Source organism: Salvelinus alpinus, chromosome 9, assembly GCF_045679555.1.
Source record: "Salvelinus alpinus chromosome 9, SLU_Salpinus.1, whole genome shotgun sequence".
Classification (NCBI taxonomy): domain Eukaryota; kingdom Metazoa; phylum Chordata; class Actinopteri; order Salmoniformes; family Salmonidae; genus Salvelinus; species Salvelinus alpinus.
This window is the reverse complement of record NC_092094.1, coordinates 33,074,780-33,146,868: the sequence shown is the minus strand read 5'-3', so window position 1 is coordinate 33,146,868 and position 72,089 is coordinate 33,074,780. Positions and strand designations below refer to the sequence as shown.

The following is a 72,089-nucleotide window of genomic DNA, read 5'->3' as shown; positions in this document are numbered from 1 at the left end:
GTCCGGTTGTGATAGCCTGGAATCGAACCAGGGTCTGTAGTGGCATCTCAAGCACTGAGATGCAGTGCCTTAGACTGCTGCACCACTCGAGAGCCCACCAATGTTGGCAAATCTGATGGCTGAATGGTAAAGAAGATCTAGCCGCTTGAGAGCACCCTTACCTGCCGATCTATAAACTACGTCTCCTTAATCTAGCATTGGTAGGATGGTCATCAGAATCGGGGTGAGTTTGGCAGCTGAGGTGGAAGAGGAGTGATTTACAATAGAGGAAACCAAGTCTAGATTTAACCTTAGCCTGCAGCTTTGATATGTGCTGACTAATGACTGGCTGGACCAAGTTGTCACCTGATCATGACAGAACACATTTAACTGAGTAGTGAGTCCTGCCCACTCATAGTAGACTACTAGATGAAAACACATGGGCAATTGATACAAATGGACCAGATATGATTGGAACCAAAAGGTCTACGTCTATGTGCCGTGTTGCTGTTTTTGAAGCCTTGCAAACCAAATTTTCTGACTCGTCCCTTTTGCTGAACTAGTATTTGGGCAGTTGTATTGCACTTGACGGCATCCAGGGCAGACATGTAAATGGTATGTATCTCTGTGTGCCGACAGAACAGAAGACCTCAACACAAGTCAGTTGACAGAGCTGGAGGAGGACATGCAGCAGCAGCTTTCCCGTGTAGTGGACAGGGTGAGAGAAGAGGTAAGTGACATTCTGAGGACTGAGCTGTCAGCATAGTACAGTGTTAGAAATTAAACATTTAATTCACTCTGTAAAACTGTAAAAACAAACATGGCAAGCAAGTAACTTGAGCTGAGTCATTAAGAAAGCATTGAAACATACCTTCGAAAATGTATAAAGAATGAGAAAATTAAATGGGGTTGATATTTAAGCAATAAGGCCTGAGGTGGTGTGGTATATGGCCAATATACCATGGCTAAGGGCTATTCTTATGCATGACGCAATGTGGAGTGCCTGGACACAGCCCTTTGCCATATTCACCATATACCACAAACCCCGAGAGTCGCCTTATTGCGACTATAAACTGGTTACCAACGTAATTAGAGCAGTAAAACTAAATGTTTTGTCATACCTGTGGTATACGGTCTGATATACCATGGCTTTCAGCCAATCAGAGTTCAGGGCTCAAACCACACAGGTTATAATGGGGCATATGGTACACTACATGACCAAAAGTTTGTGGACACGTGCTCGTCGAACATCTCATTCCAAAGTCATGGGCATTAATATGGAGTTTGTCCCCCCCCCTTTGCTGCTGTAACAGCCTCCACTCTTGAAGACTTAACACTAGATGTTGGAACATTGCTGCGGGGAGTTGCTTCCATTCATCCACAAGAGCATTAGTGAGGCACTGATGTTGGGCGATTAGACCTGGCTCACAGTTGGCGTTACAATTCATCCCAAAAGTGTTCGATGTGATTGAGGTCAGGGCTCTGTGCAGGCCAGTCAAGTTGTTCCACACAGATCGACAAACTGTTTCTGTGTGGACCTCACTTTGTGCACAGGGGCATTGTCATGCTGAAACAGGAAAGGGCCTTCCCCAAGCTGTTGCCACAAAGTTGGAAGCACAGAATCATCTAGAATGTCATTGTAGGCTGTAGCATTAAGATTTCCCTTCACTGGAACTAAGGGGCCTACCAAAACCATGACAAACAGCCCCAGACCATTATTCCTCCTCCACCAAACTTTACAGTTGGAACTGCATTGGGGCAGGTAGCGTTCTCCTGGCATTTGCTAAACCCATATTAGTCCGTCGGACTGCCAGATGGTGAAGTGAGTCATCACTCTAAAGAACGCTTTTCCATTGCTTCAGTCCAATGGCGGCAAGCTTTACACCAATCCAGCCGATGCTTGGCATTGCGCATGGTGATCTTAGGCTCGTGTGCGGCTGCTCGGCCATGGAAACCCATTTCATGAAGCTCCTGGCAAACAGTTAATGTGCTGACATTGCTTCTAGAAGTAGTTTGGAACTCGGGAGTGAGTGTTGCAACCAAGGACAGACGATTTTTATGCGCTTCAGCACTCAGTGGTCCCATTCTGTGAGCTTGTGGCCTACCACTTTGCGGCTGAGCCGTTGTTGCTCCTAGACGTTTCCACTTCACAATAACAGGGCTTACAATTGACCGGGGCAGCTCTAGCAGGGCAAAATTTGATGAACTGACTTTTTGGAAAGGCAGCAATCCTATGACGGTGCCACAATGAAAGTCACTGAGCTCTTCAATAAGGCCATTCTCCTGCCAATGTTTGTCTATGGAGATTGCATGGCTGTGTGCTCGATTTTTATACACCTGTCAGCAAAGGGTGTGGCTGAAATAGCCGAATCCACTAATTTGAAGTGGTGTCCTCTTGTATATACAGTGCTTTTGGAAGGTATTCAGGCCCCATGACTATTTCCACATTTTGTTATGTTGCAGCCTCATTCTAAAATGGATTAAATTTTAAACAATCCTCAATTTACACACACTATCCCATAATGACAAAGCGCAAACAGGTTTTTGAAATTTTAGCAAATGTATGAAATTAAAAACGGATACTTTTATTTACATAAGTAATCAGACCCTTTACTATGAGACTTGAAATTGAGCTCAGGTGCATCCTGTTTTCATTGATCATCCTTGAGATGTTTCTACAATTTGATTGGACATGATTTGGAAAGGCACACAACTGTCTATATAAGGTCCCACAGCTGACGGTGCATATCTGAGCAAAAACCAAGCCATGAGGTCGAAGGAATTTCGAGACAGGATTGTGTCGGCACAGATTTGGGGAAGGGTACCAACACATTTCTGAAACATTGAAGGTCCCCAAGAACACAGTGGCCATCCATTCTTAAATGGAAGTTTGGAACCACCAACACTCTTCCTTGAGCTGGCCACCAGGCCAAACTGAGCAATCTGGGGAGAAGGGCCTTGGTCAGGGAGGTGACCAAGAACCCGATGGTCACTCTTGACAGAGCTCTAGAGTTCCTTTGTGGAGATGGGAGAACATTCCAGAAGGACAACCATCTCTGCAGCACTCCACCAATCAGGCCTTTATGGTACAGTGGCCAGACGGAAGCCACTCTTCAGTAAAAGGCACATGACAGCCTTCTTGGAGTTTGCCAAAAGTTAACTAAAGGACTCTACGACCATGAGAAACAAGATTCTGTGGTCTGATGAAACCAAGATTGAACTTTTTGGAGGAAACCTGGAACATCCCTACAGTGAAGCGTGGTGGCAGCATCATGCTGTGGGGATGTTTTTTCAGCGGTAGGAACTGGGAGTATCGTCAGGATCGAGGGGAAAAATGAACGGAGCATGAAGGATAACTTCAAACTGGGGTATAGGTTCACCTTCAACAGGACAACGACCCTAAGCACACAGCCAAGACACAACAGAAGTGGCTTTGGGACACGTGTCTGAATGTCCTTGAGTGGCCCAGCCAGAGCCCGGACTTGAACCCAATCGAACATCTCTGGAGAGACCTGAAAATAGCTGTGCAGCGACGCTCCCCATCCAAACTGACAGCTTGAGACGATCTGCAGAGAAGAATGGGAGAAACTCCCCAAATACAGGTGTGCCAAGCTTGTAGCATCATACCCAAAAAGTCTCAAGGCTGTCAACGGTGCTTCAACAAAGTACTGAGTGAAGGGTCTTTTTAATCAATTTGCAAAAATGCCTACATCTGTTTTTGCTTTGTCATTATGGGGCATTGTGTAGCTTGATGGGAAAACGATTTAATCTATTTTAGAATAACGCTGTAATGTAACTATGTAAAAGTAAATGGGTCTGAATACTTTCCAATTGCACTAAAGCAAAAGGGAGAATGTCCCCTGACTGTTATACTGCTCCCACCTAGACCTGTTTTATGAACATAATCGGAACCATCTTTCAGATCGCATTCACACATCTCCAGAAGTTACATAGCATGCACTCCACAGATGTTTTAACCATAGAACCAGGAAGGTAAATTTGAATAATATTGTTTGTAATAGAATTAAATTAAAACAAATGTAATATAATTAAGACAGGCATTGCTGTTGAACCAGCCTTCATTATAGTATGCCTAAGGGAGGGCTTGTGTTTTGAACATGAAATGGAAAACAAGCCATTTTTACAAGTCACTTCTAAATACGAGGCTCAACGGTATTCACCAAGGTTCTCATCTCTTTCGTTTCATGATGGGCATGAACACGTAGCCGCCATCCTGGACACGGTTTTACGCACGTCCAAAATGGGACCTGCATGGCTAAAATGTGGGCCTGACTACGATGCATACATAAAAAAGGAACGTCAGCTCACTGTTTTACTCCTCTTAAATGTTTGCTTTGTCACTATGGGGTGTTGTGCGTAGCTTGAAGGGGGGGGGGAAACATTCATCCATTTTAGATTAAGGCTGTAACACAACAAAATGTGGAAAAAGTCAAGGGGTCTCAATACTTTCTGAATGTATAGTTGTTGGAAATAAAGACTAAACTGTTGATTTCAAGAGTGGGGCTAGGCCAGGGACACTCCTTTCTGCAGCATTCCTCTTTGCCTCTGCACAGGTGTTTATCCTCATGTGGTAGAGGAAGTAACTTTTAGAGGGAGAACAGCAAGCTCATACTCTTACAAAAGCCCCTCTATATAGTTTTGTGAAAGCCCCCTTTTTTGTTGTCGAGAGCCAATGAGTAAAGTTCTCTCCTTGGGTTTCATGTCTGTAGGAGCATAAGAAAATGGAGGGCGTCATGGATACACTTCAGAGAAGGCATGATAATGAAGTGGCAGATCTACATACTGCTGTGGACAGGTTGTTGAAAGTAGGTGTCATTTCTTTTGAAACAGGTTTTTTGATATTTTCCAATTTTATCCTTTTACACTTCTCTATTTACCTAGTTTCAGGTAGTCTTAAGTGTGAATGTGATTTCAGGTGATGCATAATCACATTTATGATTCATGTGAAATAAATGGAAACATTTTCATTTTAGTGCCAAGATGAATCTGAACTCAACAATTCCAGGCAGGATGTTGACAAACTACACCATAAAATATGTGAAGTGACTCTGGTACGTTGGATCAATTGAAGACGGACAACTATCTTGAGTTCATTGACATTATTTCTTGTACACTTTCCAGTAATGTTCTGCATGCTCTCCTCAGGAAAATGAGCAGTTACGGACTTCTCTCGTCAAAGCTCAGACAAACATCTCCATTCTGCAGGTAGAGATGGACAAGCTGAAGAACATGTATGCAGACCAGAAACTTCAACATGAGAGGTGAGATCAGACTTCATTCTCAGGTCAAATGGATCATGTCCAACTCTGTTGATTACAGGGCACAAATGTTGCATTTGTCAATTTGTTTTCACAGAGAAAGTGATGACCTGAAAAAGATGGTTATAGAATACCAGTCCTACTCCAGTCACACTGAAATACTCCAGTAAGTCTGTCTGATCCGATTGTTGGTTAGTATGCCCTTTCATGACGATTGTTTGTGTTGTATAAGTCAAGCATGGCTTTGAGTCATGCATGCACATCCGTGCAGTGCACACCTTATGCTCATTGTTAATGGAAGGTGACAGGCTAAAAGATTAGTAAAGCATATGACATGTTCTCCACATTGACTCCTTCCTATTAGGGTCATGAACAAAAAGCTGTATGACAGCAATGATGACTTGCACTTTGCATTAGTCAACGATGTGGCATCAAGTAAGAGGGTAAGTCTTGGTTGTTTTCACTGAAGGTAGACTCATATTTCCCCTTATATTTACTTTTATAAGGCTTCTCTACACTGCTTTAGTTTCTTTGTTTACAAAAGTGTTACAAATCTCCCCACAGCTATCCCCCGACAATGAAATCGCAGCTCGAAGAATGAAGCCAGTTCGACAAAGCACACTTATAAAGTACACATACTATATATTGTTATCCTAGAAATCTGGACCTATTGATTGATGTGAATTGACCACTTAACTTATGTTTATTTTTTCATTACTATTTTTGGTCCAGTTCAGGGGGAGAGAACACAGCTGTGGACTCAAGTAAAAGGACCTACTCCCATGTAGCCAGCTGGGCTGATAGATACCTGGACAGTGGTGTGTCCCTGCCTATGGACGCTGAAAGCTCAGGCAGCGAGTCTGACAGTGATGTCTCGACAGAAACCGTACACCACAGTTATTCATATGTGCCCTCAGACATTGAGGTAAGGGTAACAAAGGTTTGACCAACTATTTTTATTAGTACATGTCACATGCTAATACATGAATTTACCTATTTCTGCACCAGATATCAGACGTGAAATCAGAAGTAAGTCGGTCAACACTGTCTGTATCTCCCAGAAAAGCTCTCGCTATTGCTTCGTCCATCCGGAGACGCTTGTCTGCTTTCCCCATAAAGGTAAGGCAATGAGCTGAGATTCCGTAAGACATTTGTATTGGGAGACTTATGTGGAATTGGCATATGCTGCTCGCATATCTGTATTATTCATAACTATGTGATGCTACTTGGTCCTCAGCCAACCGAAGCAGACATGGTTGACACTGGTGGCCCTGCTCCCATGTACCGGTTAGTTTTGGCAGGAGATGCAGGATCAGGGAAGTCAAGCTTTCTATTGAGGTTGAGTCTCAATGAGTTCAGGGGAGATATTCAGACGACTTTGGGTAAGTACAGTTTTGTAGTGTAATAATTAATGCAGAAAGTGCATTTCCCTTACATAATGTTGTTCTTAGGAGTTGATTTCCAAATCAAGAAGATGTTGGTGGATGGAGAAAAAACTAACCTCCAGATATGGGATACTGCAGGACAAGAGAGGTATGTTTGTGTACATTTACATTCTAAAAGCCTTGGTTAGTCCTTATGGTGTTGCTCTAATTAAACAAATGCTGAACTGATTTAAAAGTCATACCATTTAGTTGAGCTGCCAAGCAAAAAATAAATGCCTCTTGCTGTGGCTTCTGCATTGACATACTAAAAGCCTTAAAGGTGTGGTCCCATAATGTGTCCTTGGTGGATGTGGCTGTTAATCTGAAGTGCTGCAGATTCCAAAAGATCATGTAATGTCAATAGCAAAATGGGATTTCCCTGTTCCTGTAGGTTCCGCAGTATTGCCAGGTCTTACTTCCGTAAAGCCCATGGAGTCTTACTGCTGTATGATGTCACTTCTGAGAGCAGCTTCCTTAATGTCAGAGAGTGGATGGGAGAGATTCAGGTACCATTCACAGTTGAGGGGTTTAATGGTCCATGGAATGGGATTCCAAAATAATTACTAAACGGCTGTGTTATAGGCAGAATGCATTTTATGAGTTACTATATTGAGGCCATAATGGTCTTAGCAGTATTTGGCTCCTGATTTTGGCGGAAAGCCGTGGTAAATCAGACCGTATACCACAGGTATGACAACTTTGGGCTTTAACACAGCTATCAGCATCCATAAATCAGGAACTTAAAGAACGAACTGCCCTTGTTATCCCAGGAATCTAGGGATGAGCAACTCCCAATGTGTGTGATTGGGAACAAAGTGGACCTGCGGGAAGATCGACCGGAGGGAAGCTGTGTCAGCACTGTCGACGGGGAAAGGCTGGCTAGAGTACAACCTCTTTTTACCTGTCAAAATAAGATGTTCATGGGTCTATCAACTAAATATTAATCACAATATTACCATATGTTTCAGACATACAATGCCCTGTTCTGTGAAACTAGTGCCAAAGCTGGAACTAATGTAGTGGAGGCAGTACTTCACCTGGCAAGGTAAGAATTGTAAAACCCCCTTCCCTACAATGAATACCAAACTATAACTAAGAACTTTCCCCCCCCAACAGAGAAGTTAAGAAAAATGTGAAACTGAGACGGCAATCGGAATCACAGGTGAAGTTGAGTTTAAGTGGTCCAAAGAAAGCTAACTGCTGCAGATTATAACCATGGAGACTCATCACCAGAGGGAAATGCATCTGACTGGAGACTATGGGCTCTATTTTAGCACCACAGCTAAATATGTATAACAGAGGTGACTAAAGTTAGCTAAATGTATTAATGCATGTCCAATTCATATTTTAAATAGTCAACTCCTGATAAATGTATTAGTTCTGGACTCTCCTGAACATTGCACATAACTGGTCTGGAGCATGTAGATCTCCAGAGATGTTTAATGAATGTATTTAGAATGGGACTGTTGTACATCTCTCAGGAATTGACTGCATTCATATTGAAAAACAGTTCAGTTTTAGCTCAGGCAAGAGACTGCTGTGGTTAAACATGATCACATTTTACGTTTGCTAATTGTATTTTATTGATTAAAGTTTCTGTACAGGTGTAAATTATAATTTGTTAGATAAGTACCACAGATTGAATCTCTTTATTTCATCAGCACTGTATATGCCCATCCTTAATATAAAAAGTAAGAAAACAAAACCAATAGTTGCATTTAAAATCTAGGAGGGAATACAAAAATACAGGATTGTTTTATAATTCTGAGTTTGAAATTCCTGTTTACATTGTAAATACTGATTAAACATTAGACCTTCAAGTAGGCTTAAGCATTAGTCATTCAAAACCATTCATTTCTCAAACTACAGTACAACCTCCACCACAAATTACAAACTGGTTTTGTACCCCAGAGCATGGGACAAAAAAACAACTAATCAATAGGTAACATCTTGATATTAGAATCCTGCTGCTATTTGGCTTTCTCGTCACTCAGCTTAGGGTCACTGGCTTTTTTCTGCTTCTGTTGCATTATCTCTGCATCCCTAAGGAAGACAAAATGAGTGGTCAGACTGAACAGAAGGTGTCATGCATGTTTGGAAAATGTCCAAGCTCTACAAGACAATTTTAAAGTACTTCACTGGTTGTCCATGCAGTTATGAATGAGATATCCACCGGAAAATATGATTACATTAACTTTTCAAAGCACTAGTAGTGTGTTGAATATCGCCTGAGCAGAACCATGTATGCATGTGTCTAGTGCACATGCTTCAGGTGATACATCAATGCACTACCAGCGCTTTGAAAAGTTGATAATTATACATTCCTACCTGTAGGACCATCCGCACAGACAACCGGTAGTGATTTTATTCAGCATTCTTGCTTGTAAAGGTTGAACTTTCCTGATGCAAACGTTAGCTTCTGCCCGACAATTCAAGGTCTGGTCTCAGGCTTGTCTTAATTGTGGACAACTCCTTACTATACCAGGAAAACGTCCTAATAGCCCAAACTAGTTAGAATTGACTGTTCATTGCGCACGACTTACCGAAGCTTCCTTGCAGCTGCAGACATGCCATCATCTGCCTTCTTTCCCTTGTCATTCCCTTGCTTTTTGGCATTTTTAGCACGAGCAAGGTCACGCTGATTTCCCCCTGAGAAAATCAATTTGAGTGTACTGTCAATTTGAGTAGTGATTACACAGCTAGCTACAATTGAAGCCAGAAGTTTACATACACTTAGGTCGGAGTCCTTAACAAGAAATTTGTGGAGTGGTTGTAAAACGAGTTAACTAGTTTTGGAAAGTCAGGACATATACTTTTTCCAACATCACAATTCCAGTGGGTCAGAAGTCTACATACACTAAGTTGACTGTGCCTTTAAACAGCTTGGAAAATTCCAGAAAACGATGTCATGGCTTTAGAAGCTTCTGATAGCCGTCAATTGGAGGTATTTCAAGGGCTACCTTAACTCAGTGCCTCTTTGCTTGACATCATGGGAAAATCAAAAGAAATCAGCCAAGAAAATCGTAGACCTCCACAAGTCTGGTTCATCCTTGGGAGCAATTTCCAAACGCTTGAAGGTACCAGGTTCATCTGTACAAACACCATGGGACAGCTCAGGAAGGAGACGTGTTCTGTCTCCAAGAGATGAACGTACTTTGGTGCGAAAAGTGGAAATCAATCCCAGAACAGCAAAAGACCTCGTGAAGATGCTGGAGGAAACGGGTACAAAAGTGTCTATCCACAGTAAAACGAGTCCTAATCGACAACCTGAAAGGCCGCTCAGCAAGGATGAAGCCACGGCTCCAAAACCACCATAAAAAAGCGAGACTGCAACTACACATGGGGGGAGAAATGTCCTCTGGTCGGATGAAACAAATAGAACTGTTTGGCCCTAATGACCATCGTTGTATTTGGAGGGAGAAGGGATGCTTGCAAGCTGAAGAACACCATCCCAACCGTGAAGCATGTGAGGGTACTTTGCTGCAGGAGAGACTGGTGCACTAGACAATATAGATGGCATCATGAAGAAAATTGTGAATATATTGAAGCAACATCTCAAGTCAGGAAGTTAAAGCTTGGTTGCAAATGGGTCTTCCAAATGGACAATGACCCCAAGCATACTTCCAAAGTTGTGGCAAAATGGCAACAGTCAAGGTATTGCAGTGGCCATCACAAAGCCCTGACCTCAATCCTATAGAAAATGTGGGCAGAACTGAAAAAGTGTGTGGAGCAAGGAGGCCTACAAATCTGACTCAGTTACACCAGCTCTGTCAGGAGGAATGGGACAATTCACCCAACTTATTGTGCGAAGCTTGTGAAAGGCTACCTGCAACGTTTGACCCAAGTTAAACAATTTAAAGGCAATACTACCAAATACTAATTGAGTATGTAAACTTCTGACCCACTGGGAATGTGTTGAAAGAAATAAAAGCTGAAATAAATCACTTATTCTGACATTCCACATTCTTAAAATACAGTGGTGATCCTAACTGACTTAAGACAAGGATTTTTAGTCAGGAATTGTGAAACTGAGTTTAAATGCATTTGGCTAAGGTGTATATACATGTATACTGATGAGTTTACTCAACTCAAAGCATTACATGCACACTACACCCAGCATGCGCATGTTTATTTTGTCCATCCACACCAGAAGCAAATCAGGACATGCTGGTTGAAATATCAAAACTCTTAACCAAATAATTTACATATTAATCTGGTAACAGTTCAAAATACATGGAACATTCATACAGGTAGTAGAAACTTAGTTAACCATTATATCTGGATTGAATGTAGGAGTAGAGAACATGATTGTGACCCAAAGATCCAGGAAAATGACCTTGTGCTTTTCAGGTAAAATAACGCAATGCAACAGCAAGCTAGCTGAATGTTTCGATTTGTCCCCAAACTAATATAGTTGGTTCAGAGTTCGTTTTGATATTTCAACCTGCATGTCTAGATCGCGGCTGGTGTGGATGTACAAAATCAACATGCGGACAGGCGCGTGCCTAGTCTAGACAGCATGTACATGTATTTCTTAGTGGCCAGCTAGTCCCTCCTACAACTATGTACGTTGACAGTTTGGTAGCTGACCTAATAGTTAATATAAATACAGGTTTGTTATTGTGCTTGGCACTTGAAGGGTTTAACTTACTAGGCAGCTAACGACCAAATATTTGTATAAATATTCTACAGTATGTGTAGTTAGCATGCTAACGTTAGCTTGTTATCTACACATCAGGGGTGGGTAAAATCTGTGGAACGTTCCAACAAGAATCGGTTCCAAAAACGTAAAGTACAAGGTTGCCAACAACGCATACAAAGTAGCATGATCAATTCACCCAACTAGCTGCCGAATAGGCAACAACTCACCACGTAGCTTATTCTTAATGGTTTGTCCATAGGCTACCAGAGTGAGGACAGACATTTTTTTCGGAAAAAACGTGAAATTAATTAGCCCACTCCCTACCCGGCATCTTAGTCTGCCGCTATACAACTTTGCCGCTATAGAACTTTGGCAACCTTGTTATTTACATAGTTTTTGGAACAGATTCCTGTTGGAACGTTTCACATTATAACCACAATCAGAGCTTTTATCAGGTAATAAATGGTAAAAGGATAGCTACATTTCATACTATTAATGGTTTTAAAAAATCGTATGGTGTAAACCATGACTTAAACATTTCAAACATAGCTAGTTAGCCACGTTGTCTGATGGCATTGCTTGACAGGCCAAGAAAAAGTGAGATGCGTAGCTAGCTAGCCAAACTGCAAACAAACACAACGTAAGCCAAGTAACACATAATCGTTAAAAAATATAATATTCATCGGATATACTCACTTGTCATTTTGTTGTTTATGGTTTCTAGCTGACGGTGTGGAGAAGGGTGCCAATCAACCAAGCCTGGCAGCTGTGCACCGACAATATTTGATGTGCGTCACGGCAATTGAACGGGTTGATACGAGACATCGCGAGAGTAGCTACTTCTTCGAAGAGGTTTATCGGCGGTTGGCATCCAATAAATGTTTCATTACTGCCACCTACTAAACTGGAGTACAACTCCCTTATACTTTGCTTAAAAAATATATATGAACAAATACCCTACCATCTAACAATATACTCACAAAAAAATAACACCACCCTGCTCCACTATTTAAATATATTTAGTACTACCTCTAGTACTACCTAGGTCAACAACTTGAAAGGATGGGACACCACCACTTAACACACCATGTAACTCTTCTGATGTCAAGTCTCGCACACCCAAATAAATCTGCAGCTGCCACCACAAACTACATTTTCTGCGACTTTACATTCCATCCCTGCAGTACAGTTGATAACCATTGCTATGAATGCTAAAAATCTAATCTTACTGAACCATATATCACTTGTTGACCGATCCCTCTGTACTGGTACAGATCTACTACACACCACTCCTCTCAGGATCCCTCCCCCTTGACCCATCTTCCTCTACTTTCTTCAATACCTCAGCATATGACAACTTCTGCACAAACCATGGAAACCTCAACCTGCCTCTCACACGGGACATTTCTGATCCCCAGCCCCATGGGCACCCTTACAATTAACATATACCACTACTTTCCCCAATGCTAAACATTCCTTTGTCTCATGCTCTTCTGCAAAACTTCTCACACCTAGGAACCTCCCTCCTACACACTGCTGCCACATGCCAATAAGCTTGACACCTGTCACAAGGTAATGTATTCGGCACAAAAGCTCGTACATGATAACTTATATATCCTAACATCACTTTGTCGGGCAAAGAATCAACATCAAAACTCAAAAGAACAGACAATGACTTCTGTTTCACCACTCATGCCACCCTGTCTGCGTTGCACCAAACATCGAGCATCACAACTATTCAGTTGGTCAACTTTTACATTTACTGCTACGCCAGTAATCACTCCTTTCAATGGCACCCTTTTCTTGAGCAAAACGATTCACATTTCTTGCCCCCATTAGTTTAACGCGGTGTGCCTTCTCACTCTGACCAGCAGAAGCACAAACAATAACCACAAGATCACTTCTGGTTACCCTCACCAATTCCACAGCACCCAACTCTGTTTTAACCCACCCTGAAACCACAAATGGATCAGCCAAAAGGCAAGGGTCCACTTTTCCCAAAAACTAATGTCACGGACTCATCTTTATCCTGACCCTCGGTGCAAGTTTCGGCTCTGAGAACTTCAACACACCTACCACCTGTAATACTTCTCCCTCATTCACTTCCATTTCTCCTTCTGTCTTCAGCTCACTCTGCTTATACTTTCTACCATTCTTCTTTCTCAAACGATCTCCCTTTTCCAGCCATTTTTAAACGACTTAAGCTCACCCTCTTCTTCAATCTCTCTTAAACCTCCTCTGCCTCTTTCCTTCCATTTCTCCTCCGTATTCCAAATCAAATTTTATTTGTCACATACACATGTTCAGCAGATGTTATTGTGGGTGTAGCGAAATGTTTGTTTCTAGCTCCAACAGTGCAGTAATATCTAACAAGTAATATCTAACAATTTCACAACAATACACAAATCTAAGTAAAGGAATGGAATATATGGACGAGCAATGTCAGAGCGGCATAGACTGAGATACAATAGAATACAGTATTTACATATGAGATGAGTAATGCGAAATATTTAAACATTATTAAAGTGACTAGTGTTCCATTTATTAAAAGTGGGCAGTTATTTGAAGTATATGTACATAGGCAGCAGCCTGTAATGTGCTTGTGATGGCTATAACAGTCAGATGGTCTTGAGATAGAAGCTGTTTTTCAGTCTCTCGGTCCCAGCTTTGATGCACCTGTACTGACCTCGCCTTCTGGATGATAGCGGGGTGAACAGGCAGTGGCTCGGGTGGTTGTTGTCCTTGATGATCTTTTTAGCCTTCCTGTGACATCGGGTGCTGTAGGTGTCCTGGAAGGCAGGTAGTTTGCTTCTGGTGATGCGTCTGGAGAGCCCTGCAGTTCTGGGCGATACAGCCCGACAGGATGCTCTTAATTTTGCATCTGTAAAAGTTTGAGGGTTTCAGGTGCCAAGACAAATTTCTTCAGCCTCCTGTGTGGGTGGAGCATTTCAGTTTGTCAGTGATGTGTATGCTGAGGAACTTGAAGCTTTCCACCTTCTCTACTGCGGTCCCGTCAATGTGGATAGGGGGGTGCTCCCTCTGCTGTTTCCTGAAGTCCACGATCATCTACTTTGTTTTGTTGATGTTGAGTGAGAGGTTATATTCCTGGCACCACACTCCCGGAGTACGTATACGTCTCCTTGTGATAATACTGCACTTCTCATGACACATCTTGTTCTTGCCTTCTCAAGGGACGCCATTTAACCATCTGTCACAAATTCCGTACAATCAGCACAAACCCCTCGGGGTGTAGAGCTCAACAGCGCATCCCACTTTTAAAGCAGCTGCTTTGTCTTGATGTTCTTCTTTATCAAAAGCTACCGCAACGCTTTTCCATTTCAAACAAGCCCGCTCTTCCAACCACCATACACTGTCTCGCTGCAAGAGTAGCTCAAAAGCCAGTTTTAGAAGCTGAATTGCGTTATTGAAAACGAAAACTACTCTCAGAACAGTCTGCTACTCCGCGTCGCTGATTGGTCAGTTCACAGCGCTGCTAAACCCTAGTTTCTGATTGGCCACTTTGCGAGGTGCGCTTGGCTTTCAGTGTAGATTCAGTGTAGAATTTATAGCTACAGCAGTGGCGGTCAGTGCCGTTTAAGATGAGTGAGGACCATTTTTTTGTCATGAGCAGGGCCTTATTTATATTACAGCATATTGGATGACTGTCATTCATATTTCATTCACCCAGTTCAATGTAACAGTGATAGGTTTAGGCTACTACATGATACTCAAATTTTCCCTATACCCATCATGAGGTTGCTACAACCTAGCCCATGAATGACAGTTTATAATGTAGGTGCACACAGGTCGAGATCAGTGGTGATTTTACCATGTAAATCTTGGCGGGGCAAAAAAACTAAAGTGGGATGCATGCCAGCAAAGCCACTACACAACACTAAACAATACATTAATTGCACTATAACAGTGACAAACGGTGCCCACAAACTGTTAGGGCCTACATAGTCCTGTCCCAACAGCAGTCCCAACATCTTACCACCACTACACCTGGCTATCAGTTGAGCCTTCTATGGCAGCGAAAGAGTTAATTGAGCCTCATTTACTGCCTTTAAAAAAAACATAGCTGATATGGCTGACTTGCTTAAACAAATGTGGTTTCTAATGACAATTGAGATGTACAAACTATGCCATAAGGGGAGGACAAGCGGATAAGAGGCGATCCGTAATTTCGATCATGACATTAATATGCGAGTTAGGATGGACGTAGTCAATATAACTATTTGTTTAGCACTTTTGAAACTTACAGCGACAGAATTCAGAACATGGGCCGTTCTTAGTGTTTTACCTGTACACCAAGTCAGAACCGTTGGTTACATAAAGGGGGCATTTAAGCAGACAATAAAAGCTCTTACAATATTCAATGATTACATTTCTCTAAAACAGGTTATAGGCTACATTTGCACCACCAAGTCAGAACAGTAGATGAAATTAAGAGAGATAAATGTACCAAATTATTTAGGTGAGGCACATGGGATACTAACATCTTACTACACAACATACTTAGTATTACTTTCTTAGCTACAGTATACATATCTCCCTGGCATATTACATAATTTATGCAGCAGCATACAATACATTTGGACTCACCTTGTGCTGTGCTCACTTGAACAGGAAGGTGGCGCGGCAGTCCTTCGTGGGCCAATTTTGTCATCAAAATCTGTAATTCTTTGGATTCATGGGAACTCGGAAAAAAACAAGGTTGAATCATGATGACATCATTAATCTTCAGGTCGTAGTTCTAGAAAGAGGGTGGATTTACAATTCCGAGATTGACTGTTCAAAATGTATTTTCCCAGTCGGAGCTCATTTATTCCCGATTACCCAGTTGACTTGAACTCACTGAAGTCAAGTTTCCGCAGTTCCGAGTTAACAGTTGTTTTGAGCGCTGCACATATCATGCATCATTGACAGCATGGCCAATTTTGAATGTTCATCATTAACCCCTTAATCCCAGATTTGGGACCACACATCCACTCCACTGAACAGCAGGATAGTGAATGCTTTGCAATGCTTGCAGAGTTAGCCACTGTCACTGATTCCTTCCAAACCACTCATTGTTTTGTGATTTCCAACTTGTGTAATGGTTGTGTAATGTCCAATGGCCGATGAGAACCGATACGTTTTATCTATAATTTCTCTTCATTATTTGTCCTTCATAAGTAATGACTGGAATATAGCTATTAAAGTATGCAGCATGTTGTTTCTGTATCAACAGACGGTACACTTTTATTTATTCGATTTTCCATAGACATAGATACAGTTTATTGGGACACATATATCCTGTTATTACAGAAGCCCCTCATTCATACAAGACATTGACCATGTGACTATTTCCAGTCTGAGTTTTGTACTAAAATGGATTCCATCACAAAGCTGTTTTATAAAAAAATTAATTAAAAAAAGACATTGCATACATTCTTCGGAAGAAGTGCCATTAGTTTACTCTGTTACACTTAAATAAACACAATCTGTGGTGCAAATGTCGGTGCTGCTACAGTATGTCAGTGAACGTTGATACAGGTTTTTCCATAGTTCAGTGCAGTTTATTTATTATTCACAGCAGACACAAGTCAGTTTACTATTCATGAGCTGGACAGTTCCTTTGCAGAGGACGTCAGTTTCTTGCAGTCAGAACCACTGACGTCACTAAACTGCCCAAGGCCACCACCAGAGCACCAAGCAGGAACTTCCATGAAATTCCCTGAAACACCAAGTGACGCAATGTCAAAAAACAGTCAAATGTTTTTTTCCTACTTGTGAACTGAATTCAACTGAAACATTTCACTCAGGGAAAGTTCTCAGTGGCTTACAGGTGGCTTCTTGTTAGAAGGAGTCAGAAATGGGGCAATATTGTCTCCAAGGAGCTGGGCAGGTTTGGCTTGCCACTTCTGGGTGTTTTTGCCTCCTGATTGCCTTTTCACTAGCTTTGACAGCTCAACATGGATGGCCTGGGAAGGGAAAGAGACAGACTGTAGTCACTTACCTTTAACCTCACTGTGAAACAAAATTAATGATGGGGTGTATTCATAAAGGATAATCTTATACAATACAATTTAGAATTTTAGCAGTGAACTATGCTAGCTGGATTGTCATTGAGAATGAGGTTGTAGTATAGGAGTTGACCAGTAGATGGTAGCATAGATCATATTAAATGCAACAATCTCAGGCTCAAGCCATAGTTGGACTTGATCAGTTTGAATTAGATCCCCTAATGTTGACATTCTTGACACTTACATTTTGTTTATCTTTCTAGCATAAAATGTAATTGTCAACCAATATTATACAACAAATATATGTCAGTTTCTTGTTCAGCCCTCACCAAAGTTGTCTTTTAGATACATATTTTATTATTTAATTTTCCTTGTTTCAAGTCAACATCATAAACAAATTGTATAGATGTAGATATAAGGTAACATAAAACATAACATGACCAACTAACACAAACAAAACAGTGATAGTAAACAAAAACACAAAAAAACCAAGATTTAAACATTCACTTTCAGTTCTCTGCTCTCTTACAATCTTCCATTACCCTTAACGATCTTTCTTTTCATTCAACCTGGAATCAGCTTTCATTACATGCCTTTATTCATTTGACTGTTGTGTGGCTGTAGTATATCAAATACAAAATACCCCTAATGGAGTATAGAGGAACAATAATACTATAGAAGAAAGAAGAGTCAAGTGGCCAGAGTTCAGTTGTATCAACAGAAGACCCATAGACTCACAGCAATTTTTATATTAACACTTCTCAGGGTATCTGCGAGATTAGGGTGAAGAGATAATTAAAAGGGTCACATACAGTAGGGCAAAAAGTATTTAGTCAGCCACCAATTGTGCAAGTTCTCCCACTTAAAAAGATGAGTGAGGCCTGTAATTTTCATCATAGGTACACTTCAACTATGACAGACAAAATGAGAAAAGAAAATCCTGAAAATCACATTGTAGGATTTTTAATGAATTTATTTGCAAATTATGGTGGAAAATAAGTATTTGGTCAATAACAAGTTTATCTCAATACTTTGTTACATACCCTTTGTTGGCAATGACAGAGGTCAAACGTTTTCTGTAAGTCTTCACAAGGTTTTCACACACTGTTGCTGGTATTTTGGCCCATTCCTCCATGCAGATCTCCTCTAGAGCAGTGATGTTTTGGGGCTGTTGCTGGGCAACACGGACTATCAACTCCCTCCAAAGATTTTCTATGGGGTTAAGATCTGGAGACTGGCTAGGCCAATCCAGGACCTTGAAATGCTTCTTACGAAGCCACTCATTCATCGCCCGGGCGTTGTGTTTTGGATCATTGTCATGCTGAAAAAACCCAGCTATGTTTCGTCTTCAATGCCCTTGCTGATGGAAGGAGGTTTTCACTCAAAATCTCACGATACATGGCCCCATTCATTCTTTCCTTTACACGGATCAGTCGTCCTGGTCCCTTTGCAGAAAAACAGCCCCAAAGCATGATGTTTCCACCCCCATGCTTCACAGTAGGTATGGTGTTCTTTGGATGCAACTCAGCATTCTTTGTCCTCCAAACACGACGAGTTGAGTTTACCAAAAAGTTATATTTTGGTTTCATCTGACCATATGACATTCTCCCAATCTTCTTCTGGATCATCCAAATGCTCTCTAGCAAACTTCAGACGGGCCTGGACATGTACTGGCTTAAGCAGGGGGACACGTCTATGCACTGCAGGATTTGAGTCCCTGGCGGCGTAGTGTGTTACTGATGGTAGGCTTTGTTACTTTGGTCCCAGCTCTCTGCAGGTCATTCACTAGGTCCCCCCGTGTGGTTCTGGGATTTTTGCTCACCGTTCTTGTGATCATTTTGACCCCCATGGGGTGAGATCTTGCGTGGAGCCCCAGATCGAGGGAGATTATCAGTGGTCTTGTATGTCTTCCATTTCCTAATAATTGCTCCCACAGTTGATTTCTTCAGGTGTCTTTTATACTGATAACAAGTTCAAACAGGTGCCATTAATACAGGTAACGAGTGGAGGACAGAGGAGCCTCTTAAAGAAGAAGTTACAGGTCTGTGAGAGCCAGAAATCTTGCTTGTTTGTAGGTGACCAAATACTTACTTTCCACCATAATTTGCAAATAAATTCATTAAAAATCCTACAATGTGATTTCCAGGATTTTTTTTCTTCTCATTTTATCTGTCATAGTTGAAGTGTACCTATGATGAAAATTACAGGCCTCTCTCATCTTTTTAAGTGGGAGAACTTGCACAATTGGTGGCTGACTAAATACTTTTTTGCCCCACTGTATTATATAGGGTCTCCTTCCTTGTTCCTAAATATAGCACACATTTTCTCCTGTGGCAGCACTTTAAAGATCTCACAGTACCACTGATTTATTGTGGGTGGCTGATCTTTTATCCAGTTAAGGAGAATGCATTTGTGGGCCGTAAAGAGTTAAGGAGATTGAGCTGTGCTAAGGTAAGTGAGGACCTGTTTCCGACGACACCCACTACAAATAGCCATGAGTCCATTCTTATAGGACATCTGAACATGCCATCCAGCTCCGTTTCTACATTTTCCCAGAAATCTTCCCATGTAGCCATGGGTGTCATTTTCCTGCTCACACTTACAGCAGGTATCAGAGAATTCTGCATTCATTTTATTACATATAATGGGAGTCCTATGAACACTTTGCATATTCGTATATTGCAGTTTTGAGCATAGTCTTTGTACAGTTTTGGATTTCTGAGCCTCTTCCCAGCTCCATTTCTCATACCCTAGTCAGGGTACTCGAGCTACTTGCAACATTTGTGTGTATAGCAGCATAAAAGTAGGAAATAAAGTGCTTAGGTCTTTCAGCTTTCTACAAGAGATTGTCAACTGGGGTTCATATTGGGTTCTGGGGGGAACACCATCTTAGATTCAATAAAATGTCTTACTTGCAGAAAATGTTTGTTCAATTTCCTGAAATGATAGCAATGGCTCAAAGTTGTCTTGTGTTTTATAGTGTACTTAGTTTCACATTTCTTTGTATTTAGTAGGGTCTCGGTAGCCTAATTGTCATTGTTCATTCTAGTGATACTGAAATTACAGTACTGGTTAGATTTTTTTTATAGGACTTAAATTAATAATGAGATTTGATGACAAAGCTCTGGTCAAACAAAAGATTGATGTTCTTTCTTATCAAGATGATTGATTGATAATAATGGAATATTTCTGATAGTCAGTGTCGATAGTGCAAAAAGGCTTTTATATGTAATTTGGATTCAGAATGTTTCTGCTTTTCAATTCCTTACCTACTCAGCTAAATGAGGTCTCTGGGGGTAAAGATGGTTTTATCCGCCATCAAGGCAAGGGTGTAATTACCAAGGCAGCAGATATTTTAGTTTTGTCTAGACAACAGTGTCTCACCACCACCAGTGCACACTTCAGGTCAAGCCAAATAGGGCGATGGCCATAGAAAAGCACATTCAGAGCATGGTTTAAAAACAAACACACAACACTCAGAATTATACAGACAAGGGCAAACATTTCTATATAGAAAAAAGTAACACTTGGAGTTTTTGGGGGGGGCATAATGATATTATTACCTAACTGTAGGCCCTCATTGCAACTTTAGTCCTAATGGAGGACTTAAAAGTGTTAAATTAATGAAAATGTTGATTTACTTTATTAGTGTGATATCAGTGTTTCCGGACAGCTCTGATATTTGTGGCTGAGTAGAGAATTTTGCAGACAGCAATAGGAGCAAGACAGAACAGGTCTTCACTGTGGCTATAGAACTAACACTACACAATGATCTTTGCAAAGTGTCTGCGCTCTAATACCTTTGGTTGACTTTTCTTTGCTAAACTATATTGTGCCCATGCTCAAAATCTGAGGTGAGTTTTCAGTCTGCAGTTTTTTCTGGTCATGGAAAAACATTTCATTCCACATATTCTAGTCTAAACCAATACAGAGGCGAAATCTACCGTAATTGTTTTTGAAGCACACACCCATTATACGTTTTGGGGGAATTTTCCAAGACTGGGTCTTCATATTCTCAGTTTCTCAGCGTTTGTCATAGTAAACATGCTGTGTGACAAAGTAGAGTGACAACTGGGAATGTAGTTTCCAATTCAAGTCCACTACTTTAAGTGCTGTAAAATACAACACAACCCGATGCCCAACGGCTTCTTTTTTGGCATTACTTTGACTTTGGCAGTATTGGGCTATAGTACATACTAGTACATACTATAGCCCAATAACGTTGTTAACTAAGGGTGAACTGTGAGTCACACACTACTCCAGACATGATTTAAGAACTTGTTGAGTATTGTGATGGAAATAAAATGATACAATACATCTCTTGCCTAGTGTCAGCTGAGACAGTGTCTTGTGGGGGGTTGGATTTCACTAGCAGGTTAGAGGCTAGGGAGAGGTGGTGAGAACCTAGAGATGTGCTCATTTAGATAGACAGACTATCTCACCTTGGTAGACGGCTCCAGTTTCAGAGCCTTCTTCAGTATCTCCATGGCCTCACCATACTCGCTCTTGTCTGACAGAAGCTGCAAACAGATTGCAATATCTCTGAACAGCTAAATCAACAGCATCCTTCAGTAGTATACTGTACATGTTTCAGTTGTACATTTTGATTTGCAGTAAATCTTTACACTCATCTAAAATATCTGAATAGGATTATGTAATATAATTATTCATTCCCCCAGGCACTGTAGACTAATGGAGGTGGTTTGAAGGTGAGGTAATGTGATGTTAGTGTGTCCCTCACCTTTCCTGTCCTGAAGAGGGCTTTGACATTTTGTGGGTCCAGGGACAAAACATCCCGGCTGGTGTGTAGTGCGTCGTCGTACTGCTCCAGTTTCAGCTGAGCCGCTGCCAGGTTGTTGAGACACTTCACCCGGTAGTCCTGCACCTCCTCCCCCTCCACCAGCACAGCACTTCCACCATCTAGGGGAAACAGGCCACACAGCTTCTCACACCTGGGCTATTGTCATGTATATGTACTGGGAGTCCCAGTCTTTCTAGGTTTCAGGGAGAATTATATACTTACAACGGAACTGAACGGAGGAGAGACTGGGTATTTGATGTACTAAGGACATCTGTATATTTGTTTGCCACAGTTATTCAAATCCACTGTTAAAGGCCTAGTGCAGTCAAAAACGTGATGGTCCTGTATTTTATATACACTGAGTATACCAAACATTAGGAAAACCTTCCTAGTATTGAGTTGCAACCCCCCCTTTTGCCCTCAGAACAGCCTCAATTCGTCGGGCATGAACTCTACAAGGTATCAAATAAAATAAAATGTTATTGGTCACATACACATATTTAGCAGATATTATTGCGGGTGTAGTGAAATGCTTGAGAAAGTGTTCCACAGGGATCAAATCAAATCAAATGTATTTATCACATGCGATGAATACAACAGGTGTAGGTATACCTTACCGTGAAATGCATACTTACAAGCCCTTAACCAACAATGCAGTTTTAAGAAAAATAAGAGTGAAGAAAAAAGATTTACTAGACAAACTAAAGTAAAAAATAAAACAGCTACAATAAAATAACAATAACAAGGCTACAGTTTTAGTCGGAAGTTTACATACACTTAGGTTGGAGTCATTAAAACTCATTTTTCAACCACTCTACACATTTCTTGTTGACAAACTATAGTTTGGCAAGTTGGTTAGGACATTTACTTTGTGCATGATACAAGTACTTTTACCAACAATTGTTTACAGACAGATTATTTCACGTATAATTCACTGTATCACAATTCCAGTGGGTCAGAAGTTTACATACACTAAGTTGACTGTGACTTTAAACAGCTTAGAAAATTCCAGAAATGTATGTCATGGCTTTAGAAGCTTCTGATAGGCTAATTGACATAATTGGAGTCAATTGGAGGTGTACCTGTGGATGTATTTCAAGGCTTACCTTCAAACTCAGTGCCTCTTTGCTTGACAGCATGGGAAAATCAAAAGAAATCAGCCAAGACCTCAGAAAATAAATTGTAGACCTCCACAGGTCTGGTTCATCCTTGGGAGCAATTTCCAAATGCCTGAAGGTACCGCGTTCATCTGTACAAACAATAGTACGCAAGTATAAACACCATGGGACCACGCAGCCATCATACCGCTCAGGAAGGAGACACGTTCTGTCTCCTAGAGATGAACGTACTTGGGTGCGAAAAGAGCAAATCAATCCCAGAACAACAGCAAAGGATCTTGTGAAGATGCTGGAGGAAACAGGTACAAAAGTATCTATATCTACATAGTAAAACGAGTCCTATGTCGACATAACTTGAAAGTCCGCTCGGCAAGGAAGAAACCACTGCTCCAAAACCGCCATAAAAAAGCCAGACTACGGTTTGCAACTGCACATGGGGACAAAGATCGTACTTTTTAGAGAAATGTCCTCTGGTCTGATGAAACAGAAATATAACTGTTTGGCCCTAATGACCATCGTTATGTTTGGAGGGAAAAGGGGAGGCTTGCAAGCCGAAGAACACCATCCCAACCGTGAGGCACAGGGGTGGCAGCATCATGAAATATGGGGGTGCTTTGCTGCAGGAGGGACTGGTGCACTTCACAAAATAGATGGCATCATGAGGAAGGAAATTATGTGGATATATTGAAGCTTCATCTCAAGACATCAGTCAGGAAGTTAAAGCTTGGTTGCAAATAGGTCTTCCAAATGGACAATGACCCCAAGCATACTTCCAAAGTTTTGGCAAAACGACAACAAAGTCAAGGTATTGGAGTGGCCATCACAAGACCGGACCTCAATCCTATAGAACATTTGTGGGCAGAACTGAAAAAGCGTGTGCAAGCAAGAAGGCCTACAAACCTGACTCAGTTACACCAGCTCTGTCAAGAGGAATGGGCAAACGTTCACCCAACTTATTGTGGGAAGCTTGTGGAAGGCTACACGAAACGTTTGACCCAAGTTAAACAATTTAAAGGCAATGCTACCAAATACTAATTGAGAGTATGTAAACTTCTGACCCACTGGGAATGTGATGAAAGAAATAAAAGCTGAAATAAATCATTCTCTCTACTATTATTCTGACATTTCACATTCTTAAAATAAAGTGGTGATCCTAACTGACCTAAGACAGGGAATTTTTACTTGGATTAAATGTCTGGAATTGTGAAAAACTGAGTTTAAATGTATTTGGCTAAGGTATATGTAAACTTCCGACTTCAACTGTATATACAGGGGGTAATTAAGGTACATGTAGGTAGGGGTAAAGTGACTATGCATAGATAATAAACAACGAGTAGCAGCAGTGTAAATAAAAAAGGGAGGGGGTCAATGCAAATAGCCATTTGCTTAGCTGTTCAGCAGTCTTATGGCTTTGGGGTAGAGGCTGTTCAGAAGCCTTTTAGACCTAGATTTGGCGCTCCAGTACCGCCTGCCGTGCGGAAGCAGAGAGAAAAGTCTATGACTAGGGTGGCTGGAGTCTTTGACAATTTTCAGGGCCTTCCTCTGACACCGCCTGGTATAGAGGTCCTGGATGGCAGGAAGCTTGGCCCCAGTGATGTACTGGGCTGTACGCACTACCCTCTGTAGCGCCTTGCGGTCAGAGGCCGAGCAGTTGCCATACTAGGCAGTGATGCAACCAGTCAGGATGCTCTCAATGGTGCAGCTGTAGAATATTTTGAGGATCTGAGGACCCATGCCAAATCTTTTCAGTCTCCCGGGGGAGAATAGGTGTTGTCGTGCCCTCTTCACGACTGTCTTGGTGTTTTTGCACCATTATAGTTTGTTGGTGATGTGGACACCAAGGAACATGAAGCGGGCAGATGTGTTGTTGTCTACCCTTTCCACCTGGGGGCGGCCCGTCAGGAAGTCCAGGATCCAGTTGCAGAGGGAGGTGTTTAGTCCCAGGGTCCTTAGCTTAGTGCTGAGCTTTAAAGTCTCTATGGTGTTGAACGCTGAGCTGTAGTCAATAAACAACATTCTCACGTAGGTGTTCCTTTTGTCCAGGTGGGAAAGGGCAGTGTTTGAGTGCAATAGAGATTGCGTAATCTGTGGATCTGTTGGGGCGGTATGCAAATTGCTGGCCCATGTTGACTCCAATACCTCCCACAGTTGTGTCAAGTTGGCTGGATGTCCTTTGGGTGGTATACCATTCTTGATAGACACAGGAAACTGTTGAGTGTGAAAAGCCCAGCAGCGTTGCAGTTCTTGACACAAACCGGTGCACTTGACACCTACTACCATACCCCGTTCAAAGGCAATTCAATATTTTGTCTTGCCCAATCACCCTCTGAATGGCACACATATACATGATCTCAATTGTCTCAAGGTTTAAAAATCCTTCTTTAACCTGTCTCCTCCCCTTCATCTACACTGATTTGAAGTGGATTTAACAAGTGACATCAATAAGGGATCATAGCCTTCACCTGGATTCACCTGGTCAGTCTATGTCATGTTCTTAAACCTAGTGTAGTGTTCATGTTTTTGTTATTCACCCAATGTTTGCGGGTCTGATGGACCCACGACATTATTGGGTTTTTAAAACAATACAGCCATAACAATTTACGTGAAAAATACTTAAAACTTAGATGTTGACATATCAATTACAAGCAATATAGACAGCATACATGGTTAATATTTGCCACCCGGGCCTCCCGGCCGCGACCGGGAGGTCCGTGGGGCGACGCACAATTGGCCTAGCGTTGTCCGGGTTAGGGAGGTTTTGGCCGGTAGGGATATCCTTGTCTCATCGCGCACCAGCGACTCCTGTGGTGGGCCGGGCGCAGTGCGCGCTAACCAAGGGAGCCAGGTGCACGGTGTTTCCTCCGACACATTGGTGCGGCTGGCTTCCGGGTTGGAGGCGCGCTGTGTTAAGAAGCAGTGCGGCTTGGTTGGGTTGTGTTTCGGAGGACGCATGGCTTTCGACCTTCGTCTCTCCCGAGCCCGTACGGGAGTTGTAGCGATGAGACAAGATAGTAATTACTAACAATTGGATACCACGAAAATTGGGGAGAAAAGGGGGTAAAATTACAAATAATTAAAAAAAAAAAAAAAAATTTGTTGCCATTTACCTCTGCTAGATCACATTTATCAATAAAAGCGCTATTCGTTTGTTTTCATAAAATGTGATTTTTGAAAACAAAATTAAATTATAATCAAGACATGGATGGAATAAATCATGTTTATCTTTAACAAATATAAATGAAACAAGGTTTTCATCACTATTGATGTTTATTGCTTTGAACTGAACAAATTGGAAGAACAAATTTAAATACAGTATTTTATGGAAATGATAAATACACAAATGAAGGCCGGTCTACACACCACATGAGGGACAGAGGTTTACTGTGTGTGTGTGTGTGTGTTTCAAATGCATTTATTGCACTTGATGCATGTGTACTGTGTCTTCCTGTCCTTCTTGGGTCCTGCAATCTAGAATGATGAAAACACTTAGTTCAGGAATTTTACTGACATCTCACTCACTCACTCACATATATAGTTACAGCAGGCCAAGGTAGGAGAGTCGGACACACACATGCAACAACATCACTCACACTTCCGGTATTGGAGTTGTTGGTTCTGTGGGTCGGGTGGATGGGGCACCAACATCCTCCTCCTGAATCCTCCTCACGATGGCTGCAGAAGCTGGGATCCTTGAGATATGTTGCCTCCTCGGGATTTGAGGTCTTACCAATGCCTTGCCCAGCTCCTCGAGAAAGAGCTGTCTTCTCTGGAGCTTCCCTCTTTTCCAATCTGGGTTCAACGCCATCCAGATGACAAACGCGTTGTACGCCGAGATGTCCAAGATGTTGAAGAATATCACAAGTGGCCAGCGTAGGGTTCTTCTTTTGCATCTGTAGCCAGTCACCAGCTTGTCTAAATTGTCCACCCTTCCTTTTGTGGCATTGCAATCCATTATGATTTCAAATTTTTTATGTTCCTTGCCACAGATTCTCCCATCCCTATGCAGCATACTCATGAGTACCACATTTTTCCCTTTCTTTGGCACATAAGACACTAGGTATGTGTAGGCAGTGAACACAAACTCTGAGGAATTCATAGACTTGTTCCATGTATTCAACAGCTGAGTTTGGAGATATGGCTTGTTTTTTCGTACTGTTCTTACCATCGTCAGCTTCCTCTTGAGGAGCTCCTGTCCCAGTTTGTGCAAAGTAAAAAAGTTATTGCATGTGATGTTGTGGACACGGAGTCCCTGTGTCACGTCCAGGACAACCCGCATCCATTGGTTCTTCTCAGGGGCTCCTCCATCTGGCTTCCCTGTATACACTTGCAAGTTCCACCTATATGATGAAGCAGCATCACAGGCAGCCCAGATCTTGATTCCATATTTTAGATGGTATGTACTGCCTGAAGGGGCAGAGGCCTCTAAATGGCATAAGCTGCTCATCAATAGTAACGTTGGGCCAGGGTTGTAAAACAGGGGAAGGCGGTCCACCCACTTGTCCCACACTGACCTGATTGTAGCTAGCTTGTCTCTCTGTGGATAATCCTGCAAATTATGTGGAAGTTTTCCAGAGACATTGTTGCACTGAAAAGTTCTCTGCCAGTTCCTGCATCCCACATGGATTCTGTGGAGTCCCTATTGGATCTGAAAACACCAGCAAGGATAAGAACCCCAAAGTATGGATGTAAATGAGTTTGGTCCATCTCCTTCCATCTCTCTCCAAAAACACGCCTTCCCTCGAAATTAGTCCAGTCCAGAATGATTTTCTGGATGGTGTCTGGGATGGACAGTTCAAAAGAAGACTTTATGTCCTGCACATGAGTAACCGCCATCCGCGGCGGCCCTGGTTGCATCACATTGGCAGCCATGCGGGGTGGCTCATTCCTTGGGTAATTTCACCATTCAATTTTCACCATTCGACCTCAGCCAGCCACCATACAATTTTTTGACATCCATATTTTCTCCTCCTGCAGGCTGCTGTTGAGCTGGTTGCTGACGGGCTGGTCCTGAGGCTGGCTGAGCTTCAATCTCATCCTCTTCTTCCAACTCACTGTCAGACTCCGAATTGACAGAGACATGATCCTCATATTCGGAAAATTCTTAATCTTCCAGAGTGGAAGACGCTCCTTCCACACTAGCTTCTCTCTCTGCAAAAATTATTTCTAAGGCCCTCTGAGCAGAGATTATTTTTGCCTTCCTGATTGATTGTGGTAAGGAGCCACACATGCAAAGCTATTTATTTGTTGTGTCCCTCCCCCAATTTGCACCTGGCTGGAGTAGAGTGTAGGAAAATACAGCATTTTTTTTTATTTTTACAATGTATCAAAATAATGTATTGAAATAATGTATTGTAATAACATTGTGCAGGTTCCCGCAAGACATTGTGTAGTTTCACACACTACAAAGGGTAAAGAGTGCGAGAAAAGCGGGAGACAGGCAGACAGGCAGGGAGACAGACCGGTTATTGGTGCTATGTTGAATCAGCAGGCCCAGGGAGGAGGAAGACAGAGTGAAGGTACACAGCAAACATTTTTGTTTAATTTTTACTTGTTTTCACCTACACACACAATTTTCCACACTTTTATTACGCTCGGGTCCAGTGTGTTTTCATTGAGGCCAATGAGGCCAATGACTCTCAGGTTGAATAAATTATTCATTGTATCATTTTTCTTTTAGTAAACATTGAAAATGGGTCCCACAGACCCGAACACCACACAAGGGTTAGTGTTTTGTATACTCAGTGTATATGTCTACACCATGAGTTTGGAATAATACTGTGAAAATTATGACAATGCCCTTTTAGTTTATGGGAGAGTGGGGTAAGTTGAACAACCCATTGTTTCCAGGAAACTATACACACAATTAATTAATAATACAAAAATAATAATAATGATAATAATAATTGGACCTAATATTTAGGAAGAGGATATCCTTTCTTGGAGTCTGAGAAACCTTATGGAAAAACTGGTAAGCAAATAACATTTTGACCAAGTCAAATTCATTTATTGTGTTAAGAGATTTAAGAGATTTGTATTTCATGATGCTTGTATCTAAACCAAAGTAGATATTTTTAAGATTGTTCTATACATAATTTGGGTTCTCTAAACACAGCATGAAAGTGTGTCCTTGTAGCTGTGTGGGCTAATATAATCAAAATGTTTGGCTTGGGGTAAGTTGAGCCAATGGCCATGGGGTACAGTGGCTTGCGAAAGTATTCACCCCCTTGGCATTTTTCCTATTTTGTTGCCTTACAACCTAGAATTAAAATTTATTTTTGGGGCGTTCATATCATTTAATTTACACAACATGCCTACCACTTTGAAGATGCAAAATATTTTTTCTCGTGAAACAAACTTGCATAGCTATTCATCCCCCCCAAAGTCAATACTTTGTAGAGCCGCCTTTTACAGCAATTACAGCTGCAAGTCTCTTGGGGTATGTCTCTATAAGCTTGGCACATCTAGCCACTGTGATTTTTGCCCATTCTTCAAGGCAAAACTGCTCCAGCTCCTTCAAATTGGATGGGTTCCGCAGGTGTACAACAATCTTTAAGTCATATCACAGATTCTCAATTGGATTGAGGTCTGGGCTTTGACTAAGCCATTCCAAGATATTTAAATGAATCCCCTTAAACCATTCGAGTGTTGCTTTAGCAGTATGCTTAGGGTCATTGTCCTACTGGAATATCTGGAAGGTTCTTGAGGTTTCCCCTCAAGAATTTCCCTGTATTTAGTGCCATCCATCATTCCTCCAATTCTGACCAGTTTCCCAGTCCCTGCTGATGAAAAACATCCCCACAGCATCATGCTGCCACCACCATGCTTCACTGTGGGGATGGAAATACTCTGGGTGATGAGAGGTGTTGCATTTGCGCCAGAAATAGTGTTTTCCTTGATGGCCAAAAAGCTCAATTTTAGTCTCATCTGACCAGAGTACCTTCTTCCATATGTTTGGGGAGTCTTCCACATCTCTTTTGGCGAACACCAAATGTGTTTGCTTATTTTTTTCTTTAAGCAATGCCTTTTTTTCTGGCCACTCTTCCATAAAGCCCAGCTCTGTGGAGTGTACGGCTTAAAGTGGTCCTATTGACAGATACTCCAGTCTCCGCTGTGGAGCTTTGCAGCTCCTTCAGGGTTATCTTTGGTCTCTTTGTTGCCTCTCTGATTAATTCCCTCCTTGCCTGGTCCTTGATTTTTGGTGGGCGGCCCTCTCTTGGCAGGTTTGTTGTGGTGCCATATTCTTTCCATTTTTTAATAATGGATTTAATGGTGCTCTGTGGGATGTTCCAAAGTTTCAGATATTTTTTATAACCCAACCCTGATCTGTACTTCTCCACAACTTTGTCCCTGACCTGTTTGGAGAGCTCCTTGGTCTTCATGGTGCCGCTTGCTTGTTGGCACCCCTTGCTTAGTGGTGTTGCAGACTCTGGGGCCTTTCAGAACAGGTGTATATATATACTGTCATGTGACACTTATATTGCACACAGGTGGACTTTATTTAACTGATTATGTGACTTCTGAAGGTAATTGGTTGCACCAGATCTTGTTTAAGGGCTTCATAGCAAAGGGGGTAAATACATTTGCACGCACCACTTTTCCGGTTTTTATATTTTTGAATTTTGTTAAACAAGTTATTTCTTCCATTTCCCTTCACCAATTTAAACTATTTTGTGTATATCCATTACATTAAATCCAAATAAAAATCCATTTAAATTACAGGTTGTAATGCAACAAAATAGGAAAAACTCCAAGGGGGATGAATACTTTTGGCACTGTAAGTTAATTTCTTTAACATATTTTTTTAATTTAACCTTTATTTAACTAGGCAAGTCAATAAAGAACAAATTCTTATTTACAATGACGGCCTACCATTAGTCTAAGATATTTGAGGGATTGTTGTTAGCAGAGCTATGTTAGGATCTAGATTAGGGGGATGGAGCAGCTATTCAAGGATTTACAGGATATTCTAGAGACAGACCAGGTTGATTCATCTCGCTCAGATTCCAGGAGTGTGGTTATGCCATTGTGTATTCAAGTGTGAATGGTGACTAGAGACATAGTGTTTTGATGCAAGTTTTATTTATATGTTGCATTTATTTATCTGACAGAAACCATCCCAGCATGTGAACCTTTGCTTTACAAAAACACAATGCCTTATGCCAATACATTGTAGTGCAATGACTAACTGTGGTAATCCCAAGAGAAACGTATATATCTGTTGGGATGTGCAGTGATAATTCTAATGCAGATATTCAATGATGGAGTTATATGCCATCTATTGAATTTCTGAATATTCTTTAGCGTTATCTCACCCGCTCATCCGGCAAATTCACAGTCTTGTTGCATCGAATATATTCATTGCTTATTAAGTGCTGAGGAAAATGTAACCATTGGCACATCATCATTGATACATTTAGAGGCAGCCCATGCTCTTCTCCTCACTGACTCATATCTGTCAAATGTCTCTCTTGGGTCCACCCTGCCTTTCCAGCAATTAAAATGATTAAGGACCTTGAATTAACATGAAAGTTTATTAGGTTTGATTACCATAAGAATTAACAATAACATTTCTCCTGACAGTCACCTCTGGTGGATGTGCCTCCGCATTATGATAGTATGATTAGTGCTGAGATGGACTAGCAGTAAGCCATGAGGAGACTATCATGCAATTGGGTGCTGGAAATGTGGAAGCTGTATTTTTCTGAAGTGTGCTAGTTGTAAAAAATCTGTTTACTGCTGTGTGTGTGTGCGTGTGTGTGTGCATGTGTGCGTGTGTATGTAGCAGGATGCACGTGATGAAGGAAGGGACTACCTTTAGTGCGTGTAGTAAGGACGTCCAGAGCCATCCAGTAGGCCCTGGCAGCCATGCTGTACTCCTCCCTCTGGAAATGGAAGTTCCCCCGCTCTCGTTTCTGGTTGCCGATGCGTATACGGTCAGAGATGGGGAGAATCAGGAGGTCGGGCTTCTCTCTGATGTTCAGGAGTTGTAGCTGGTAGAGTAAGGGGGCCCAGGCTGGAATATCAGGCTCCCTGACAAAAAACAAATACACACACATAAACAAACCTTCAATCACACTCAGACTGGAGCAATGTGGAGAGCCTCAGACAATAGGCATTGTCTAAATATCTTTGATTGTCACACATCGTTGTGTGTAAATATGCTGGGTCAGTGCAGATAATAGCTCTTATGTTGACTTGACAACATCACAAAAACCTTTGTTCTGAAGTCATTCTCCACGTGCCTTCATTTGCCAATATCACAACTAAGTTTTACGTTGTTTTGGTTACATCTTAATTGATTGGACTACATATTGATCGGTGACTTCACCTGCAATATATATTAGTAGACACCCAATTTCTGCTATCTGGTCAATAGGGAACTGGTACTGTTAAAATGTGATATATTCCTGTCTGTTGAAAAGTTAGTGGTCATGCACACATCCTTAAACAACTAAGGTATTTGGCTAATAAAGGATACTTGAAAAAGAAGAGGGAGGTACACACACTGAATATGCTCCAGTTTGTCACCTTTATTGGACAACGTTTTGATCCTTCATGGTCTTCGTCAGGTCATATTGGATCGAAGTGTTGTCCAGTAAAGGTGGTACATTTGGGAGCATATTCAGTGTGCGGGCCTCTGCGGACCTCTCTGCTTTTTCATATTCCTGTCCATTCACACTCCTTTTGGCAGCTGTTCTCTCCCAGGGCAGTGTTGCTACAGTGAATTAAAGTCTAATATGTAAGTCAGCATGAGTACTTGGGTTTGTGAACTTGTGAGGGTATTCCAATCCCTCAAAACAGGCAAGAAATGTAATCTGGTCCACCTGTGAGTTACACCTGTGAGATACTGATTGCTTCAGCTTACTCAAGATTCACTCAGAAGGAACGTTAATTTGGTTCTCCAGCTGATCATCTGGTCCCTGTGACCCCATAGCACACAATAGAGTATAATCATTAACTAGGTTACGGCTCTGATTCCGAAGTGTGCACACATGCATGACATGGGCTCTCTTAATTTGGTGATGTTTAGCAGAGGGAGCAGTAGGTTGAACTTAGTGGAACTTATTTTGGTGGAAAGCTCCACAATTCCCATACCATATGTGAACATCTAGAAGGTACAGTGCACAGCCCTTGCTTAATTATAGTGCAAGTGGTAAACCCCCTCTCATTATTATCCAGCATTCAATCTAAAGACATAATTATCAGGTGCCATTCTGATTCATTAGCTTCCTAAGTATGCCAAGGTCATACTGTATGCCAAAATAAATGAATAAAATTCACTTCACTTTAAAAAAAATGGAAATAAAAAATGTAGGAGATCATATACGAAAATGCAGTTCTAAAAAGTATTGGTCTGAAACTAAGCCTGATACTGATAAGTCCAGTTGTCATTGTTGCAAGGTGATAGCACTGTGGTGTGTCAGATCATGAATTATTCAAACAGGTTGTGTCAATTACACAATGTATGTCTGTCTAACAGAATTAGTATAGCTCCAGTCACTGTGTGGCTGTATCAGGAGGTGGAATCGGGTTACCTTTTCACCTCTCCACCCAAGGGACAACATCCTGTGTTATGTGATGCAGGAGCATGTAGCAGATGAGCTACAGTATGGCCTTGGAAACATGAGATGGATCTCTTTGCTTGGGACTGGAGGAAGTAGGGGCTTTGGATGAGTAGACAAAAAAAGAACTAGCTTTGTTTAGATTTCAGACTCCACCATTAGTGATGCTGACCCTTTTCAATGTGACTAGCTCGTAGACAGTGGAGGCTCCTCAGAGAAGGAAGTGGACGACCACCCTCCTCACTGAATTTCATAAAAATTTAAATTGTAAAACATTAATAGATAAAACTATACTAAATATAATCACGTCACCAAATAATTGATTAAAACACACTATTTTGCAAAGAAGGTCTACAGTAGCCTTAACAGCACTCTGTAGGGTAGCACCATGGTGTAGCCGGAGGACAGCTAGTTTCCATCCTCCTCTGGGTACATTGACTTCAATACAAAATCTAGGAGGCTCATGTTCCTCAACCCCTTCCATAAACTTACACAGTAATTATGACAACTTCCGGAGGACGTCCTCCAACCTATCAGAGCTTTTGCAGCATGAACTGACATGTTGCCACCCAATCAAAGGAACAGAGAATGAATCTAGTGCTGAAAGCATAAACTACAGCTAGCTAGCACTGCAGTGCATAAAATGTGGTGAGTAGTTGACTATAAGAGAGAGAAAGACAGAACAGTTTTGATCAAATGTATTTATTTCAAAATGAAGGAGAAGCAAGAGAGAAATAGAGAGAGTGCCATTTTTTTCACTTACTTAGCTAGCAAATGCAGCTAGCTAGTTTAGCCTACTGAAACACCCTGCTCAAACAGAGGGATGCTATGCTAGCTAGCTGGCTATGACTTTCCAACACAACACTGGAACTCTTCCAAGTCAAGGTAAGCTTTTCGTTTGACTAATTTATTGCCACCGGGGCCCGCCGGTGTAACTGCTTACTGACTCTCTTTTGCTACTGTTGGACTAATGATTACACCCAATATCAGCTAAAGGCAACAGTCCGAGGCGGTATTGAATGTCACTGTCTGTCCATGTATCACTGTCTGTCACCTCAAATTAGTCTCTCGACCTGTGTGCACCTACTGTACATTTTAAACGTTCATTCATATGCCAGGTTGTAGCAACCTCATGATGGGTATAGGGAAAATTTGTGTATCATGTAGTAGTCTAAACATATCAATGTTACATTGAACAGGGTGAATGGAATATGAATGACAGTCATCCAATATGCTGTAATAGAAAATAATTGCCCTCCCTCATCATAAATGGAACTGACCGCTACTGCTCGTAGAATATTCCGATTTAGTATATGTAGATGTATAGCTGAATTTGATTACAGCCATGCTTACTGTAGGTGAACCCACAGAGCCTAGGTCCATGCAATATTTATCGGACAAGACCCTTCGAAGAGTTAATCTCCCTTTCGGTGTCTTGGGCAAGTGTCCATAAGCACAGATGTGAGATGGAATGTATTCACAAAGTGAATGTGTTTATGTTCTGCCTGTGGTTTTGAAACATTCAAAGTTAATTGGGCTATTACTGGAAACTGTAATAAATCCCAAATGGCTTTGATAGGTTGGATATACTGTATTGTTGTTTGTCCTTTTTGTTGCGTACTACAGAGGAAGTATCCTTTCATGATCTGCCATCAATCTGTCCACCACCTTTCTTGACATGTCCTCACAGGCATTATATTTATTTAATGGAAATGTGAATAGTTGATTTATTTTAAAACAGCACAACAACTCATGTCATTGCATTCCACCTTCATATGGAATTTTCTTCTCATTCTGGTCACCCACTCCATGTACATCCATTGACCAGGATATATGACAATCACTGAGAATGTATACATAGACAAACTAGAATAGTGATTTGATTCTCTTTGCTGTGTAGTTTTCCCTTTCTGCTCTTATCTCACTACATTTCACAATAGTCCAAAGGCTAGCCTGCATTATAGGCCGTTCAATACACTACCATTATTGAAAAACAAACATAGCTACTCAAACTGGCTGGCTGGAGGCTAAGACAAGCAGGTCACTGTGCCAAAGGGGTCCAGTTAGGGTAAATTCACTGGTTGAGATAAACTTGCTAAAGGTGGTTGTGTGTAAATTGTAATAGAGGATAGTGTACTCGGGAATTCATCAGAAAAAATTGGCCTGTTTAACAACATGTCCTCTTTGTTACTGTGGCCTTTGTGCATCTTTGTTTTAGAGAATTTCACAGCAACTGTTTCCTTTCCATTTTAATTTTGTTTCGTAGGGAAGCTAGGAACTATCTTTTGTACTGCTATCAAAATTGTATCACAGGGTCTCCCGAGTGGCGCAGTAGTCTAAGTCACTGCAACACAGTGCTAGAGGCGTCACTACAGGCTGTGTCGCAGCCGGCCGTGACCGGGAGAACCATGAGGCGGCTCACAATTGGTCCAGCGTCGTCCAGGTTAGGAGAGGGTTTGGCTGGCTGGGATGTCCTTGTCCCATCGCTCTCTAGCGACTCCTTGTGGCGGGCCGGGCGCATGCACGCTGACTTCGGTCACCAGCTGTACGGTTTCCTCCGACACATTGGGGCGTCTGGCTCCGGGTTAAGCGAGCAGTGTGTCAAGAAGCAGTGCGGCTTGACAGGATCGTGTTTCGGAGTAGGCATGGCTCTCGATCTTCGCCTCTCCCGAGTCCGTACGGGAGTTGCAGCGATGGGACAAGATTGTAACTACCAATTGGATATCACAAAATAGAGGAGAAAAATGGGGGTAAAAAGTGAACAAAAATATAAAATAAAATAAAGTGTATCATAGGCCTAAAATCAATGAGCCCTGTCAGTCATGTCAGGAGAAAGCTGCATTGTTACTTCTTATTACACTGGGTGTAAAGAATGTAGCTAGCTACTGCAGCAGCCTGTCAGTCCTGTGTATAGATAAGTAGAACACTTGATATCTAAACTGGTAATGAAGCTTACACAGTGCATTAAGGGAGACATCTGTTTTATCTTGGTGGGATCAAGCCTTTAAACAATCCAATACAAACAATCTAATCACAACACCATGATCAGCAGGTCAGTCTCAGCCACAGCACAGCCTTGTTACTTCTCTGCTGATATTTGGAGAGGAAGTAAGTCATATCAGGTCATGGAGGGTTTTACAGGATCACACAAAGGCACAAGGAGAGTGACTTTAATTGAGTCTGAACTGTGAGTCATTGGAAATAATAAATAATACCTCCCCTGCCATCGTGATCCTGGAGTAGGTGACTGCATTTCATGGTTTCCGGAATGGGACAGCTAATACGACCACTTTGCTGGAGGATGAGTCATGTTTTATCAAAGCAGGTAGCTGCCTCTCATCAGCCTCATGATGAGGATGCAAACTCAGATGACATCCCTAACACATGTAACCAAATACAGGCATGCACTACTCACCCACTGTAACCTACACACATGCATGCACACTTGCATCCGTTGCAAGGTATTTGGGTCTGAAATTGAAGCCATATGCTGTTTCAAAAAGGTTTCTCAGAAAAAGGGTTATCATCCTCGTGCAGGATTCAACAGGTGACCTTTGGAACAAAATATAATTAAACACAGTTTAAAAAGGTTTTCCTCTTAAAGGTGTGATCACTACCATTCACTTGGTGGTGCAGAATTAAGGCAGATCTGTACAGTGTGCTTCTTAAACATATGTAGCTACAAGGCACTACCTATTGTGTAGCCTACAGAGAGCTAAAGTTTCATCAACCTCATTTTTTATCACCCCAAAATATGAATGGCTTTGAACTGCACCTACTATCCTCAAACAAACAGGCAGTGCCAGAGACTTGTCAGATGTAATTTGAGATCCCAACATGGTTAAATCTCCACTGGGTTAACAGTGTCACACAGGGCACTAGTGATTTGCCCTGTAGCCGGCTCAGTGAATGAGCCCCCAGGGCCTGATTAGTACAAGACAGGAAACACAGGCTGGTCAGTGGAACAAACTCATCTGAACGAACCCAGGCTGTGGCCTCCTAATGAAATCTGAACCTGGAACCTACTGGGGTGAAGGCAACTCTACACACTCCTTTGAGGCTAGGCTTAGCAGAGCCTGGCACACAACTGATCGCTGTTGTAGCCTAAAGATGCCATTAGATTCTCTCACACATATACTGAAATTGTTTTAAAGTCCAAAGCCCAGCAAAGTAAGCCACACACCCACAGTTAGCCACAACAAGAGTATATGCATAGTTGAGAGTTTGTTAGGGGTTGTTATTGGCAGAGTCCAGAGAAACTAGGGTATATAGCCTATATAACCTTTCTACAGGCTGATTGGAGTTGTCAAGCCTTGAGATGTGATGGGGTCATAAACAGCCAAGCAGCAAAGAAGAACACAGTAACTTAAGCCCTAGAAAAGTTTTACTCGTCAGGTAAAGTTAACCTTTAGGACTGACCCTATTCTGCCGGTCAACATCTGAACCGACACTGACTGACCTGAGTGAGGGTGGGGTAGAAATGATAAGAGACGTTGGCAAAATATTTAGCTGAAGCAGCAAGTCTGCTAGTGGTACTGAGAGACAGAGAAGGGTTGTGTCACGGCCGATGCTGGAAGAAGCGGACCAAGGTGCAGCGTGGTGAGCGTACGTTACTTTTATTTGAATGACGCCAACAAAAACAATAAACAATACAAAAACAACCGTGATAGTGCCACAAACAAAGACAACTCCCCACAAAGAAAGGAGGGAAAAGGGCTACCTAAGTATGGTTCCCAATCAGAGACAACGATAGACAGCTGTCCCTGATTGAGAACCATACCCGGTCAAAACATAAAAAAACAAAAACATAGAATGCCCACCCCAAATCACACCCTGAACGAACCAAATAGAGACATAAAAAGGCTCTCTAAGGTCAGGGCGTGACAGGTTGAGGGAGTCACATTGACAGGCTCATCTGGCCTGGGGCTGTTCAGGCATTTTCTCTCTCTACATTAAAGTATAGGCGTGTAAGGCGAGGCAACATTTACAGTAAACACTCAGCATGTTTTCTTATAACACGTGCAGTAGTATAAGTGACATGTACTGATAATCAAGGCAGAGTAATGTTTTCATATACAGTAGTCACGTCACTAGAATGTGTGTAACCCCTGCCATGCCATACTGTTTGTTTGGATAATGGTCCTCACTTATGAAGGCTTTGTTTTGATTTCCTCTCTCCCCATGTCATCTCTATGGGATGCATGCATCCATGACTGATCCGTTTGACTCAGAGAGCTGCAATGCGAATTTAATTAATGTAATTTAATGTTTATAGCTCTTAATGCAGCTGACTCATTATGTTATCTGCCAGGCAGACACCTTATCAGTCTGAATAAAGGAAAAAGATATGTGGGGGAAAACAGAAGTCCATTTGACGTCAGGCACTTGAGTTTTTAAATGATGGAAATGCCCAGAAAGTGCCTCACCGTGGTTGCTATGTAGATAACCTACAATAGTATGCTATTAATAAAAATAGATGTGTTCTAACAATACTCGGTGGAGGATTGATGAGGCACTCTAATGTTGTAAAAAGCACCTCAATTGGATTGGTCACCAGACATTAATTTGCTTCTGTTTTGCATTTTAGAGAGACTTGAGCAGCTCTGGACATAACACCAAAACAACCACACAAAGGTGTTTATCTCTAATCCTGCCCTCAGTGAAACGTCACAGCTGTTGTTCTGCCTCAGCGGTTCATTTACTGCAAAACACTCCTCTGCTACTGTCTACTATACAAGGACTAGCCAACGTTTATTCTGTCAACTATGTACATCTAACTGGGCTGCTGCCTCTGTGTGTTTTTACTATATTGTGTAATTTTATTCTCACTTCCACAAAATCCAATGAGGGAGGAAACAGCAGGGATCAAGGGTAGGTCCTGCCCACCGCCTGGGGGTGAGCTCTTCAAAAGTCCTCATATAATCTGCAGCAGGCCTCCTCAGCCTGTTAAAATGAATCCAATCTCAGGCCTGGGGCTAGCTGCAGTGCTTACAGTAGCTTTTTATAGTCATTTATGTGTGCCGGAGCATCTGAGAAGAGCTGGTGGAGGCAGATTGCTAAAACCACAGCTATACTATGACTCCTCTGTCTGGGGTTTAGAGAGACATGGGTCAACACTGTGACTAAAGGGGACTATTTTGAGACATGACTGATTTGAGGGTGCGTCGCAAACCGCTGAATTAAATGGAATTGTGTGATGCAATGTGAGGATCACCATTTTTTATATATGGTTGTTTCTGGAGGTCGGGTCCCGCAGATAGCATATTTACTGTCACGATCGTGTGGAGGAGAGACGGACCAAGGCGCAGCGGGATATGAATACATTTTCTTTTATTAGAACGACGAAGATGAAACACGAAACGAAACACTTATACAAACTATACAAAACAACAAACGTGAAGCTATAAACGTAGTGCGCACACACACACATGCTACAAACGTTCAACATAGACAATTACCCACAAACACCTAAAGCCTATGGCTACCTTAAATATGGCTCCCAATCAGAGACAACAATAACCAGCTGTCTCTGATTGAGAACCAAATCAGGCAACCATAGACTTTCCTAAACACCTACACTCAACCATAGACATACCTAGACACATACACTCAACACAAACCCATACACTACAACCAACACCCCCTATACCATATAATCACCCAAAACACACACATACCCCATGTCACACCCTGACCTAACTAAAATAATAAAGAAAACAAATAATACTAAGGCCAGGGCGTGACATTTACACGTCATAAACCACAGACCCGGCGCCAGGATGAAGTGACTAAACTGGGTGTACACTACACTATTTTGGCCACAATTTAGCTGTCCCAGACAAGTTGTTGAAATCGGAGACAAAATCCCCATGTCGTTGCCTACTCGGGGCACATGGCCGTCACTGATGCTCGTTTAATGTGACCGGGCCAAAGGCACAATCTGAGGGCTACCGATCCCGTCTTTGAGCAGTCCCAGACATCCCAATATTTTCAAACATGTTTGATTTTATCGGCACAAAATCTGCAATGCTCTTGTAGTGTGAGATGTGTTACGACAAGTTTTGGAGAATGGTGATCAGCAATAGCCAATGAGAGCTCGCTAGAGAAGAAGCCAGTGAGATGATGATGATGTTGTTTCACATGACCCAGAATGTGCAGAGTAGGAGCGATGACAACTAGTATGCGTCTGTACTTGCCTTTAACCAAAGCCAAAGTGTCAAATCATTACAGCTCTGAAGTTCACAAGTAATGTTTTTCAATTCAAAATGTTGGCTAGAAATGTAAACTCTGTATGGCAAGATTGAATGTCTGACTGAACTTGTATGAGGCTGCTTTGAGCCACAGGTCATTTTAGCTATGTTAGCAATCTAATCACATCATCACATCAGAATCTTGTAGTGTGTGACACCGCGTCTGTGCCAGATCATTTAGTGTGCGCAGCACTACAAAGGCAAGACAAAAAACGACATGAAAGACGGTCGTTAAATGTGAGAGGATCAGCGATGTTATGATTTTGAAAGTCGTGTAGTGTACACCAGGTATAAGGGGGCAGTTAAAATCAGCACAATTTCTTGGGGTTCTTGCATTGGAATTATATTGAATTCTGTTTATATCACAATATACCATAATAAACATAAAGTTCAAATGCCGAGACTCCGAGATCATTAAATGCTTTAGAAGTGACAGGTTGGCGAGAAATCTGCAGCCTTTCTCCGCTGGGCTCTATCAGAACAATGAAGAGCTCCCTACACAGTAAAGGCCATTTCGGTAAGGAATATAGGCTACAAGATTGATAGGCTGTTTAAAATAGGTGAATTACCCTATGTGAATGCAGCCATACACACATCGGTTTTACCAAAATAATGCAAACTAAATGCTGAAAGTAGCCTAGTTAAAGTATTAGTAGCCTAGTTACAGTATTCATGCATGCAAACAAAAATACTGAATAGCAGTTTGGCTTAGAATACTGACACAACTGCAAATGGGCAAACAAACCTATACTTCCGAACAGAAAAAACTATGCATGGCTGCATCTCAAAATAATCAGATCGATAGACTATGTTTTGTTCATTTAGATCACCATTCATCTTATATTTAGTGCTTTAGTTTACTATTAATAGTAAACAAAAGCACTAAAAAAAAGATGAATGGAGATCTAAATAAACAAAACATAGCCTACAACCTATTACAGTGAGATGCAGCCATGCATAGTTGTCTTGCCAAAAAAATAGGTCTATAGGCCCGCTTCAAACATGGCAGACCATGCCACTGAAGAGTTCAGCAGCACGTTGTGATATGGAATAATACACTTCTGTGAATCAAATTCCACCCACATAATCAATTAAGAAATGCCAACCTACCATTAACACGTTTTGAATACGTACAGTTCAATTTACAACCACGAAAACCAACAGGTTACCAAGAAAACCACGCTATACCACAATAAACATAAAAGTTCAAATGCTTTTGAAAAACAAGATGGCGCGAATCTCCGCTGCGCTATATTAGCACCATGGACAGCGCCCTACACAATAAAGCAACATTTTGATCAAAACCAACCAGCTAGATTTTTTATACCTATTCAGAAGAGTTGCAGCCTCCTTGATTATCTGTGGAACTTCCTGAGTAATTGATGATTCCATTTGCCCTGAAATCTTCTTGTATGATCCCCCTCAAATGTCAGCTGGATTAGTTGAGCTTTCCTCAGGTGTAGCACGCTTCTTCTGTGCTGACTGAGGTATGGCAAATAAGTCTGGCAGCACAACCAATTAGCAAACGTACTGCAAATTGAGAAATCAGGTGACTAAACAGAAGACAAAGGGCTGTGAGACATGGGTTTGATTTTAGGCACATGAAAAAGTGGGATGTATATGGAGGGTACAGGGCAACAGAAGACGAACAGCAGAGGGACTAATAATCTTGGAAATGGGGAATGTTTGCGGAACTCCACACAGAGGGGCAGACCATACCCTCTGCCCGAGACGATACCGGGGAGCCGGGGTCCGGTGGTGGTCCGCTTGTCGTTGATATCTGGAGGTGGTCTTGAGAAGAGCCGACTGGGCTCTCTTCTAGGTACGATGACAGAGACAGACAAACATCGGGGCCGACGGTACACCGATCTCGCCCTCTTGCTCAGGGAAGAGCGGGGTCTGATAACCCAGGCAACACGCAAAGGGCGAGAGACCCGTGGCAGAGCAAGGAAGGGTGTTGCGGGGGTATTCGACCCACACTAGTTGCTGGCTACAGGTGGTGGGGTTGGTTGAGACCAGGCAGCGAAGAGTTGTCTCCCGGTCTTGGTTGGCTCGCTCCGACTGGCCGTTGGACTGGGTGTGGAACCCGGAGTACAGGCTGGCCGATGACCCAATGAGTGTGCAGAACGCCTTCCAGAACTGGGACGAAAACTGAGGACCCCGGTCAGAGACCATGTCCACTGGGAGTCCATGGATCTGGAAGACGTGCTGCACCATGAGCTGGGCCGTCTCTTTGGCAGAGTGTAGCTTTGGGAGAGGAATGAAGCAGGTGGCTTTGGAAAAACGGTCCACTACTGTCAGGATGGCGGTGTTGCCATCAGACGGGGGGAGACCTGTGACAAAGTCCAGGGGTATGTGGGACCAGGGATGGTGAGGAACAGGCAGAGGTTGAAGGAGATCAGCCGGAGCTTGCCGGGGAGTCTTGTTTTGCTCACAGATTGTGCATGCGGTGACAAATGCGGAGATGTCAGGAACCATGGTAGGCCACCAAAAGCATTGACGCACAAAGGCCAGGGTCCGACGGGAGCCCGGGTGGCAGGCACGTTTGGAGGAATGGGCCCACTCCTGGACCGAGGAGTGGATAGCGTTAGGAACAAACATCTGGTTATCTGGGCCCCCTCAGGGTTTGGCTGGGAATGCTGTGCCTCACGAACCTACTTCCTTATTCCCCCACTGAGTGCCATTGCCAGGCACGAGGTGGGAAGGATGGTCTCGTGTTCCGGGCGTGTAGCCAAGGGGCTATAGTCCTCCAATGCCATTTTCACCACGAGAAGCTCACGATTCCCCACATCGTAGTTTCTCTCCGTGGTGTTGAGGCAATGGGAGAGGAAGGCGCAGGAATGTAACTTGAGCTCCAGGGCAGAACGCTGGGATAGGACAACCCCCACACTGACATCTGAAGCATCGGCCTCCACCACGAACTGGTGGGACCGGTCAGGATGAACCAAGATGGGAGCTGTGGTGAAACAGTGTTTGAGATCTCGGAACATCCGGTCAGCAGCTTGGGACCACGTGAACAGAACCTTGGGAGAGGTGAGTGCAGACAGGGGGGAAGCCAGGGTGCTGTATCTCCGGATGAAGTGGATATAAAAGTTGACAAATCCCAGGAAACATTGCAGTTGCACTCTGGACGTAGACTGGGGCCAATCCACCATTGCTCTCACCTTCCCTGGATCCATCTGTACACTCCCTGCAGCGATGATGTAACCCAGGAAGGGGATGGTGGAGCAATGAAATTCGCACTTCTCTGCTTTCACAAAAAGCTGGTTCTCCAGGAGGTGTTGGAAAACCTGTCGGACGTGGAGCATGTGTTCTTGGGTGGAGTGGGAGAAAACGAGGCTGTCGTTGAAGTAGTCGAGGACAAACCGGTTCAACATGTCGCAGAGAACATCATTAACCAGAGCCTGGAACACAGCTGGGGCGTTGGTAAGGCCAAATGGCATGACCAGATACTCATAGTGACTGCTGGCCGTGTTGAAGGCAGTCTTCCACTTGTCCCCTTCCCGTATCCGCACCAGGTGGTAGGCGTTCCGTAGGTTCAGCTTGGAGAACACGGTGGCCCCCTGGAGTGGCTCGAAGGCCGAGGAGATGAGTGGTAGCGGGTAGCGGTTCTTCACTGTGATGTCGTTGAGGCCCCAGAGTCATTGCACGGGCGCAGGGTTTTGTCCTTCTTTTCCACAAAGAAGAACCCTGCGCCGGCGGGGTAGGCAGAAGGACGGACGAACCATGCAGCTAGGGCGTCCTCAATGTAGGTCTCTATAGCCTTGGTCTCCGGACCTGACAGAGAGTACAGTCATCCCCGGCGCGGAGTGTTACCTGGGAGAAGGTCGATCCCGCAGTCCCGCAGTGTGGCAGAAGCGAAGTGGTCCGGGCCTTACTGAACACCTCCCGGTTTTACTCTGCGGGAATGATGGAGAGGTCCGGGGCAACTTCCGAGCCCCCAGGAAGACGTCCCGGGACAGGCTGCGCTGACTTCAGGCAAGGGAGCGTGACAGAACGGGCTCCAGCCCATGATGGCACCAGTAGACCAGTCAATAAGGGAATTGTGTCGCTGGAGCCAAGAGAATCCCAATACCACGGGAACCTGAGGAGACTTAATAAGCAGGAATTGGATCTCTTGCTGTGATTCCCTGACACACATAGGTTGATGGGGGTGGTATTGTGGGTGACTCAGCCTATAGAGCGCCCGTCCAGCGCTCCATTCCATGGGAATGGAGAGGGGCTGAGTGGGGATGCCCAGCTAGAACACCAGGGTAGCGTCCATAAAGCTCTCATCGGCCCCAGAGTTGATGAGTACCCGAAGAGATTTTGACTGGTTCCCCCATAGCAAGATGGCATGAAAAGGGGTGCAGGTAAGGGGAGAGGGAAAGTACTCCATATGGCCCACCATAGTACTTGCTCCTACCGGTGAGCCTGGTCTTTTAGTGGACAGGCAGACAAGAAATTACGCCTGTATAGCCGTTCGTCTGGGGACAGCCTAGCTCTGCCTAGTTGCATCGGCTTGGGAAGAGGTGAATCGGCAGACGTTGGAGACTCTCTGAGGAACTCTGGTAGCCTCGGGTTCTCTCAGCAACAGAGCCATCGGGGACTTCCGGGATGCCTCGGAGGCGAGGTGGAAGCCTTGGGCGGGCGAGTGACATTGAACCTCCCCTCCTTCCTTCGCTCCCGTAATCGCCCATCGATCCGAATGATCAGGGCGATGAGATCCGTCGGTAGTTCCCGGGCTGCAATCTCATACTTTACTTCCTCCAATACTCTGTGCAGGAACATGTCGAACAGTGCTTCTGGGTTCCAGGCACTCTCAGCTGCCAGAATGCGAAAATCCACCACATAGTCTGCCACACTGTGGGAGTCTTGCTGGAGTAACTTCCAGGCAGCCTCTTTCCTGGAGCATCGAAAACCTTCTTCATATCCAGGCTGAAGCATACGGCAAACTGTTGTTCCCATACTGCCGTAGCCCAGGCGAGAGCCCTCCCGGACATCAGTGTGATGAGGTACACTTTCTTAGAGCGGTCCGAGGGGAAGGAGGAGGGCTGCAGCTCGATGATGAGGGAACACTGAATCGAGAAACACCCGACAGGTGCCCGACTCTCCATCGAAGCGTTCCGGAGGAGGTAAGCGGGGTTCCGGGGAAACCGAGGTGCCCGGGGAGGTGGCACTGCTAACAGCCGGGTTACTGAGGGGCTGGGATGTTGTGGTAGATGTTGTGGTAGGATGCCTACCAGACAACCCGCGGAATTGCTCCAGCAATGTGTTCAACACTCTGTCGTGGTATTCGGCCAAGGTCTGGAACCCTTCCATAAGACCATGAAGCAATTCCTCGTGCCTTCCAATGGTGGCTCCTTGGGAGGAGACGGAGTTGCGGAGCTGGTCCGAGTCTGCTGGGTCAGTCATGGCCAGTTAAAGAATAGTTATGTTTTTATTTGGGGATTTTTAAATGAATCATTTTCCATATTTTACAAATGTTTGTATTGAACTTTTAGGTTTAGAAAATAAAAAATATGTCTGTTTTGAGTATCTGTTTTGTTGTCAACTCCGCCAGTGGCTTGTTAACTCCGTCAAATAATATTTTAATCACTGTTCTGCAACCTATGCTTCAACAATTTAAGTATTTGCTGTGCTAGACCTAAGGGATAATGTCAACGTTGTAAATCTAGAAAAACATGCCAAAATGCTAATTAAATTAGCTCTGGAGCATTTAATAGTGCTGTAAAACAAAAATAAGTTTGGAGACTTGTATTTCATATTTGAATAAGCTACTGTTAGAATTAAACAATCAAGGCCTTTAAACACTTGTTGAACAATAATTGTTCAAATGAAATGCCTTTTATGTTACCTGATGGAGTTGACAGATCCAGTTAGTTGTATTGTATGAAGAAAAACAGAAATGAAAAAAATAATAATAGGAGGTTGCTCCTTTACATGGTGTGATGGCTGATACTTTGGTCTATCAAAATATATATTTAAAATGTTAATATTAAGACAAATATTTGTCCCATCTTTCAAGAATCCCTGAGCTCTAAAACGGCAAGACGGAGCTGCTCTTCCTCCCGGGGAAGGACTGCCCGTTCCATGATCTCGCCATCACGGTTGACAACTCCATTGTGTCCTCCTCCCAGAGTGCTAAGAACCTTGGCGTGATCCTGGACAACACCCTGTCGTTCTCAACTAACATCAAGGCGGTGACCCGTTCCTGTAGGTTCATGCTCTACAACATTCGCAGAGTACGACCCTGCCTCACACAGGAAGCGGCGCAGGTCCTAATCCAGGCACTTGTCATCTCCCGTCTGGATTACTGCAACTCGCTGTTGGCTGGGCTCCCTGCCTGTGCCATTAAACCCCTACAACTCATCCAGAACGCCGCAGCCCGTCTGGTGTTCAACCTTCCCAAGTTCTCTCACGTCACCCCGCTCCTCCGCTCTCTCCACTGGCTTCCAGTTGAAGCTCGCATCCGCTACAAGACCATGGTGCTTGCCTACGGAGCTGTGAGGGGAACGGCACCTCCGTACCTTCAGGCTCTGATCAGGCCCTACACCCAAACAAGGGCACTGCGTTCATCCACCTCTGGCCTGCTCGCCTCCCTACCTCTGAGGAAGTGCTCTGGCACCCCAATGGTGGAACAAACTCCCTCACGACGCCAGGTCAGCGGAGTCAATCACCACCTTCCGGAGACACCTGAAACCCCACCTCTTTAAGGAATACCTAACATAGGATAAAGTAATCCTTCTAACCCCCCCCCCTTAAAAGAGTTAGATGCACTATTGTAAAGTGGTTGTTCCACTGGATATCATAAGGTGAATGCACCAATTTGTAAGTCGCTCTGGATAAGAGCGTCTGCTAAATGACTTAAATGTAAATGTAAATGTAAAACAGCAAAAAAAATTCTCAGCCTTATGTCAAAATGTGTAAAATAGCATGAGGTTAACTATAATATTGCATATTTTTCTCTCTGTCCCATAAATGGGGCCTTGCTCGAACCTTGCGGAGGGGCCCAGCGAATCTGTGCCAAGCCACTGTGAAGCAGACTCATATCAGTTGTTTACAACTCATGATTATGACCCACACTATGAAGTTGTGATATTGTTGTCAACTTGTTTAGCACTGAACAATTTATGCCTTTTTTAGGCTGCATGTTCTATATGAAATATGAGCCAATGATACATAAAACATTTTAAAGTTGATCCACAAATACAAGTGTAACATCTGCTCCATAACAGAATAAACATTTCAACACATTTGGCATCGACCATATAATATATAATCACTGGACTGTCACTGATATGTCGTGAAGGAAGGTGTGACTACAGGTTAACAGCACTTCCTGTTATTTCAATGTTATTTTTACTGATGGGAACACACAAATGTAAACCTTGTTATGGGCTGTTCAGTGAAGGTAGTGTGGAAAGTATACCTAGAATTCTGGAGGGGAATTCAGTCTATCATCCAATTTCGGGGATATTAAATTGTCATTTTTGGTTGATACTTTTTTTCAATAGATTTGGCTACATGATTAGGACTAGATTTGATGACTTTCGGAGAGGCAGATACAGTGGGGCAAAAAAGTATTTAGTCAGCCACCAATTGTGCAAGTTCTCCCACTTAACAAGATGAGAGAGGCCTGTAATTTTCATCATAGGTACACTTCAACTATGACAGACAAAATGAGGGAAAAAATAAAATAAAATAAAAAATAAATAAATCCTGAAAATCACATTGTAGGATTTTTAATGAATTTATTTGCAAATTATGGTGGAAAATAAGTATTTGGTCAATAACAAAAGTTTATCTCAATACTTTGTTACATACCCTTTGTTGGCAATGACAGAGGTCAAACGTTTTCTGTAAGTCTTCACAAGGTTTTCACACACTGTTGCTGGTATTTTGGCCCATTCCTCCATGCAGATCTCCTCTAGAGCAGTGATGTTTTGGGGCTGTTGCTGGGCAACACGGACTTTCAACTCCCTCCAAAGATTTTCTATGGGGTTGAGATCTGGAGACTGGCTAGGCCACTCCAGGACCTTGAAATGCTTCTTACGAAGCCACTCCTTCGTTGCCCGGGCGGTGTGTTTGGGATCATTGTCATGCTGAAAGACCCAGCCATGTTTCATCTTCAATGCCCTTGCTGATGGAAGGAGGTTTTCACTCAAAATCTCACGATACATGGCCCCATTCATTCTTTCCTTTACACGGATCAGTCGTCCTGGTCCCTTTGCAGAAAAACAGCCCCAAAGCATGATGTTTCCACCCCCATGCTTCACAGTAGGTATGGTGTTCTTTGGATGCAACTCAGCATTCTTTGTCCTCCAAACACGACGAGTTGAGTTTTTACCAAAAAGTTATATTTTGGTTTCATCTGACCATATGACATTCTCCCAATCTTCTTCTGGATCATCCAAATGCTCTCTAGCAAACTTCAGACGGGCCTGGACATGTACTAGCTTAAGCAGGGGGACACGTCTGGCACTGCAGGATTTGAGTCCCTGGCGGCGTAGTGTGTTACTGATGGTAGGCTTTGTTACTTTGGTCCCAGCTCTCTGCAGGTCATTCACTAGGTCCCCCCGTGTGGTTCTGGGATTTTTGCTCACCGTTCTTGTGATCATTTTGACCCCACGGGGTGAGATCTTGCGTGGAGCCCCAGATCGAGGGAGATTATCAGTGGTCTTGTATGTCTTCCATTTCCTAATAATTGCTCCCACAGTTGATTTCTTCAAACCAAGCTGCTTACCTATTGCAGATTCAGTCTTCCCAGCCTGGTGCAGGTCTACAATTTTGTTTCTGGTGTCCTTTGACAGCTCTTTGGTCTTGGCCATAGTGGAGTTTGGAGTGTGACTGTTTGAGGTTGTGGACAGGTGTCTTTTATACTGATAACAAGTTCAAACAGGTGCCATTAATACAGGTAACGAGTGGAGGACAGAGGAGCCTCTTAAAGAAGAAGTTACAGGTCTGTGAGAGCCAGAAATCTTGCTTGTTTGTAGGTGACCAAATACTTATTTTCCACCATAATTTGCAAATAAATTCATAAAAAATCCTACAATGTGATTTTCTGGATTTTTTTTCTCATTTTGCCTGTCATAGTTGAAGTGTACCTATGATGAAAATTACAGGCCTCTCTCATCTTTTTAAGTGGGAGAACTTGCACAATTGGTGGCTGACTAAATACTTTTTTGCCCCACTGTATGCTAGTTTGTGTGCAGTAAGGGAGGAATTTTACTATCAGCCCAAGGGAACCTTTGGTTCTGTGGATTCCTTAGTGAAGTAAATGGTTAAGCCACAGTTACAAGCAATGACAGATCTGCTCTCTTTTTGCACAGACACTGTGTCTAACTTCACATGCATAGACCATTTTAGTGCAAATTTGAATTTCACAGTTGTGAACTTCAAAGCGTTTTTGGTAATTGCACAATACCAGAGTCACACAACTAAAACAGAATCTTTGAAACTTAATAATTACCTTTCTATTGTTATTTAGGTTCAAATAATGTGCTATTTTAAACAGATTGAGTTAGGCCTACTCGCAACTCTCAAGATTGCAAGATTCAAGGAAGTACTGAACATGTGATGGGTGTTAAAAAAACGTGTCAAACAGCTGTCTATTCACAGGAAGTGTAGGTTAGTTCAACTACGTACTTAGGTTTTCCTCTTAGACTGGCACCAGCATTTCCAATGAACTACAGAATGGTGGTAGTCCATTTAGTACACAGAGTAAATTTAACTCTAATTGAAGAAACTGTAACTCCAACATTTGGTCCCAGTCTAAAAAGAGTAAAACATACTCGGGCAACAGAGTTCTTTTTTCAGAGTTGTATAAGCTAAATGTAGTGTTTATATTTAACTCTGCATCATTTCGTTTCATTCTGTACAGTATTAATTGAAAATTACTCTGTTACTTTTTTATCTCTCTGCAGTGTTGTTCAGTATTCTAGAGCTAATTATTTCAAGTAATGTTTACTCTCCTATGGAGTTAAGCTCAACACTATTTTCAGGTTTATATGGTCACATTTAAAAATATATATATATATTTTTATTTCACCTTTATTTAACCAGGTAGGCTAGTTGAGAACAAGTTCTCATTTACAACTGTGACCTGGCCAAGATAAAGCAAACCAGTGCAACACAAACAACAACACAGAATTACACATGGAATAAACAAACATACAATCAATAATACAATAGAAAAAGTCTATATACAGTGTGTGCAAATGAGGTAGGATAAGGGAGGTAAGGCAATAAATAGGTGGCATAGTGGCAAAATAATTACAATATAGCAATTAAACACTGGGGTGATAGATGTGCAGAAGATGAGTGTGCAAGTAGAGATACTGGGGTGCAAAGGAGCAAAATAAATGAAATAAATAACAGTATGGGGATGAGGTAGTTGGATGGGCTATTTACAGATGGGTTATGTACAGGTACAGTGATCTGTGAGCTGCTCTGACAGCTAGTGCTTATAGTTAGTGAGGGAGATATGAGTCTCCAGCTTCAGTGATTTTTGCAGTTCGTTCCAGTTGTTGGCAGCAGAGAACTGGAAGGAAAGGCGGCCAAAGGAGGAATTGGCTTTGGGGGTGACCAGTGAAATATACCTGCTGGAGCGTGTGCTACGGGTGGGTGCTGCTATGGTGACCAGTGAGCTGAGATAAGGCGGGGCTTTACCTAGCAAAGACTTATAGATGACCTGGAGCCAGTGGGTTTGGCGACGAATGTGAAGCGAGGGCCAGCCAACGAGAAAATAGAGGTCGGGGTGGTGGGTAGTATATGGGGCTTTAGTGACAAAACGGATGGAACTGTGATAGACTGCATCCAATTTGCTGAGTAGAGTGTTGGAGGCTATTTTGTAAATGACATTTCCGAAGTCTAGGATCGGTAGGATAGTCAGTTTTACAAGGGTATGTTTGTAAAACTGGTATGTTTGGCAGCAACTTTGCAGCAACTTTGTTGCGAAATAGGAAGCCGATTCTAGATTTAATTTTGGATTGGAGATGCTTAATGTGAGTCTGGAAGGAGAGTTTACAGTCTAACCAGACACCTAGGTATTTGTAGTTGTCCACATTTTCTAAGTCAGAACCGTCCAGAGTAGTGATACTGGACAGGTGGGCAGGTGTGGGCAGCGATCGTTTGAAGAGCATGCATTTAGTTTTATTTGCATTTAAGAGCAGTTGGAGGCCACGGAAGGAGAGTTGTATGGCATTGAAGCTCGTCTGGAGGTTAGTTAACACAGTGTCCAAAGAAGGCCAAGAGGTATACAGAATTGTGTGGTCTGCGTAGAGGTGGCTCAGAGAATCACCAGCAGCAAGAGTGACATCATTGATGTATACAGAGAAAAGAGTCTGCCCGAGGATTGAACCCTGTGGCACCCCATAGAGACTGCCGGAGGTCCGGACAACAGGCCCTCTGATTTGACACACTGAACTCTGTCTGAGAAGTAGTTGGTGAACCAAGCGAGGCAATCATTTGAGAGACCAAGGCTGTTGAGTCTGCCGATAAGAATGTGGTGATTGACAGAGTCGAAAGCCTTGGCTAGGTCGATGAATACAGCTGCACAGTATTGTCTTTTATCGATGGCGGTTATGATATCGTTTAGGACCTTGAGTGTTGCTGAGGTGCACCCATGACCAGCTCGAGGTACAAGTGTGTAAAGTCTCACTTACATGTGCCTTAATGTGTCATAGTGGCTTGCATTATGACCTCCAATCTCTAGGGGTAACCATTTAAGAGGGAGGATGTCCAGCCATTTTACATCACCCAACTTACATTCAGAATGCATGTCGAAGCAGGGAAGAGGATATGGTTGTTAGACTTCCTACATTATGTAAAATGGAACAGCCTTCTCAGTAACGGTTGCAATAATCCAACCATTTACAGATTAGATTAGTTTAGGAAGATGTATGTTACATATCATATCATGAGATCAAAAACAATCAATGTACATACGAAAACAGATAATGAAACATACAATTCTAACAATCAATCTATAATTAATATAATTGGGTGGGTGCTTGTATTTTTCCCATTTCACACATGTACAGGTGTAATACGCATATGTGAATTGGAAATGTGTTTGTTGCATATCCCACTCCCCCTCAGACACCCTCGGAGAGTGGGGTTACGGTCAGGGTCAGCCATTTTCAAAGGCGACCCTGGAGCAATTAGGGTTTAGTGCCTTGCTCAAGGGCACATCGACAGATTCTTCACCTTGTCGGCTCAGGGATTCGAACAGCAACAGAGCATGCTGGGAAATATGACAATCACGCCCCTCCCACATCTGTGGATACTCTATAGTTTTAACTCCCTGTCTCTGGTTACTCTTAATGGAGTTAAAAGTACTCGTTCCCAATCAACTCCAGTTATCAACACTAACTCCAGGGAGCGTATCACCATGTTGAGGGCTTAAATAACTCCAGTAGAATCAATTTAACTCTAAAATGTTTTACTCTATAATTTCATCTCTCCTTGATTTACTGTGTATGTATCTGAGAGAGTGTAGTGAGTGAAAAAGGAACTGCAGAACATTATATTAATGAATTAAATAAATCATCCTCATCCAACAAGGTTTCAGATTGCCTCCCTCACACTACTGCCACACCTTTTAGCTATGCCTGGGAGACAGACATACACTTAATATTCCATCCCCTCCTAATAGATTTCTGTAAATGCTGATGACAGAAATGTTTGTGACCACATGCAGCTTAGTCATTTATGTGTGACATTCTGAGAATGAAATAAATGTCATGAAACTAGATATTCATCAAAAAATTAATTTCCTTTCTCAAAGTCTGAGTCGCTACTGGTGCATGTATTGAAAACAAGATAGGGACCAGAGAAAAAATGGTGATTAAAGAAATGTCACCATGTCTAGAATATCACCCAGTGGATTGTACACATCACATAGCAAGTGGTCATCACGCATCTCACACCAGGGTGCTTACCTGCCGTGACAGACTGATTTACAGATGAAATGGTTGATATTAGAAAAGGTATCATGTCTTTGTTGATCTTTTGCTTTGTACATCAAGCCATAGTAGATGAAATAGCATTACAAACAGTAGCAGAAACATTTATTTGGATAAACTAATATAACTTGTCATTGAACTCCAGAGTTCAGAATGCTAGTTAAGTGTGCATGAGCTCATCTTAAACCATGATGATGCTCCCTCTGTCTTTCTCCCCCCGCCAGGCCCAGTCTCTCTGTGGATACGGGGCCCAGTGCAGCACACTTTCTTACTAATTAGGCAGTTGTGTCTCAGGTTGTCATGCCAGAGCTCTACACATCTGGGGGGGCTTAATATAGCAATGCTATTAGCGTGACCCTTCACACTCTCTCCCTCAAATCATCGCCATGAGGAAGGATGAGACCCAGAGCACCACTCATTAGACACAGAACCACGTCTGAGGAGTTAGGACTTTACTTGACTTGACCAGAGCTGACGGCAATGGCCTTGGGTTACACTCATCAGATACAGACAGCCACAGGCAATTAGGAGGAATGTGTAGCCATTTAACTGAGCATACAAAAGAGGGTAATTATATGCTTTACCATATTCACTCAGGTATTTCACAAAATACAAACACATATTTTTTTAATATGAATTTTATTAATCACTGAACTAATCGCAAAACCCTAAAACCCCTGGGTTTATGTTATAATAAGACTCGTTCAAGTTAATTCAGTCTGAGGGAGCCTGTTGGTGATTCATTAATGAGGTAGAAAGCCCTTTGAAGACATATTGTTAGTATGAGCACAGAGCTTCAGTGATGGACTGCTGTGCTGATGCAGACAGCTGATGACGAAGCGCTGACGTCTCAAATGATGAGTCACCCCCACTCCACGTCCTCACTGACGGAGGGGGCCCCCCATTGTACTGCCTGCTCTGCCACGAGTCTGCCTCCCTGGCTCCCTGCCTCTGGGCCTCCCACTCCACACTGTAGCACCATACTGCCAGAGAAACACAGACAGCTCACATCACTGGGTCATTCCCTGCATATAGACTCTAGTGTGTGATACAGTCAACACGCCAAAGCTCCTAAACACAGACCAGAGGGCCAGGACTCGACCAGAGCTCCTACTACGTCTGTCTCTTTGTGTGTTTGCGGGTTTTTCTGTGTTGCTCTTTCATGCTAACAACTGCTGGTCACACACTTTCCCATCTGCTTTCATTATAATGGAGCTACAATCAGAAAACTCATGTAGTGGTTGTGTTTGAGTTTCCCAGCAACTAGGTGTCTGTTAACATAAAAGGGTCTGACTTAGGTCAGATTATGAGAAGGGAGCGTTCTGGAGGGGTTGATGGCCGTGCCTTAAATTATGAGTATAATAGGAGTTGACCTGTGTGGACCCCAAATTAGGAGAGAAGCAGGGTGGCCCTGGAGTGAAAGAGTCCCAGTAACCAAGTCTGTTAAACACTTACTGTGTATGAAGAATAACAAGGTGGATGGAAACCAGCTATGAACACAGAGGAACGGGAGAGCATACATGTCCTCTTGTTACACGCTTGAGGTGTCTTGGCCTTAATCAAAACAGACAAATATCTCAATTACTTTTCAAGTAGCACTTCAGTGCTAGCTAGTCTGTGTGTATCGCACTCTGACTTATTCATCTTACTTCACATTTGTGCAAGAGTATTTTTTGCTATTGAGCAAACAGTTCATGAGTAACCAGGGAAGGGAAAGATGAAGCTACAATAACGCCTTCATGTTTCAAATCATATGTGTACACCCCAGAGCCCAGAGCTGTATCTGGGGTCCTGACAAATATTCATCTGTGCCTGCAGAAGACATCATCTTCCTGTGGATGTGGCAGATTTCATCCTGGAGCCTCATGGGCTCCTCTATTCTCTGCCATACACCAGTAATCTCCTTCCCGTATTGGCTATGCGCTGTGCACAGCAGGCATGGAGGATGTGGTGGGGAGAAAATGGCACACAGAGGCAAGGAGGAGCATGTAGCTAGGCTTGATTAGAGCTGGAGTGCTACCTCACGTGGGGTCCTCTGAGGGTATGCATGTCACGTTCTCAATGATGCGCCTCCACATGGCTGTGTCAAGCCAACGTGCTGGGGTGAGTGTTACAATGGTCGATTGTCTTTTTTTTCTTTATGCCCCAGTTCAAACATCTCGTTTTGATACTGTGGACTACCTATCTCTGACTGGCTATTAGACTGTGAAGATATAAGGGAGGGTGTTGAACAGAGAGTCTGTCAGCAGGAGAGCATAATGTCTATCTCTTTGATCTGGCACCCATCCACACAAAATAAGTAATCTTCTTTGGAACAAACTGTATACTTTCACAATGTAAAACAGCTTAATAGCAGAGCATGTTTGCATTACAATGGAACAAGCAATTATTTTAAAGAGATTCTCAGCTACTTTTGTCTACTTTTTAGCCAGTAGTTCTGAAAGTAGCACTCACACGCCAAAAGTGGTCCCCGGAAATGGAGTACTACGTCACATATGTGCAGATATGTGCACCACGTCATTGATCTCTTTTTTGCTCTCTCTCTCTCTGCTGTGTCCACATGAGCTGTTGGGCCCGCCTTGCAACCTCATTGGATAACACCTGGCAGGTGTCTTGCTAGCTGTCACTGAAATGTGAGGGGCTGAATCTCATTGGCTAGAACACTAATTACTAGGGGGCTGGCTCACATGGGAGGAAATGAAGGCAAAATTGCATGGCACAGCTTCAAGAAAAGTCGCTTTCAAATGAAGGATTTTGTGGCTAATTGAAGTAAGACAGTAATTCTGCTAATAGATTATGCATGTATGAACAACACATTGACACATCCAGCCCAAAGCGGGAGGTTTAAAAAAGACTTTCTTCGTCGCCAAAGTACCGGAGCATGTCTTTAGTGGTACTGTGAATGATTCATGTGACATACTATCAAAACATTTGTGGCTGAAAATGCATGGTCTAAAGAAATCATCAAAACATCAAGGTGCAATTATAGGAGTAGCAATTAAACTGTGTTTATGCAGGCAAAATTGAATAATTCTTGGTCAGTAGATTTCAAATAGCTAAACTTAGAACCATCGCTAACTACATTAAACTCTTCTCACAGAACCTTAACTACATTGAGGGAGTCCACCCCCCAGTAAATATCCTCTCAACACAGATATAAAAAGCAGAAGTAGAGCAGTTCCAAGGCAGTATCATATTACAATGAGGGTTGTGTCGATGGGAGAGATAAGTGTGGGGTTTGCTGCTAGCAAGAAGTCCAAAAGATAAACATTCAGTGAGCGGCTGCTGTTGAGGCCAGGCTGGGTGAGCACAAGCACAGGTCACACACATCCTGAGAGAAGACAGTTGTTGTTGCAATACATACAGGCCAACCAAACTACTAGTCTTGAATAAAACTAAAGAATTACAAGCACACCTTCAAACTGTATAGTTTATTCATTCTAATAGTCATCTCCCTAAACCTGTTTATATTTTAGTCTTGCTGCTGATCTGAAAATCAGCAGATCTAATCGTGTGTGCTGTAGTTGTCTGTGCTAGACGGCCTGCTCCTGCTGGGTGAGAGCTGGGTGTGGCCTCTTGTCAGCCTGCTACTAGCGTGCCAGGAAAGCTACAAACACAGTCCAAAAATTCTAACTTCTCAATCACGTGACTACACACACACACACACACACACACACACACACACACACACACACACACACACACACACACACACACACACACACACACACACACACACACACACACACACACACACACACACACACACACACACACAAAAGAGTTCAATTGAAGGAAACACAATATTTCCAGGCTGTCAATGAATGACAACACCTCATACAAGGACTTTTTCAGCAGAAAATGATGAATCCCTACTCCTTATCTTTTTGCCCCCACTGACCATGGTTTAGCCTGCTGAACCCTTCTGAGCATGTTTGATTCTGTTGTAAAACTGGTTTATAAGACATTATTTTTAGTCATTCACGATGGCTCAGGAAGAGTCAAAGCTTGATTTTGACCCTGGTAATGTAGTTGTTGATGTCACGATGGGGAGGGAGTCACACTCTACCTTGGGTTCAGAGAGCCACACCTCGATCACACGTTCCCCTCAGTGGTCAGTCCTGCTTACACATATCTGGGATGATGCGTCACAGCAGCTTATTTCATCTGATGGGCCTTTCAGCCAGACACCAACACACACACACACACATGCACATGAACACGCATACACACGCATGCAGGAACTTTCACAAGCAAACTCTTTCTGTGAGAAATTTCCAATAAATATCCTCCTACCAGTGTTACAAACATAAAGCAGAAGTACATGTTCTGGGCTGTATCATTTTACAATGAGACTGGGTTGATGTACATGCAAAAACACAAGCACTCAGGGTATTGCTTAACAAATGAAAGGTTACTATTGGGCAATTTCACGGTGACAGAATGACGCTGGGAGACTCGGATGTATCACTTTAATTACAGTACCAGTCAAAAGTTTGGACACACCTATTCATTCAAGGGTTTTTCTTTATTTTTACTATTTTCTACATTGTAGAATAATAGTGAAGACATCAAAACTATAAAATAACACAGATGGAATCATGTAGTAACCAAAAAAGTGTTAAACAAATCAAAATATATTTTATATTTGAGAATCTTTGAAGTAGCCACCTTTTGCCTTGATGACAGCTTTGCACACTCTTGTCATTTTCTCAACCAGCATCATGAGGTAGTCAACTGGAATGCATAAAAATTAACAGGTGTGCCTCATTAAAAGTTAATTTGTGGAATTTCTTTCCTTCTTAATGCGTTTGAGCCAATCAGTTGTGTTGTGACAAGGTAGGGCTGGTATAAAAAAAGATAGCCCTATTAGGTAAAAGACAAAGTCCATATTATGGCAAGAACAGCTGTGACCACGTTTTCCAAAAACTCTTAAATATCTTATCCGAATTAAGATTCAAAGATGTCTGAAGAAAGACACCTTGAGTTTGAAAAAATATATTTTGGTTAAACTACAGTAAGTGAAGTGGATTAACACCCGGTACCAGAACAATGTAAAACAAAAAATGTAATATCCTCCTTTGCATGTTTTGGTATTATTCTACAAACTAACCACGTTTCCATCCACAGTTTTTATGCGAGTAAAGTCATCATGTAAAAAGAAAAATCATGACAGCTGTGATGGGAACAGTAAGTTTCTGTACAATTGTCTAAATCCTGACAGATTTATACAATTGATTATGTGAGAAATGGCGATGAAAATGCCTTTTTGCGCAAATATTGATATAATAACCATTATATTGAAGTAAACTTGGAGTCACGTGATGATATGGTGTGTGGTCCAAATCACACTACAATTCGGGAAACCATGTAGTTTATTACAGGGTGGTGAAAGTGCACTGATCTTTATGCTCCTTTGCAAAGAATATTCTGGTGACATGATTATCGATGATGATCGATGCTTGACTGCCGTTTGACAAATACAAATATTCTCACTCTTATCATAATAATCTTATCATGTAGACTAGCCTATACGCACAGACTACCCTCACTGTATCTGCGAGCTGTTGGCTAGAGCTCACGTGGCAAGACCAGAGTAGGCACAATTGTTATTTAACCAACAGTTTTTGTGACAAAACTATCAGTAGTTGAAAATGTGATGGAAACATTTTTATTTGGTATATGAAAACTTAAGTGAAAAAGTAAATTTTGTGTGCACTACGTCATCACACAATGATTTTTAGCCGCAACAAGTCCGTTTGGTCGGAACACATCAAATGGTGGGAAAATGTGCATATTTTTTTTTTTATATATGTTTTAATCTGTCGCCAATTGGATGGAAACCTAGCTACTGACTACACAGAGGAACTCTGGAGTTCTGTCAGAGTGACCATCGGGTTCTTGGTCACCTCCCTGACCAAGGCCCTTCTCCCCTGATTGCTTAGTTTGGCTGGGCGGCCAGCTCTAGGGAGTGTCTTGGTGGTTCCAAACTTCTTCCATTTAAGAATGATGGAGGCCACTGTGTTCATGGGGACCTTCAATGTTGCTGATTTTTTTTTTTTACATTTCCCTATATCTGTGCCTCGACACAATCCTGTCTCGGCTCACTACTGACAATTCCTTTAACCTCATGGCTTGGTTTTTGCTCTGACATGCACTGTCAACTGCGGGCCCTTATATAGACAGGTGTTTGCCTTTCCAAATCATGTCCAATTAATTGAATTTACCACAGGTGGACTCCAATCAAGTTGTAGGTTCTACAGTCAATCACGGATTACAAAAAGAAAACCAGCCCCGTTGCGGACCAGGATGTCTTGCTCCCAGACAGACTAAACAACTTCTTTGCTCGCTTTGAGGACAATACAGTGCCACTGACACGGCCCGCTACCAAAACCTGTGGACTCTCCTTCACTGCAGCCGACGTGAGTAAAACATTTAAACGTGTTAACCCTCGCAAGGCTGCAGGCCCAGACGGCATCCCCAGCCGTGTCCTCAGAGCATGCTCAGACCAGCTGGCTGGTGTGTTTATGGACATATTCAATCAATCCTTATCCCAGTCTGCTGTTCCCACATGCTTCAAGAGGGCCACCATTGTTCCTGTTCCCAAGAAAGCTAAGGTAACTGAGCTAAATGACTACTGCCCCGTAGCACTCACTTCTGTCATCATGAAGTGCTTTGAGAGACTAGTCAAGGACCATATCACCTCCACCCTACCTGACACCCTAAACCCACTTCAATTTGCTTAACGCCCCCAATAGGTCCACAGACGACGCAATCACAACCACACTGCACACTGCCCTAACCCATCTGGACAAGAGGAATACCTATGTGAGAATGCTGTTCATCGACTACAGCTCAGCATTTAACACCATAGTACCCTCCAAACTCGTCATCAAGCTCGAGACCCTGGGTCTCGACCCCGCCCTGTGCAACTGGGTACTGGACTTGCTGACGGGCCGCCCCCAGGTGGTGAGGGTAGGTAACAACATCTCCACCCCGCTGATCCTCAACACTGGGGCCCCACAAGGGTGCGTTCTGAGCCCTCTCCTGTACTCCCTGTTCACCCACGTCTGCGTGGCCATGCACGCCTCCAACTCAATCATCAAGTTTGCAGACGACACTACAGTGGTAGGCATGATTACCAACAACGACGAGACTGCCTACAGGGAGGAGGTGAGGGCCCTCGGAGTGTGGTGTCAGGAAAATAACCTCACACTCAACGTCAACAAAACAAAGGAGATGATTGTGGACAGCAGAGGGAGCACCCCCCCTATCCACATCACGGGACAGTAGTGGAGAGGGTAGTAAGTTTTAAGTTCTTCGGCGTACACATCACGGACAAACTGAATTGGTCCACCCACACAGACAGCTTGGTGAAGAAGGCGCAGCAGCGCCTCTACAACCTCAGTAGGCTGAAGAAATTCGGCTTGTCACCAAAAGCACTCACAAACTTTTACAGATGCACAATTGAGAGCATCCTGTCGGGCTGTATCACCGCCTGGTACGGCAACTGCTCCGCCCACAACCGTAAGGCTCTCCAGAGGGTAGTGAGGTCTGCACAACGCATCACCGGGGGCAAACTACTTGCCCTCCAGGACACCTACACCTACTCCAGGCCATAAAGATCATCAAGGACAACCACCCGAGCCACTGCCTGTTCACCCCGCTATCATCTAGAAGGCGAGGTCAGTACAGGTGCATCAAAGCTGGGACCGAGAGACTGAAAAACAGCTTCTATCTCAAGGCCATCAGACTGTTAAACAGCCACCACTAACATTGAGTGGCTGCTGCCAACATACTGACTCAACTCCAGCCACTTTAATAATGGAAAAATTGATGTAAAAAATGTATCACTAGCCACTTTAAACAATGCCACTTAATATTAATATAATGTTTACATACCCTACATTACTCATTTCATATGTATATACTGTACTCTATACCATCTACTGCATCTTGCCATCTTTATGTAATACATGTATCACTAGCCACTTTAAACAATGCCACTTTTATATGTTTACATACCCTACATTACTCATCTCATTATGTATATACTGTACTCTATACCATCTACTGCATCTTGCCTATGCCGTTCTGTACCATCACTCATTCATATATTTTTATGTACATATTCTTCATCCCTTTACACTTGTGTGTATAAGGTAGTTGTTGTGAAATTGTTAGGTTAGATTACTTGTTGGTTATTACTGCATTGTCAGAACTAGAAGCACAAGAATTTCGCTACACTCGCATTAACATCTGCTAACCATGTGTATGTGACAAATAAAATTTGATTTGATTTGTAGAAACATCAAGGATGATCGATGGAGACACGATGTACCTGAGCTCAATTTCGAGTATCATAGCTAAGGGTCTGAATACTTTTGTAAATAAGGTATTTGGGTATTTTGGTTTTAATAAAATTGCTAGAATTTCAAAAAAACAGTTTGCTTTGTCATTGTGGGGTATTGTGTGTAGATTCATTAATTTAATCCATTTTAGAATAAGGCTGTAACATAACAACATTTTGAAAAAGTCAAGGTCTGAATACTTTCCCAATGCACTGTATGCCTTCATTTAAAAAAAATGATAGACTCTTAGCTCATTTGACATCAAATTTGATGTACTCATAATATGATCATCACATGTTAGTGTTCATGGGGCTTTTTATGTGGAAATGCCCTATTACAGTGTAAGTACCAGAGGTAAGAAGTAGTTTCATAGGAGTTCATGTTTTACCAAAACAAGAGTTTCACTTTCCAAAGTGACTATTACTGACTGTACTGGTGGCTATGGATTTAAAATACTACTATCATTCAAATCTTTGGACCAAACACAATTGGATGGCTGAGTCTATTGTTATTAATGCCAGAGAACAAGTTACAGCCAGTTCTTTTCTCTTGTTGTTCTGGTCTTTCTCAAAGCTTGGAAAAGGATGGGAGTTACCAGGGCTGGATGTGTTGATTCATATCCCTGTTGCAAACAGACTTTCACACAAAGTGTATGTGTGAGTGTACAGTGTGTGTGTGTGTGTGTTTGCGTGCGTGTGTGCGTACGTGCGTGTGTGGGTATATTTGTCTTATGTGTCATATGTCATTGCAAATGATACATTTTCATTGAGAATAGCAAACACCCACATATACCCTCACTCATCAGACAAGTCATTTATCAGAACCCAGAGTTCACAACCTCTCACATGGTGGTGGTCTGGTTTGTGGCTCACTTTGTCTGCATGCTCTCTTTTCTTCTAAGAATGTCACTGTTACGTTAAGCAGCTACATTCCCCGCTGGATATGGGTGTGTCTCAAAGGAGATGGGGAAAGACTTGAGTCCTGAGAAGTGTTTACCAAGTCACTCTTAAGTACATTCCCAGGAAGGTGAAAAGGTGCTACCTGATCATCACACATTTCCTGTGTGTTCTGGGTAAATAAAGAAACTGACCAAAACTTCTAATATGATTTAACAACAGTTTTTTTTTTTGACCGTACGAGACACTATCAAACCATTGTGCTCACTGTGGGAGTCACTTTAAACAACTAATGGACCAATCAATGCTATTAACCATGCCTCAAGGTACACTACATGACCGTAAGTATGTGGACACCTGCTCGTAGAACATCTCATTCCAAAATCATGGGCTTTAATATGGAGTTGGTCCCCCCCTTTACTGCTATAACAGCCTCCACTCTTCTGGGAAGGCTTTCCACTAGATGTTGAAACATTGCTGCAGGGACTTGCTTCCATTCAGTCTCAAGAGCGTTAGTAAGGAAAGGGCACGGATGTTGTGCAATTAGGCCTGGCTCGCAGTCAGCGTTCCAATTTCATCCCAAAGATGTTTGATGGGGTTGAGGCCAGGGTTCTGTGCAGGCCAGTCAAGTTCTTCCACACCGATCTCAACAAACCATTTCTGTAGGACCTCTTTGTCATGCTGAAACAGGAAAGGGCCTTCCCCAAAACTGTTGCCACAAAGTCGGAAGCACAGCATCGTCTAGAATGTCATTGTATGCTGTAGCATTAAGATGTCCCTTCACTGGAACTAAGGGACCTAGCACGAACCATGAAAAACATCCCCAGACCATTATATTCCTCATACACCAAACTTTACAGTTGGCACTATGCATTTGTCCGTCGGACTGCCAGATGGTGAAGTGTGAGTCATCACTCCAGAAAACGCGTTTCCACTGCTCCAGAGTCCAATGGCGGCAAGTTTTACACCACTTCAGCCGATGCTTGGGATTGCACATGGTGATCTCAGGCTTGTGTGCTCGGCCATGGAAACCCATTTCATGAAGCTCCTGACGTGCAGTTCTTGTGCTGACATTGCTTCCAGAGGCAGTTTGGAACTCGGTAGTGAGTGTTGCAAACGAGGAAAGACAATTTTTGCGCTTCAGCACTCGGCAGTCCCGTTCTGTGAGCTTGTGTGGCCTACCACTTCGCAGCTGAGCCATTGTTGCTCCTAGATGCTTCCACTGCACAATAACAGCACTTACAGTTGACCGAGGCAGCTCTAGCAGGGCAGAAATTTGACGAACTGACTTGTTAGAAAGGTGGCATCCTATGACGGTGACACATTGAAAGTCACTGAGCTCTTCAGTAAGACCATTCTACTGCCAATGTTTGTCTATGGAGATTGCATGGCTGTGTGCTCGATTTTATACACCTGTCAGCAACGGGTGTGGCTTAAATAGTAAAATCCACTTATTTGAACGGGTGTCCACATACTTTTGTATATATAGTGTACCTTCGGAGAGCAGAAATACGGCACGGCTTTCAAGATGTGTGTTGATGTTTGGAATTAGATTGGAAAAGTGATATGATATGCCTAGTTGACTTTAAAATGCTTCAGATGTGGCTTCATTTGATATCACATTTAGCCAGAGGCTGCCTGGCTGCCACCCTAGCCAAATCCACTATATATATATATATATATATATATATATATATATATATGTATATGTGTGTATGTGTGTGTGTGTGTGTGTGTAGGTAAACATTCAACCTTTAGATGAAGAGGACACCACTAAACTGAAGACAAGCTCCAGCCCCACCAGTACTGGCTGGTCATTGCAGTTTTCATACCTAGGCTCCAGTGGCCAGCAGGCCCAGTACACCTGAGATCAATGCAGGAGATATTCCTCACCTCTTTCTTTGGACAAACTTGTTTGCTTTGCGCCATGCAGAAATCTGAGCATGATAGCCATCTGATAGCCATTGTGTATCCAATTTTTCTTTGCCGGTCTCACATGTTTGGAATGTGGTAATCCTTCTGCATGAGTTAAATGGATAGTATTCCTCACCCTTTGACTATTACACAGCACATCAAATAGTGGATAGACCCTGGGTTGACTCTACAAAGCCCTGTTAGGTGTGTTCATTAGACTGTTTGACATGTCCCAGTATCATAGTAAATAAAAACTGCTCTCTCCATCATGCATCATTAACATGGCTTTCATCTCTGCCAAGGAAACAAAAATCTGCCAAAAATTCTGTTCTGTTGAATAGGACTTTCTCATGCAACTTCCCCTTGCAGTCCTGTTATAGTGTGTAGCCCCTTTTCTATTACAAAATGAATCAAAGATATGAATTCAGTGTTTTGAACAGATGTCAAATAAAAAGGGTGTCAACTGATGACTACAACTGGAATTTATAACCTTTCCTAATATTTGCAAAGATGATCTTTATCCTGAATAAACCTAATGCAATCACAACAGCTGTCAGTGCACATGTTTGTGTTGTTGACTTTGGGTCTGTAAGGAGTTGAGGGGGGGCAGACTCCTCATGCCCCCAGGACATTTTAACGGTGTTGGTCTTTGGCCTGAGTGCAGATCCACAGATGTTGCTCTCCATGGGTTTATGATTATGATGTGGCAAATGACAGAGTCCAGTCTGTATCTCTCCGGAAATGCTCTGACTCTGTTTCAGGATGCTTTTGACATAAGGTACTTGTGTCAGAGACGGCTGTGATGATGGAGTCAATCCATTATTGCTATGTTCCATGGCTCATTCCTGCCAGATCTGGCAGCACAAATGTCAGTGTGCTTTCCACTCGATGTACCCCATAAACCTCTCACCAGCCTATCTGTCGTATGGAATCAGGTAAATTGCTGCTCATGAAGACTGTTCCAGGGATTTCCTTGGCCATATCCTAACATACTGTAAAACCCTCACTGTAATAATCCATCAGACCAAGTCTTTTAGGATCAGGTGCAGCAGGCAGCAGGCAGCAGGCAGCAGCAGCCACACAATACGCCAGGTGCATCCCTACCAGTGAATCAGGCTGTCTGATTCAGACAAATAGCTGTGAAGTGCTCTCAACAAAGATATTGCCGCTGTCTGCAACAGGCGACCGACAGGGTTCAATCAATGTATCCATCAGAGAATGGGTAGAGAGTAATGACATTCTCCCTCTTCGTTTCTGTCATTTTATGCCTTTTACACACTGGGACTGTCACATTTCTTCTGCAAATAGAATACACTGCATGGTATTATTTTTAAAGTAGCTTTTATCTTGACATTTTAGTTTAAATTATTTTACCATCCTTCAACTTTGAATCACATCATGGTTTAAAAAGCATTTCATTCATTCATTTATGTAACTCTCTGTTACATATTCTAAAAAGATCTCATTCAGGCTTCAAGCCTAGACACGACTAGCTGTATTTCATTGATGGACATCACAGCAGGGAGAATTTACTCAAACAGCTTAGTCACCACCCTTTTAGGAGCTGGCACGGGGCCCAGGAGAACTACCTCAGGGGAAGGGCTAAATTTGACTCCACAGTACACAGTCCTAATCAGCTGCATCAAAACAATCATTAACTGAGCTCCAGCCTGCCTGTCTGCCTGCCTCTCTATCTCTCTCTGTCTACTCACAGACCAGGGAATCGCCTCAGAAACAGACAGACGAGGGGACTCACCTCAGGGACAGACAGACAGACGAGGGGACTCACCTCAGGGACAGACAGACCAGGGGACTCACCTCAGGGACAGACAGACCAGGGGACTCACCTCAGGGACAGACAGACCAGGGGACTCACCTCAGGGACAGACAGACCAGGGGACTCACCTCAGGGACAGACAGACCAGGGGACTCACCTCAGGGACAGAGACCAGGGGACTCACCTCAGGAACAGAGGGGGAGATTCACCTCAGAGGATCACCTTCCTCTCACCCCTATTTTTCTAAAATAGAATTGAACAACTACTCTGGACCTCTAGAGCGCCACAAACTCAATACAAACAAGACCTCACACATAGCATAGGACCACACGTAACAGAGGCGAAGACTTGCAATGCACGCGTTACACTGCATCAGGCTCTGGCAAGAAATATAAAACCACACAGAGGCATGACACAGTCTAAGGGAACCCTTGCCCATGGATCCTCAGAAACGGCTATATTCTGGAAAGTAGAGTGCAAACAACAAATCTATATAGGACAGCTGTTTTATCTTTATACTGCTTTGTCTACAAATTGTTTGTCTCATCTCAATTAGCTACATTCAGTTGTATGTAAATATCAAGAGGAAGATCCTAAACAACCTGATGATTGGGTAATCTATGTGGGAGATTACACATGTTGCGTGGCACACTGTTCATTAGCTTTATCCTATTTTGTTTACCTGTTACAAAACACGCAGTTATATGGCTGTGGATGAACAAAATTCTTTTACAATTTTTATGAAGGTAGCATGACATTTGCCAGCAAATAACTGAATTTATGCCATTTCGTTCAGTTAGTTTTCTTTTACAACTCAAGCGGTAATTTGAAAAATAATGATCAGGTTACAATGTTGAAGTAAATATTGGATGTGAAGTATGATATGAGTTTGTTTCGGCTCCACAGGTGTCAATGTATTACGTTCTATACATGCAATGGCTTATTAATGGAGCGTGGGTTGTAAACCCAAGCCATTGGCTGTAATTTTAGTGGTGTCATCCCATAGAGCCTGAGGGAGGATAGAGGCCTCTGGCCGAGTGTGAATGGTGTGTGGAGGAGGCCATCTGCTCCCGTTAATGGTTCATTAGTCAGGCTGCCCTCTGATCAGCAGGTACACTAGAACTGCCCCTTAGCGTGGTAATATATGTTACATTCCTTTTTAAAATGAGGGGTGATGGATGGCCAAGTCTATGTTTGGGTTTTCACAACAAATGATAGTCCCACTAAGCGCAAACCAGATGGGATGACGTATCGCTGCAGAATGCTGTGGTAGCCATAATAAGTGTGCCTTGAATTCTAAATAAATCACAGACAGTGTCATTAGCAAAGCACCCCCACACCATCACACCTCCTCCATGCTTCACGGTGGGAACCAGACCTGCAGAGATCATCCGTTCACCTACTCTGCGTCTCACAAAGACACGGCGGTTGGAACCAAAAATCGCACATTTTGACTCATCAGACCAAAGGACAGATTTCCACCGGTCTAATGTCCATTGCTCGTGTTTCTTGGCTCAAGCAAGTCTCTTCTTATTGGTGTCCTTTAGTAGTGGTTTCCTTGCAGCAATTCGACCATAAGGCTTGATTCACTCAGTCTCCTCTGAACAGTTGATGTTGAGATGTGGAAGGTAACTCTGTGTCTTCCTTTAATGTGGCGGTCCTCATGAGTGCCAGTTTCATCATATCGCTTGATGGTTTTTGCGACTGCACTTTGAAGAAACTTTCAAAGTTCTTGAAATGTTCTTAAAATGAACTTTTAACAAGGCACAGCTGTTAATTGAAATTAATTCCAGTTGACTACCTCATGAAGCTGGTTGAGAGAATGCCAAGAGTGTGCAAAGCTGTCATCAAGGCAAAGGCTGGCTACTTTGAATAATCTCAAATATAAAATATATTTTGATTTGTTTAACACTTTTTTGCTTATTACATAATTCTATATGTGTTATTTCATTGTTTTGATGTCTACACTATTATTCTACAATGTAGAACATATTAAAAAAATTGAGTAGGTGTGTCCAAACTTTGACTTGTACTGTATATATTATTGTTGTGATTGTGTCTTTTCCCTACAGTGGTGCTGTTGATCATGACACTCCCAGCGGTGTTTACCTTCCCAGAAGTCCATAGGTGTACTGTGAATCTGCCAGCAGTAATGTGATCTCGTCCTGTTGCATGGCTATAGCACACTCCTCCAGGGCCTGTGTGTCAAAAAGCACTGTGTTACCCACAGCTCCCTCACTGTTAATGGTTTATTTGCACACATATGAAAATCCATAGATGAAGAGTTATTAATTTACCTTGCATGCATTGAAACACTATAGAAATATAGAATACCAATGGACAATTTTTAGTTTGGTTGTGTTATGGCTACACTGAGACCTGTAGCTATCACATGTACATTCTCTGAAGGATAAGTCCAACCCTGTGTTATGCTTAGCAAATGCAGTTGTGTGTGTCAGGGTGCAGGACAGGTGTGTTGGAACCTGTCCTGTTGTCAATCAGAATGTCTTTAGGTCCCACCTGGTTGACATCTCCCTCTCCGATGACAAACACCAGTTTACGGTCTTTCTCCACCACACTCCGATCCTCCAGCACTCCCTGCATTTTGACTGTGACCTCCTGACCCCAGGCTGGGTGCTCAGCTTTCTGGGGGCCAGGCGCCAGCACCTTCTTCCTCAACAGCCGGTCATCTGGGAGAAGGAAGGATCAAGGGACGGACAGAGAGAAGGAGGAGGGAGGGTGAAAGAGGTGGCAGAGGGTTCATCTGCTTGTGGTTGATCAAAGAGGCACTTGGAGAAAAAAACAACTATTAGGAAAGGGCATAATGTTGTGTAATACAGTTTAAATGAAACATAATTAGATAATTAGATTGCCATGACCATGAAGAAACATGAAACATGACTCGAAAAATTTGCAAGCAAATTACAGGCAGTGCCACAACAATTGACAAACAAATGTGTTTACAATAGAACAACAAAGTTTGCCATGAGTGCAATATTGCTTCAACAAAGCATTTCAATATTCCAACATCATAATTGTTTAAAAGTTTTATGATGATGACTGTATTGAATGAGTAACATACCTGTGATGTCCTCCCATTCTTCAGACAGGAACAGCTCCTCAAAGCTGGAGGAGATCCACTGCACCATATCATGGTCTGGGAAGAGACACTCCTCTGAGCTCTCCCTGTCCTCCACAGACTCTATCTCGCTGAACCTCACTGTTTTTGCAAAACTTGGGGTCTTCTTCAGCTTCCTCTCTTCCACACAGGGGGTCTCTGTCTTCTCTGGGATAGGGAGGGTGTTTAATGTAGTGCCAGCATTCCCTCCACCCTGGCATTCTATCCTGGGGTCTCCCTCCCCATGGGGCTCCGTATCTTCCTGCTGAGGCCCATGGGACAGTTCCTTCTCTTTCTGACTGTCCTTGTCACCAGGATCTGTGTAGGCCTCCTTCAACTCTGGCTCATTGGTCTCCACCACCCGCTTCTCTTGCTCTCCAGTGCAGGGCTCTGTCTCCATCTCACTACAGGGAGCAATGGACACCATCAAGAGATGATCTTCCTCCGGCCTATCTATCCCCACGCTGCCTGCCTGGCCAGGTTGGTTCTGTAGTGTGGAAGCAGTCGTTTGGTCTAGTTACGGCTGAGAAGTGCCTTCATCCATTAGCGACGGTCTGTAGTTTTAATGAAAACCGAAATCCACATAAATTCCTGTTAAATCCTATTTAAAAACCACCAAAACCAGCCCCAAATCCCGGTTGCATCAATTGTTTTCCAGAACTTTGTTTTATCAACTAGAGCTATACACAGTCTCACCTGAACCTCCTATCAATCCTGCTACTCCTTGTTAGCCTACATATTCCAGAGAGTTAGGAGCAACAAGAAATTATCAATGGAAAGAGATTGTACAACAAATGAAGCACATTCGGTCAGCAGGCTTGCGCGGCTGTAATCTGTAGGATTAGAAGAGTAAAATCTAATCTTCTTGGAAGTCTGTAAGCTTCTTAATGACTTCCTCGTGCTGCTCCATCATGCCGTTTCCATAAATGCTTTCCACCAATAAGATCTCAGGGACTGCCGTCTTGGGTTTAGTTATGTTTTACTATGTGGCGCAATATCTTATTTTCCCTTTTTAAGTAGACAAGTGTTAAGAGGGAGACCTAGAATGGACCTGATGACCTGTGTGAGACGATGGGTGCTTTTTTATTGAGTTGAGTGGATTTCCCTTAATATACTTATCAGCAACAATGTATGCACTTTCTTTCACTGATTTAATCCTCTAATACATTTGAAGGGAAAATCAATCAAACAGGAACATTTGAGTGGCACAATCTAGATATTACTATAGGATCTGGGGATAATATATTTCTACAAACAGAACAGGTTTTTCTAGGGTTGCCACATACCTTCTGTGGAAGAGGAACCAGTAAACAACACTTCAAGACAAGACAGGGCTCAGTCCTATAGTGACTAGAATGTATTATCTTAATAACTCATGGCATGGCAGCCTTCAACCAATATCAGTATACACAGCCCTCAATTCAAAACGCACTCACAATTTAAATGAAAACAGCTTTTGTTTTGAAACAATGACACAAATGTTTGTTGTGTGTATTATTTGGAGTGTCTGTTAGATATCTCCTGGCACTGTGTCAACATAATAGAAAATCTTTGTTTTATTCATTCGGATAAAGTTACTGAGAGATTGCAGTAGTTGTATACAGTTATTAAAAGCTGCTTTTTTGAGTGTGTGTCATTGCTGTTTCTGGTCATGTCGCAACAGGAAAAGTGAAACAAAAATATTCAGACTCTCATGCCTAAACTTAAGACCACTTTCCCAATTTGACTGAAGGTAAAATGAGCCATTCAGTGAATTATTTAAAAAAATATATATATTTCACCTTTATTTAACCAGGTAGGCCAGTTGAGAACAAGTTCTCATTTACAACTGCGACCTGGCCAAGATAAAGCAAAGCAGTGCGACACAAACAACACAGAGTTACACATGGGATAAACAAACGTACAGTCAATAACACAATAGAAAAATCTATATACAGTGTGTGCAAATGTAGTAAGATTAGGGAGGTAAGGCAAAAAATAGGCCATAGTGGCGAAATAATTACAATTTAGCAATTAAACACTG

The 72,089-nt window shown here is 42.7% G+C and overlaps 2 protein-coding genes and 1 pseudogene across 2 annotated transcripts in view; 1 reads left to right on the top strand and 2 right to left on the bottom strand.

Moving 5' to 3' along the window:
• LOC139584672 (ras and EF-hand domain-containing protein-like) overlaps window positions 1–8,387 on the top strand; it is a 10,735-nt gene extending 2,348 nt beyond the window's left edge. The window contains exons 3-17 of the mRNA XM_071416790.1: window positions 619–709; window positions 4,710–4,805; window positions 4,974–5,051; window positions 5,146–5,261; window positions 5,356–5,424; window positions 5,623–5,701; window positions 5,823–5,887; window positions 5,991–6,183; window positions 6,267–6,377; window positions 6,496–6,640; window positions 6,710–6,791; window positions 7,074–7,188; window positions 7,453–7,566; window positions 7,651–7,727; window positions 7,799–8,387. Of these exons, the coding sequence (XP_071272891.1) occupies window positions 619–709; window positions 4,710–4,805; window positions 4,974–5,051; window positions 5,146–5,261; window positions 5,356–5,424; window positions 5,623–5,701; window positions 5,823–5,887; window positions 5,991–6,183; window positions 6,267–6,377; window positions 6,496–6,640; window positions 6,710–6,791; window positions 7,074–7,188; window positions 7,453–7,566; window positions 7,651–7,727; window positions 7,799–7,895 (1,528 nt within the window). The 3' untranslated portion in view covers window positions 7,896–8,387. The remainder of the gene's footprint in view (window positions 1–618; window positions 710–4,709; window positions 4,806–4,973; window positions 5,052–5,145; window positions 5,262–5,355; window positions 5,425–5,622; window positions 5,702–5,822; window positions 5,888–5,990; window positions 6,184–6,266; window positions 6,378–6,495; window positions 6,641–6,709; window positions 6,792–7,073; window positions 7,189–7,452; window positions 7,567–7,650; window positions 7,728–7,798) is intronic.
• On the bottom strand, window positions 8,241–12,164 carry LOC139584673 (small EDRK-rich factor 2-like; annotated as a pseudogene).
• Window positions 12,165–16,573: 4,409 nt separating this feature from the next.
• Window positions 16,574–70,981, bottom strand: LOC139584671 (peptidyl-prolyl cis-trans isomerase FKBP8-like). Its single transcript, XM_071416789.1, has 8 exons — window positions 70,031–70,981; window positions 69,469–69,638; window positions 69,058–69,146; window positions 32,064–32,281; window positions 22,074–22,252; window positions 21,775–21,852; window positions 17,153–17,290; window positions 16,574–17,043 (listed from the first exon to the last, which is right to left on the bottom strand). Exons 1-8 carry the CDS (start codon window positions 70,491–70,493, stop codon window positions 16,957–16,959), a joined length of 1,422 nt encoding a protein of 473 aa, XP_071272890.1. The 5' UTR covers window positions 70,494–70,981; the 3' UTR covers window positions 16,574–16,956.
• Between the last annotated feature and the right edge of the window lie 1,108 nt (window positions 70,982–72,089).

Coding starts and splice junctions, on each gene's coding strand:
- LOC139584671 (XM_071416789.1), bottom strand. CDS start 70,493: ATGGTGTCCATTGCTCCCTGTAGTGAGATGGAGACAGAGCCCTGCACT. Junction 69,147..69,468: donor GAGAGGGAGATGTCAACCAG/GTGGGACCTAAA, acceptor TTTGACACACAG/GCCCTGGAGGAGTGTGCTAT. Junction 21,853..22,073: donor CCCTCTTCAGGACAGGAAAG/GTGAGGGACACA, acceptor ATCTGTTTGCAG/CTTCTGTCAGACAAGAGCGA.